Consider the following 72,089-nt stretch of genomic DNA (forward strand, 5'->3'; position numbering starts at 1 on the left):
TAGTAAATGTGAGGTAAAGTGTGTTGCCAATGTAACCGGTTAGAACTCAAAGTTGCGATGAGGTCTTAAAATGTATGGAAAGGGTCTTAAAAAAGGTCTTAAAAGGTATTAAATTTGACTTCAGGATTCCTGCATATACCCTGGGAGACAGAGGGTCAGGTACTCCCCAGAAGGAATTCAGCTCCAGTATTTGGATGCCAGACCAATAGATTGAACCACTTTTTTTCTGCCCCATGGGCAGTTTGTCTTTGGTGAGTCTACTGACCCCAGAAAATGTGCTTCAACAGTCGCAAGGACAGGCAAAGTCTTCAATAACAATACAGTTGCAATTCTGAGCAAGGTAGTGTCCTGAGTGAGGGTAAGACAGAGCATAACATTGACAGAAGTATTACTGCAGCATTTTTATTGTCACGAACATTGTACTGCATGGTTGGAGTTGATATTAAAGCATGCTCGCTGAACCCTTAAAATATATAAAACGTGTAATCCATCACTACCTGGGGCTGGCTAGATGGGTTTCGTAGCAGCAGAAGGTGATGTTTTACCGGCTTTGGTGTGTCTGATTAGTCAGTTAAAAGCAAACCCTAGAAAAGCAGCAAGCTGAAATAAAACTGTTCATCCAGGCAAAGCAGGGAGCTTATTGAAGCGGACATTTTAATCAGCTACCTGATGGCTGAGGCTGAGATGGTGTCGCCTCGGTTTGGTCTGTCAAGCTGGGTTGTGGGTGATGATATCTGCTCCTGGGGGCCGGTAGAGGAGGGGCAGGAGAAGCTTTGAGACGGAAAGGTGGTGACAGGGAGGGTCGGCCGCTGGTGCCTGAAACAGCTGGCTTTGCATTCTGCATGAAGGGGAGGAATCAACAGCGAATCAAATCACTGTCATTCTCCGTGATCAAAAGGACTACAGAGTTTCTCTCCACGGATTCAAGAAACGCAAGAGACTGGCTCTCAGTGTCTTCACAGTGTGGCTCTGTTTCTGTAGGAAAAAACTCAGTTGGCGTGTTCGTGCGACCTGCTGCAAAGTAATATTACCCCCTTATGTTTCTTTGGATCTGCTTCACTTGAGTTTCAAAGTTATTACTGTTTACTGCTAATGTGCAGTCATATCAATCCGCAGAAAGAAGTCCAGACAATTTAACGTTAGCGGAGGCCAAAACAAATTCATTAGTTTTTCTCCATCAGAAAACACCATGGGATATTTTGGAATAAAACTTTTTATATAAGTGAAGAGCAGGAAACTTTGGATTCACAGAAGAACAAGAAAACAGCAGAAGAGAAGGAAAGAGGTTCAAATATAAACACTGGGAACAGCAGAAGGATACAGACAGATAGTAAACACTAACGGGAACAGCAGCAGAAGACAGACAGGAACACGGTATGGGCTCTGGCAGTGTAAAGACTACTTAATGGAAAAGAGAATGTGAACAGACTGACAGTTACAGGAAACCTTGATCGGTGCTGCCATCTTTTTAAGTTACGTTGCTTTCGCTGCAGTTCAAATTGTTGCTTTTTTGTAAAGGAGTACTTTCCTTAGCTGAAGCAATACAAATATTCTGAATATGTTTTGTCAAATGTATTAGTAATAAGCAGGTTAACCGTTACTTATATTTTTATAAAATTAACATATTTGATATCTTTTGTTAGGTTATTTGCCTTATGCACTGCACCTCTTTGCACTGTGCCCTTCTCCTTTGCTTTATAAATGACCATGCTGTTGACACAGCCTCGCAGTGCGATTTCATGAGTGAGATCCATTTCACTGAACAAGTGTGTCAAACCTCTCGCTAACTCTCCTACCAACTAATCACCGGGGAGTTAATGGTGTGGGTGGGTGTCATCTCTCCATCTGTGTCCCACTTGTAACAGTACCACGCATATCGCTAGCCATCTGCCAATTTTTACTGCACACCAGTATTGTTGTTAGATTTGTCATGCTGCTTGCAAAGAAGCTGGTTACTCCTCAACAACAAGTACATATTAGCAAGTATCGTACACATGTTGTTGACAGTTACCACCTCAAATGGGTGACATGAAGAAAACCATATATCACAAGTATATTTTACCAAATACCTCGTTATAGATTATTGCGACGATAATGAAGAATTGACAGTTGGTTTTTACACAATGAGAATGTTTTAATAATTATTAGTAATGTGGATATAATGACTAAGTAGGTGAAGGCAAGGAATAGAACTACTGGTACAGTATGGGAAATGACGTAACTTTATTGTAATGCCGACCGAATTTCAACTCGATCTAATCTCTTATCACAATATCAATGTTAAGACAATATATTGTCGCCTTAACCCAATGCATACGCAAAATTCTTTATAACAAATTTGAGGATTTTGTGAAAACTTTAAATTAGTTGACAAACAGCAGGAGATGCATTAAACTAATTTCACCTTGATTTCACTTGATTAACTTTCATGTCATCATGTAGGCATGAGTTTTGAAGTGACATCTTATTATCATGTAGTCCTTTTGGGTTTAGAATTATATTCGTTGTTGAATTTTTCCCATTCTGTTTTTTCACAGACCTGAATCATAGAGAGAGATGACCCTAGTTTTGTCGATGAATCCTTTCCTGGACCCAGAGGGAGACCCTCCGCCCTCCACTTTCCCACCCATATGGGAATCAAAGCGCTGCACTAAAACCTGCCTGTCGGACCCAGCCCCCCCCTGCAGCTCTGAAGAGCCATCTGCACAAGGTAACAAAGATCACTCACAATAAATTCAGTAGTTAATTTAAGTAGAACATAATCAGAAGCTGATCCACAAATAACCAAGGATTTGGTACCACATCCTATAGTCCTGGAAATATGCCTACCTGTAAGCTAGCGTCACATGCGCTCCCTCAACTAAAAGCGATAGGATACTTCCACCAGATTTTGGAATATTGCCGAAAATAACATCTTCAGCAAACACATGTTTATGATACTTACACATTTTGGTCAGCTGGATAATCTCTACATATTAACACATCTTTTAAGCTTCAATGCCAGATGTCAAAAGTTAACGTTAGGCTATAAACGAACTACATCACAATCACATGACTTCACGTTACCACTGTCATCTCATTTAGTCAACGTTGTTTTTATGACATATAGAAGCTTCAGCTATTGACTAGTGGGGTATTCAGCATGTGTTAACAGCAGATCTTATTTTAGTCATAAAACCCAAAACATGTTTAAAAAAACTGTTGACTTTTAGACGAAGTAAGCGTGAGTGCTAAAATATTAAATCCAGTTTTAAGACTTATTCCTGCACGACCCTTTTAACAATATACATCTAAACCATCCACATGTGTCTGTCAAGGCCATGCTGTAAAGCTATCATTATGGAACCTCTGAGTTGAGGTAGGTAGCACTACTACATAGTAGGGCTGCACGATATATCGTGTCGTGACGATAATCGCGATATTCACATCGCAGGACGTGCGATTTTCTTTTCTTTTTTTTTTAGGACTTGCGATATTAAGTAGGCAAATTAACTAAAACACGTGATGTTACAATTATTTTGCTGCTTGCTACAAAAGGACAACTTGCGCGGCTCTCATGTCAGGGGTGCTTGAGTGAGTGACATGCAGGCTCTGCATGCACAGCAAACCACCAATCACAATCAAATCTCCAAAGCAAACGGACCCGGTGATTAAAGGTAAAAACACTGAATAAATTAGTTTCATGTGTTTCTCCAGGGCAGTTCGGCGCTGCTATCCGAGCTAGCTCAGCTTGTTGCTCTGATAACTTAAGATCCAGACGTCCGTGACTAAAATCCTTCATCCGGTTAAATATAGAAAAAAAATACCAATTGTATAGCATTACAGTTCAAGAAAGGATGGTTTGCGGGGGGAAAAACGGTCTTTTCTTCAATTCCTGTATTTTTTCATATCGCAATATATATCGCAGGGTGGGGGGAATCGCAACGCCCTACTACATATAGTAGTGCAGCACATGCACCTGAGCAATTAACTAAATAACATATTAGATGTCATTTAAGGATTAATTTAGGTACACTGCTATTTGAATAGTCATTTCAGAATCAACTGAGTTACCAAAGAAAGCTGTTCTTCTAGAAAAGCTGGCTGTCCTTAGGCTTCTATTGGTTCTAATGTTCAACTCAAGCTTAACCAGGGTGACTGTTAACAAAACATTTTCTCTATTCAAAGGCTAGTGTGTTGCCTAGTATTATATTTATGTTGTTTTTACACCACTTTTGTTAACAACTCTTAAATGTACGTTGTGTCTGCAGCCCCCCCCTGCAGACGAGCTCCTGATCATGTCGCAGTATCAAGGATTGCGTACTTCAAGAGGAAGTTTGTGGATGATGAGGATGAGCCGCCCTTCAGCTTCAGGACTTACTGCCAGACTGTACGTTTTGACAAACACATTCTTACTACACTCAGTACACAGTGTATCCCAACTGACCTCATTACAATGCCATACTCTTAAATAACTCCAGTATCATTTTCTACTGTGAATTTAGCTTACAAAACATTTCAAAGCTGCAACCAAACTGCTTACTATTATACCGTATCATTTGTCATCATTCATTTTGACTGTCACTGTGTCAGAAATTATATTCATCCAACATGTCCTATATGATGTAATGTGATTACAAAGTGTCCTCTATAGTCATCCTAACATAAATAACAGACACTTAGGAGTCATCAAAATTCTGTTTTGCATGACTTACATATTTGTTTCAGTTATGGGAATGTATAAGGGCACCATACATTGTATAAATCTGCATGAAAGTAATACATGTTGGTGTTTTTCAAACAACAATCATGCATGCAAGCATACAACACTGCTACCATCAGATGGGTTATAAGGGTAGTGCCCATTGGTGGAAGAAGTACTCAGAACCTTTACTTAAGTAGAAATCAAGTAAAAGCCCTAATTGAAACTGTGACTTCAGTCGAAGTAACAGTATTACGAGCAAAATGTACTTCATGTATTAAAAGGTATAGATATCATACTGTTTTTATAAAGGACAAATGCATGTTGGATCATTTAAATGTTGCAGCTTATCAATATGGGAAAACATTTACTATGTCAAATACTTAGTATATTAGCAATACAAGTCAGGCAAAATATTACTTAAGTACTGTAGTTGAGTAAATTTACTTTTTGCACTGGTAGTGCTACATTGGTTGAGTTAGGTTAACGATAGACAAAAAAGGGATTCATTAGCCTGCATCTCACTTTTTTGAGTTAGTTTGCATTAACATTATTTCTGCCAGAAAAAAATATAAAACCCCTTCACTCTGTCTCTCAAGTCATTTATATTTGGTGTCTGGGTTTCTATCAACTGACAAGGCTACATATATCTAACGTGTCCTCAGGTTGCTCCGGTGCTGGAGGAGCGCACCCACGTGCTGCGCCTCTCCCTGGAGAAGATGCGCTTCATCGACGACCCCGAGGCCTTCCTCCGGCGCTCCGTACTCGTGAACAACCTCCTCCGGCGCCTGCGGACCGAGATCCTCCTCCAGAGCGCCGACTGGTGCTTCCCCCCAAACACCGCCTTCACCCCCGGCCCCCCGGCCCCCAGCGCTAACCCCTCCCACCAGGCCCTCCACGGAGCAGTGCCCACCCGCATCTGCTTAGCACCCCAAGCCGGACCTCCTTTCCGTAAGCGCTTCCGGGTGGTCCGTGCGGGGCAGGGGGATCTACGCCCCGACTCCGCCCAGACGTGCTGCTGCATCTACGCAGCGGCGGCGGCTGCAGGACACTACCTCCACCTGCCTTTCTCCATGTACGACGCAGCACTCTCCACCTGCCCGTCTGCACCGCACTCCTCTTTCTTTCAGCTAGCTGGCCATAGTAAGTTAGGGCTGACGGTGGCAATAGAAGAGCATGACGATGAAGATGAAGAGGAGGAGGAGGAAGAAGAGGAAAATGAAGATGAAGAAGAGGGGGAGGAAGAAGAAGATGATAGAAGAGAGGCAGGGACTTCCCTGGATGTTGTTAAGGACAAGTCAAGCCAGAAAAGCAGGACTAAGACCTTGCTGGGTCACGCACATATAAGGACAGAGGAAGACCGCTGCATGACAGATAGGGAGGAAGAGGAGGAGGAAGAGCAGGAGAAAGAGGAGGAGGAAGAGGAGGAAGGGCAGGTTGTTCTTCAAAAAGTCAGCCTGTGGCACCGCAGGGCTCATAGACACTGATCTTGCTTTCTGAGAATGTAAATGTAACGATGACGACAGCTGTCCTCAGATGAAGATACTTTCTCCTCAGACGATGGAGGTGTGAGCTACCTACTATAGTAATGCCAAGTCAGCTTTATTTGGATGCGCTAATACAGTGGTGCATGTTTTTGGAGGCCGACCCGGAAGTTAGCATCACAGGGGCTCCCTCAACAAATATCAAATGTGATTTTTCCATTGGATTTTGGAATATTGCAGAAAATAAACTCTCTGGCAAACACATGTTTATGATACTTAACAGTTTTCATTCAGAATGATAATCTCCACATATTAACATATATTTTTCTTCACGTGAATTTGACGGCAACATTTTTTAAGTTGAACTCACTTCAATCGCGTCTATCTGAGTCTTTACATTGATTTGAACGGACGCGATGCGATCCAAAAATCATATCGCGTCCGGTGTGAATGCACCGTTAGACATTCACCAGTGGGATATTAACTGACGTATTCTATGTTGTAAAACAAAACATGGAAATCTCTTCAGCTTGTGTTAACCACAGACCTTATTTTGGAAATATAACAAAAAATACGTTGAAAAACGACTTCAAGACGAGGGAGCTTAGGTGTGCTAAAAGGCTAACTCATTTCCAGAGCTTAGGACTCATTCCTGCACTACTCTATAAACTTCAGGATTGCGCACATCAACTTTATTATTTTGCTTGTGTTAAGATCACATAAAAAAAAACTACATAGGAAGATCTTGGCCACTATTGGCACTGGAATACTTTTGAGAGATAGATAGATAAATAGGCTAAGGTCCCATAGAGTGGGATCTTCAATCCTAAAAGTAAAGTGAAGGGTCTCCAAGGCCATTTTACAGCCCCACAGCACAAAACTAAAGGTCTTAGTAGGGTTTATATTGGTGCACCGGTCTTGTTTCAGGACCCTAAACAAGCCTACAAAAGGTGTTGTGGATTTGGGAGTGTGTGCTTCTGTGCGTGTATGTGCGTGAGTCAGCAAGATATTATGTAGCATTTTAAAACTTGATTGAAGCAGTTGTTTTAATTAAACATGGGTATATTTTAAAGCTGTCTCAGGCAATGGCGCGCGACTGTGCTGCAGTGGCGGCATCATGTGTTTTTCTTCAGATTACTTTAAGAGACAACAATCATAAACATTTAAAATGTTAAATCTCAAGTTCAAGTGCCTTAGTGTTTTTATAGATTCTTGTATATTGTGTGTTAATGTAATTCTTCTTGTTGCTAAGTATCTTGCATTCCAAGTGACTGCGTTTGACTGAAACAGGACATAGGCATGTAGTTAAATGCAGGGATTCTGTGTCTATGAAAGCTCAAACTGAATTTCAACACTCAAAATGCATGTTTTCTAGCATTACGTGTCTTGACAATGCACAAACTTGAAAGCAACTTTCAAGTGAAGTTGCTAAAGTCTTGTTCAAAACCTCCTTTACTTAGATTCAATCAGGAGAGGCTTGTTATGGTTGGGTCACTCTGTCCATTGATGAAGTTTCACCAATAGTCTGCAGCATTATGGATTATAACCAATAAGGTTCATCACGGAAATACATGTATAGCAAACACAACAGGACAAGTCAGATTCACTCAGTTCTATTTGAAGTTAAAGGAATAGTTTGTCATTTTAGGAGATATACTTGCAATTAAAACCTTTTTGCCGTAACAGTACCGGCACTTCTAAAGCTGACTAAATGACATGTTATATCCCAATGGTTTTACGAGGGGAGCCTTACTCTGGCTAGATTTGTAAAACTGTGCATAGATTCACGACCAAAGTTTTTGGTACACACAAAAACAGAAATATGCATACGCAGATTTATAAAGGTTCATGATATTGCTCATGACATTGTTTTAGGTCCCTGTGCTTAAGCATAGTTTTCAATCGGAAACACGGACGTTTCTGCACCCGACCAGGAAATAGTCAAACAACATGTGTCATTGTTATACTTTGGCAGCTGTATGGATTTAACTATTTTAATACAAATATTAAAATAGGTAAATTAAAGAGCTTTAGAAGTGCTTGGAGGCTGTTTCTACCATGGATGTACTAAGAGGTTTGGATAAAGTGTTGGAGGCGGGGCCCTGTTCATTCCTTTGAAAATTGCTCAGTGGGGCATGAAGCCAACATGGCTTGACTCTTGTGTTATACCTGGATCATTCCAGGATCTGGTCCCATAGAGCATGTGTTTACCTTGAGCCCCGCCTCCAATCCGCTGCGTCACAGCCCAGACTCAGCTCTTCCAAATATTTGGAGAAGCAAATCATTCTAGATTGGCTTTAGTGCATTTTACAACTTTTATGTCCCAATCATTTAACAAAGGGCTATTGAAATGTTCTCTTAATGGGAATTTTATTTAGCAAAAAATACACAGACGCATCTTTCCCAATGTAATTCAAGAGAAAAAAGTATTCTTGGGCTCAATGACATCACGGACTGACACATAAGTTGTAGTACCACCATTTGGCCACTAGGACAATCTACTTAAACGCTTGGCGCAGTTTCAGGGGTCTTGGTTTCTACCTGCTTCAGTCTTTGTGCTAAGGTAAGCTAACTGGTTGCTACTTCGTATTTACATTCATGACAGTGATGTCAATCTTACTCTCAATAAGAAATATTTTTTCTAGTGTTGCAGGCAATAGAATTTAGTAAACATGCATCTCAACATACAGAGCTAAATATCACGTCCTTATCAAAATCTGACAGGCTTAACATTTGTTATTAGGCTAAAATAAACCATTCAAGGACAGACACAATAACAAGCTCTAATCTACATACATGAGCCTTTCATGACGGCATGATCAGTGGTTTCTTGTTTGTTGGTGTGTTTCGTTTGGCGCCTCTGAAGCTTAGGTTCCTCAAACTGGTGACAAACCAAAGCAGTTTAAAACGTAAAGAATACATCAGTCAGGAGTGTTTTTATTTTTTGTGACGCACCATAAGGTCAAAGAATTGGATGCTCTTTGTGCTTGGTGGAATTATTCCCGCCTTGCCACTTGTCATATAGTTTTTTTCAGATGTATAACAGTTTGCATCCCTACGATGGCCTCCCGGTGAAACATCAACAACTAGACAAGTTGAGTACCAGCCTATTTTGTTTCTCTAAAACCTAAATAATAAAACCCTGTGATTATCAGTGGTATTTTTTAAAGTTGAATCATTTTTGACAAAGCAGTATTTGTTTCTGGGACGAAAACATTTAACTGCATTGTCTGTTATCAAAATAAAAAAAGAGCTATTCTGCTCTGACAATTTATGTGATGTTCTGTGACCAGTGTAAAGATGAGTAAAAGAAATGTTAAGAAAAAAACTTGCTTCCTCCTTTATTCCTTAACATTGTAGTTCACAGTACAATAACATACAGTGTGTGTATATGTACATGTATACACTATTGCAGACCTCTAAGAGTGTGTGTGTATTTATCACTGTTTGGGGATGCCATTATGTTTACACATTTGTGTTGTGGGGACCTCTGAGGGTGTGTTGGTATTTATCCTTATTTGGGGACACCATTTTGTTAACACAGTAACGTAAAGGGGACCTCTGAGGTTACTGCACACGCCAAAATGTCTTTCAGTTGTCAATTTGCTGCTCAATTCTTGTAAATTGTTTTGACATTACGCTCAGAGCATGCCACCCCCACACTCTTTCTTACACTCCCTAATATCTATATAGGGATGCATGCTCAACAAAAAGTCATTGAATTTTTCTGAATATTGTAGAAAATAAGATCTGTGGCAAACTGCCTAATTTAGTCACTTGTTTGCAGCCACCATTTTTAACCTGTTCCAACCTGAGCCTGTTTTTCAGGTCTCAGGCTCGAAAATGACATTCCCAAAACAAATGACCATATCTTCCCTTATAAAAGGGTTAAATTAATAATCTTTGTTCTCAAAGTAATGATAAACCTGTGAGTTGGATGTAGAAAAGTCAGAATCAATATAGATGTTTTTTATTTTAAAGAAAATTCAGATTGAACATAGTAAAAAACTGTAAATTATAATGTCCGTCCAAAAATTCTTTTTTACTTACAGTATAGTGAAAACTACCCTTGGATACGATTCGATAACGATACGATAATACTTTATTGGTCAGATCATGTCTGAAATTTGACTTGCGTTACAGCAGCTCCATATCCAACATCAACAGACAAATATCCAGACACAATACATGAAACACAAACAACAAACATTTAACATAACAGCACAATCAGTGAGAAAAAACATGCTCAAAGAGTCTTCAGCTGATGGGTTAGTAGACTAAAAGCTTTAGTAATCCAAAGTACAACATATAATAAGTACCCTGTATCAAGATTGATGCAAAACAAGTGACATTTGACCTTTTTAGACAGATTTAGCACAAAAAAAACACTTCTGGGGTCAATTGGGTGGATATCTCTGGCCCCCCTTGGTCGATTTTGACGAATGAAATCTCTTTATAACCGCTAGAGCCAATGGAATCGAGGGGAAGTCCTACACACACCAACACATGAACAAATAAGGAGTGAGAGTGACGCGTGGCCAAAACCGGATGCTGCATACACTCTGTTGGCTACCATTAGCAGCTAACTTTTTTGCTCCGATTTTTACATAAAAATTGAATTATGGATTATAAATTATTTTTTCAAAGCCACAGATACATTATTAACCATTGCCATTGAACACTTCTTTTGATCAGATTGACAGCTACGGTGAGAAGATCTCCCCTAAAAGCTCCGTAAAGCTGTTGTGATGTCTGTGTTTGCTTCCCCTGTCGCGAGTTCGGATCGCTCAGTGATGATACTATACCTATATAATCTGTGGAATCTCAGCTTTAATCGGATACATTGTATGTGCAATTTTGATAAGTAATAAGGGTATCTTTATTTTGAGTTCTGTGCTAAAGTGCGTTAGCATTTTTTCATCTTTGATTTCAGGTTTCTCACTCATTGTAGCATATAACTCACTCTTCTACCTTGGGATTAGCCAGGTACAGTTTACCCTAGCCACACGGAGACGAAAACAAACCGAATTCCATATAAAAAAAGTCTTCCGTCCACACGCAATCGGCATCAGAAACGTGTCCGTCCACACGAGACCGCTCGACCGCTGGAGATGCTGTAGTACATATGCCGGGCCTGTAAGTGGCGCTGTACTTCCGCCACAAAATACACCAAAAGCAGCGAGGAAGACTTCCCGAGCATGCATGGTTGCCATGGTTGCCCTTCTGTTTATTCTCCGCATGGATTTAGCAACAGAGGTGGGGAGAGGCAGGGCTTTGGCTTTTTCTCTTTTTCTCCCTCCCGAGGCAAGCGTGTGCTCCTGCTGTATATCTCTCAGGTAGTCCACCAGCAGATGAAAAACACCCACCTCTCCACCTCTTCCAAGGGACGAGGGGACCGTGCGGCAGAGTTTCCGTTATAAAAATGTTTCGCCGGTCAACATGTCCTTTAAAGTTTAAAAGTTCCGGACAAAATTATAAAAGTGCCGGTCAAAGGTTTTCTTTGTTATTTATTGAGCTTTAAAACAAATGAATAACGACTCTATATAATAAAATAAGAATAATATACGGAGTCTCTCTTTTCCTCCCCCTCTCCAGACAGCCCGTCAGTATTTTCGTTATCAGGAAATGATCGTATAGGGCGTAGACACAGAGCCGTTTGGCCCCCCAGAGTGTTGCGTCCGCAGATCTACCCACCTTGGGACCCGTTATCGTTTCTGCGTTTCCCTGTCGGCCTCGTGTGGCCGAACCGTCTATAATATTATAGAGAACTGTAGCGGATACGACCTGTATTGTCTCTGTGTGGCTGCAGCATAAAAAAGCACTTCTCACTCATGTCATAATGACTGTTAAAGAGACTCTGAACTTGCATCCAGTGGAATCAGTGAGCTTTGAGTTAAATGCGGCTCCAAAATGGTGGAATGAGCTCCCCATTGAAATCAGGACAGCAGAAAGCTTACCCATCTTCCGGCGCAGACTGAAAACTCATCTCTTTAGACTCCACTTCGAGCGATAGAATTACTAACAAATAACTTATATACTAATAAAGGACTGCCTTATCTAAAGCCAGTTGAGTAGCACTTGAAATGTTTTGGCTCTATGAAACCTGATGTACTTATATGATTCTGTTTTCTTCAAGTTTGTATCTTGTTGGTCGAACGCACTTAGTGTAAGTCGCTTTGGATAAAAGCGTCAGCTAAATGCAATGTCATGTAATGTAATGTAAATGCTCCTTTGATCCAGTAAGTCTTCTCCATGCGCATCATAATTACTGGATTATTTTTAATACTGTGCAGCTTTTGTATGACATTGGTCCAGATTGCTTGAAAGCAGCTAAACTATTGTTGTGAAACCTTTGAAGTGTGTGTGTGTGTGTGTGTGTGTGTGTGTGTGTGTGTGTGTGTGTGTGTGTGTGCGCGCGTGTGCGCGTGCGCGCGTGTGTTGGCAGAGTGCAACAGTGTGAAGTGGGGGTGGTTAAATCATCTGAACATCTTGACAGCTCTGTTGCGAGGTGAGAATGGAAGATCATCATTTCATTACACTTCTGCCACAGGGTGTGTATCCTGCCGCTCAGCCCTCACCACACACACACACACACACACTCACACACACACACACACACACACACACACACACACACACACACACACACACACACACACACACACACACACCTTTCCCTGCTCCTACTTCACATTCCTCACCCTCACTGTCTCTCGTGTCACTGCACTCTATTACCGGACTGACAGCTTTTAAATGCAAATACTACAAACGACATTGTAATTTTCCTTCAGTCAACTTAGATGTTTATAATACAATATTGAGATGCAAATTCAAAGGGATTCATTTACCACATTTCCTTTGTGTTTTGAGCTTCTTGCAGCATTTTATTTTATTTGCAGCGCTTTTAGTAAACGTTGCACATGTTTCGTCAACTTGGTGGAGATGTTTCTTTATATGCATGTGTTTTTATATTTGCATGGTTTTTTCAAGTGCAGCACGTTTCTTCTAATGTAGGTGTGTTGGTTGGTTGTAGCGCGTTTTGCACCTGGCGGACACAGTAGCCTACTAACCTCCCTGTCAGATGAAATGAAGATGTTTGTTGATTCATATTCCAATATGATAATAATTTCAGTTAGAACTTGATGTTGTAATTACATTACATTTAGCCAACATTCAAATTGAAAATGTTGACTATTAATCAAATACTTTTAGCTATTTGAACCTTTTAACAGCTAATTTCTTTGAATTTTAACGTTTTCTTCTTTATAGTTTGCTATAAAGCTGCAATAATTAGTTGACACATTTTTTGTCAAAAAACATATTAATGTATGTGTGTTTGTGTCTGTTTGAATACTCTGCATACACAATACAATGGTCTCTCTCTTTCCTTCACCCCTTCCTCCCTCCTCGCCTGAGGCAAAGAGAATTAAGGGACTTGCCAAATAACACATTCACACACAGACAAACAGTCACACACACGGACAAACACACACACATTGGCTGGCAAGGAGAGGGTAACTGTCATTTGTCAACAAGGAACTTTGGCAGCTCCCCGTTGCCATGGGAACTGTCTGTTGCAGAGGACTGGTTTTGCATCACAAGGTCCTGGAATTGGCTCCAAAGCCTCGGAGGTCCCTCCCCTCCTCTATCCGTCTCACCTCCGTCTCTCACAGCTCTAAACAAATAGTCAGGATTCTTTTCTCTTTCTTCTCCCTGTTCTGCCTTCTTCACCTCACACACAGAATTCCTGTTTGATTTCCACCGCAGGTATTCACATTAAGAAAGGTTTGTATCTGCTCTTTTATTTACAACAAATATAAGATAGATAGATGGATAGATTGATACATAGATGGATTGATACATATAGATAGATGGATAAATTATATATATATATATATATATATATATATAATAGATGGATGGATGGATGGATAGATGGATAGGTAGATAGATAGCAAGTTTGGATGTTAGGTTGGTAAGAGAAGTTAGGTAAGAAACCATTCACACAACGGGGACGATTAAATAACAACATAAAGGAAGCAAGGTAGGCAGATACTGTAAGTATTGCATAGCTAAGTAGATAGGAAGGTAAGTAGGTATGAAGTTAGGAAGGTTGATAATGTAGGTAGGTATAGGTCATGCATGGGTATAGGTGAGTAGCTAGGTAGGAACACAAGTAGATATGAAGTTCGGTCGGTATATAGGTACTGTAGGGACGTAGGTAGGTAAATAAGGAAGGTAGGTAGGTAGACTTGACATCTTCGACTGCCTTGCTTTTCTTGAGATACGCCAAGCAATACCACGTCTTCGACTACATTACGGACACATGAATACTATGCACACTGTTTATATGTGCAGAGAGAGCTGTCATTTACCCTTAAATAGTAGAAATGATAATGTTTGCCAAATATATGATGTACCTCATAAATCATGCCATGTTGCTTTACAGTTCAAATGCTGCAGTATTACTTGGTGTCGTATCTGAACCACATTTTGTAGTTTTTGCCAACCCACAGAAGCATTTTCATGGAAAGATGTTTTCTTTACTTACCTTCAGTTTATGGTATGTAAAGATACTGCAGATCTTTAGTTAAACACCATGCGGCTGCAATCATTAAGTCTTGGGAAAAGTTCAGATTAAATATAAGATATTATCCAAGAGGACTTGAAACATACACAGCTGTATCAAACAAGGACTACACCCATGATTTACCCTCTGCATGTGTTTACAGACTGTTATGCCTGAATTTTCTTCCATGTCACAGTCGATCCCCATAGGATCAATTTGATTCAGCTTACATAACAACTCTGGCTGTTTTGTTGATGTTTCTGGGTCTCTCCCTCCAGCATCATGCATCTGTGTTCTCAGTGCAGAAAGAAGCTGTTGGTATTTGATAAACACTTGCTATGTGGAGAATGTCCTCAATCCTTGACTGTAAAGCCCCTCTCCCCAACACTGAATCAGTAAAAAAATTGGACTTAAATTGTGACATGAGATGAAAAGGATTGAATTGGTAATAACAGTTGAATTTAAAGATGTGTGTTGTAGCTAAATGTGTTTTAAGAAATACATTTTCTGGTATTTCATCTTTAATGACTAATGACTGACTAACTGAAATGGTGTTATTGCTACAGGTCTCAAGATGATAACCTTTTAACAATAGCTCAAAAATATTATGTACAATGTAAAAGAGTAGTTACATGAACTAAAATAATTACCACCCAACTTGGCAACTCCTTAGCTTTATTAAGCATTTTAGCACATTTCAGCTTATTGTTTTGGTTTTACTGCTCTTACCCAGCTAGCGGGGAACGTTCTCACAACTTTAACTAACGTTACCTATTGGTTCTAATAAGGTTTTAAACGTTTTAATCTGATGTTCAAAGAACCTTTTTAGGATGTTTATTTTTTCAAATGATGTTCCTATAAGGTTTAAGGTTAACTAAGACATAACGTTTTAACTGCAACATTCAGAGAATGTTTTCAGGATGTTATTGAGGCCTGAGATGACAAAAAGTGTTTTATAAAACATTCCTTTAATGTGATATGTTAACAAAGGTGGAACGTTTTGCCTGCAACATTCTAAGGATGTGTTTTGGACGTTATTGGGTAACAAATTAAAGATGTTCTTTATAAAACGTTCCCTCAATGTTACATGATAACAAATGAAGAACATTTTCAAAGCAACATTCTGAAAATGTTTTCAGGATGTTATTGAGGCCTGAGATGACAGAAAGGGTTTTTATAAAATGTTCCTTTAATGTTACATGATAACAAATGAAGAACATTCTCCAAGCAACATTCTGAAAATGTTTTCATGATGTTATTGAGGCCTGAGATGACAGAAAGTTTTTTTTGTAAAACGTTCCTTTAATGTGATATGTTAACAAAGGTGGAACGTTTTGCCTGCAACATTCTAAGGATGTGTTTTGGACGTTGTTGAGTAACACATTACAGATGTTCTTTATAAAACGTTCCCTCAATGTTACATGATGACAAATGAATAATATTCTCCAAGCAACATTCTGAAAATGTTTTCAGGATGTTATTGAGGCCTGAGATGACAGAAAGGGTTTTATAAAACGTTCCTTTAATGTGATATGTTAACAAAGGAGGAACGTTTTGCCTGCAACATTCTAAGGATGTGTTTTGGACATTGTTGGGCAACACATTAAAGATGTTCTTTATAAAACGTTCCCTCAATGTTACATGATAACAAATGAAGAACATTCTCCAAGAAACATTCTGAAAATGTTTTCAGGATGTTATTCTTTTTTTTTATAAAACGTTCCTGTTATGGCAAATGTTAACACGGTCATGGTCAAATTCATATGTATTTCTAGAGCGCTTTAAAAAAAAGACTTGTTGCATTTGTTTGAAAATGATGTTTTAAAAAAAATCTGATGTCACCATATTTTCCTTTTGAAAAAAACAAACATGCACGTAATTCATGATAAGCTGTAAGCAAATATTGCATGTTTGTGGTGGCATGTGTGAGTTCCCAGCTAGAAATGTTTGTTACCATTCGTTGTTCTAGGAATGTTTTCAGCGGGATGTTTTATTTTGGTTCCCAGAATATTCTTATGAAAGGTAGGATAACGTTCTTTAAAAACATTCTTGAAATGTTTGGTGATAACCTTCTTAAGATGTTTTTGATAACATTGTTTGAACATTATGCCCTACTGTGTTCTTAAAACGTTTTCAGCATGACATTTTAGTTTGGTTCCCAGAATGTTCTTCTGAAAGGTAGGATAACGTTCTTTAAAAACATTCTGGAAATGTTTGGTGATAACCTTCTTAAGATGTTTTTGATAGCCTTCTTAAGATGTTTTTGATAACATTATTAGAACATTATGCCCTACTGTTCTTAAAACGTTGTCAGCGGGACGTTTTATTTTGGTTCCCAGAATGTTCTTCTGAAAGGTAGGATAACGTTCTCTAAAAACATTCTTAACATTTTTGGTGATAACTTTCTTAAGACGTATGAGCGCATTGAGACAATGAATAGGACGTATACAAATGAATTGATGCATGCCAATATTCACTCACATGCACTTATAATCACACTAAGGTGTGTAGGCCCACAGTATTCATAATATCATATGTGTAAAATATCCGAAAATAATCACGCTTTTTTCTGACAATAAAGGTTGTGTCTCGTATGTAGGTTCTAACTGTTAGATAAACTATCTGGCCGTGTGTGGTTTGTGAGGGCTGCGTATGTCAGTGACCGCTGTCTATGCATATTGGATAAAAATCGTTATTGCACCCTTTAGATTTGAGACCGACAGACATATAGAAGAACGGACTGACTGTCACTGCTCGTCCCTGAAACCCTGTTAGTGTTTGTATGTGTTTGTTTCTACTGTGTGTCTCTCTCTCTGCCTGCTGGTCTGCTCGACACGGCTGGGAGCAATCTCCAATCAACCACACCTGCAACCTGCTCATCCGCCACACTATGAAAGCCTGCAGCCTGCACTCATTCCCTGCCGGATTGTTGCCGTGAACGGTTTGTTGCGTGCCGCTCTAGCTTTTTACCAGCATATTCTTTGACAACTTTGCCTGCTTTTGCCTCACAGTCATTTTTATGTCTCTCCCAGGAGGAATCCAATGCCTTCCACACTCCCAAGAACAGCCAGGCCTCTCCACCCTGGAACAACTGTTTCCCACTGCCGCCATAACCAACCTTCACTCCCAGCTCCCCTTTTCTAATAAACAAATGTTACTTTCACCAGCTGATTCCGATTCATCGTTTTACATGTGTTAATAGTCAAATTCCAATAGTTAAGTAAACTATCAAAATCATCCTAATAACCACAGTGGTCAGTCAATTTACCCAGGAATTTTGAGTTGAACAATTACAGGAATATTATGAATCTGTGTATCTACCGTCCAATTGTTTTTATTTATTAAACACGTAAACGGAAGTACGTCTGAGAGGCCTTTTTGCTTTTTACCTTACTAAATGGTCAAATGGTCATTGGAGCGAGGGGCGGGGCAAAACTCGCGAAAGTGATTTCAAAACAAAAGCACTCGTTAGCTAAAATCACACTTTGAATCACTACAGTATCCTGCTGAAGGACCGGTGATTATTATAAACAGGGGGAATTTAGCGATCACAACGAAAACGGCCGGCCAAGACACATATTGAGCCCAGAAAATGAATGTTATTAAGGGCTGTAAATATAATAAGCCTCTGTCTAAAATGGACAACATTGTAGGAGATTTAAACTATACAGCAGTTCTGCACTGCGGTCACTCAGCCGTCTCTCGAGTTTGTTTTTTCAAATCAGCTGCTCTTCATTATTCCTGCTATATTTGAAGAGTGTGTAGTGCCGGTAAGAAGGAGTCGGAGGCGGAGTATTTAAAAGGGATTTCCACTCTTTATTTTCCATCAAGCAATAGTAGTATCAGACATGTACTCAGTGAGGAGAGTCAAGTTAGAGTGCTTTGCTAGCTCTAGCTTGGCAACCTATATCTCCGGTGTTACGCTAAACCAGGTCCGTGTAGGAACTGTGACCCAAAAGTGAATTATGGTTAACTAGAGTCACCACACAAGCCCCCCCATAATTCACAGATAAACAAAGTCCGTGCGGCGGGGAGGAACAACACGCCGACCCCCTCTACTCCTGAGTATGGGGGCAGGCAAAACAACCTCTGAACGTGCGGTTCCCGGCAGAGTGGGAACCGGGACCACAGGACTCAAACCTGTAGCGGGAATCGAAGACGGGGGGCGACCCCGTCGTGGTGGACGGGCCAACACCACCGGATGCTCCAAGTCCAAATGAGCAGCCTTAACCCGGTCCACCGAGACGGTCTCCGCCCTGCCACCCATGTCGACCACCAGGTGCTTGTCCCCCTGCTCCAAAACCCGGAAAGGCCCATCGTAAGGGGGCTGTAGGGGGCCCCTGTGTGCGTCGTGGCGGATGAAAACGTGCCCAGCTGAGCATAGCTCTGCTGACACCTGAGACCCCGGCGCGCCGTGCTGAGAAGTCGGAACCGGAACGAAAGCCTCCGCCGCATCTTGCAGGAAAACCCGTTGAGCCGTAGGAGACCAAGGAACTGATGCCTTGGGTAGGAATTCCCCTGAGACTCTCGGGGGTTGACCGTAAACCATCTCCGCCGTGGAGCACTGCAGATCCTCCTTAGGCGCGGTCCTCAGGCCCAACATCACCCAGGGCAGCTTGTCGACCCAGTTACCGTCCGTAAGGCCGGCCTTGAGCGCCGCCTTCATGGAGCGATGGAAGCGCTCGCAGAGGCCGTTAACCTCGGGGTGGTAAGCGGTGCAGTTTGACCCCCAAACTGTCTGCAACAGAGCCCCAGAGCCCTGAAGTGAACTGTGAGCCCCTGTCCGAGGAAATGTCTGACGGGGTGCCAAAACGACTCACCCATGTCGCGATAAAAGCCCTAGCCACGTCAGCGGCTGAAGTCGACACAAGAGGAACCGCCTCCGGCCAACGGGTCGTCCTATCCACCATGGTGAGGAGGTAGGAAAAACCCTGAGAGGAGGGCAACGGACCTACCAGGTCGATGTTAAAATGATCAAACCTCCTCTCTGGCACTAGGAACCGCTCCAAAAGGGCCTTCGTGTTGCGGTGCACCTTAGCGCGTTGACAAGCCACACACCCCCCAGCCCAAGCTCTTACATCCTTTTTCAGCCCACGCCAGACAAACTTCGCGGCCACCAAGCGCACAGAAGGTTTAACGCCAGGATGAGACAAGCCGTGCACTGCCTCGAAAGCAGGACGCCTCCAGTTGGCGTGGACGACCGGTCGTGACAGGCCCGTAGAGACGTCGCACAGAAGGGTGATGCCCGCGTCGCCGAACACCACGTCCTCCAGGCGCAGCCCAGCGCTCTCTGTCTTCAGACTCTGGACGCCGGAGTCGGTGACCTGGTCCGCCGCCATACGAGCATAATCCAGGCCCAGCTGGACGGCTCCGATGACGACCCTGGAGAGGCAATCGGCAACCAAGTTCGACTTGACAGCCACGTGTTTAATGTCTGTGGTAAACTCCGAAAGGTAGGAGAGATGCCGCTGCTGACGTGCCGACCAAGGCTCCTCCACCTTTGACATGGCGAAGGTGAGCGGTTTGTGGTCTACAAACGCTGTGAACTCACGGCCTTCCAACAGAAAACGGAAGTGCCGCACAGCCAAATAAAGACCCAGGAGCTCCCAGTCAAAAGCGCTGTACTTGCGTTCCCTCGGCGTCAGCTGCCTGCTGAAAAAGGCGAGCGGTTGCCAAGCTCCGTCCAGCCACTGTTCGTGCACCGCGCCGGCTGCGTAGTCCGAACCATCCGTAGTGATGGAGATGGGAGCCGTGGATGAAGGGTGTGCCAGCAAAGCCGCTTGAGCCAGCGCGGTCTTAACTTCAGTGAAAGCGACTTCCGCCTCTGATGTCCAGTCGATCGCCTGAACGGGGGTCTTGCCTTTCAGAGCCTCATACAATGGCCGCATGATGTGGGCGGCCCGGGGGATGAAACGGTGGTAGAAAGTCACCATCCCCAGGAACTCACGCAGTGACCGGGCTGTAAGCGGGCGAGGAAAAGCCGCAACAGCCTCCACCTTCGCCAGCAGGGGTGTTGCACCGTCCTTGGTGACGTGGCGCCCGAAGAAGTTAATGTCCGACACCCCGAACTGGCACTTTGCAGGGTTGATGATCAATCCATGTTCGCCGAGCCGCGTGAACAGGGCCCGGAGGTGAGACAGGTGCTCCTCCACTGAAACGCTGGCGACGAGGATGTCGTCCAGGTACACGAACACGAACGGCAGGTCCCGCAGCACCGAATCCATCAGGCGCTGGAACGTCTGGGCGGCATTCTTGAGCCCAAAAGGCATCCGCAGGAACTCAAAGAGTCCAAAAGGCGTTATTACTGCCGTTTTGGAAATGTCCAGGGGGTGCATGGGCACTTGGTGGTATCCACGCACCAGGTCCACCTTGGAGAAAACCTTCATGCCGGCCAGATGCGCTGAAAAGTCCTGTATGTGCAGCACCGGGTAGCGGTCAGGTGTAGTGGCATCGTTGAGTCTGCGGTAATCCCCGCACGGGCGGAAACCGCCGTTCGGCTTGGGCACGACGTGCAGAGGAGAGGCCCAAGGGCTCTTGGAGCGGCGGACGATGCCCAGGCGTTCCATGGTTGCGAATTCCGCCCTCGCTACGGTTAACTTAGAAGGGTTCAACCATCGGGCCCTGGCGTAGACTGGAGGCCCCTCAATGGTGACGTGGTGCTCCACGCCATGTTTGGTGGTGAGCGCGGAGAAAGTGGGCAGCGACAGATCAGGAAACTCGGCCAAAAGTCTGAGAAAAATGTCCTCCCCCGACAGCGAGCTCGACAGCCCGCCGTACGCTGCTCTGCCGAGTGTGCACACGAGAGAAGAAAACGTTAAGACATCCACTAAACATTTATTTTTAATGTCCACCAACAGCCCATGAGCACACAAAGAGTCCGCCCCAAGAAGAGGAAAATAAATGTCCGCTGTTACAAACTCCCAGCTGAAACGCTGTCCACCGATGCACAAACACATAAGCCGTAATCCGTACGTGCGAATGGGCCCGCCGTTAGCCGTAGTTAGCCTCGACTGATGTCTTCTCTCGACGCGGGAACCACACTCCGCTGCGCACCCGTGTCGCACAGAAACAGGCTCCCTGAAACACTGTCTTTGACGAAAAGGAGCCTGCTCGTGCCGCCGACGCTCAGAGCCACTACTGAGCGTCGGCACCTCCGTTTCCCGGAGGCTTGTAGCTGCATGGAGCGATGCACCTCTTTGCCATCGTCCCGAAACGTGCATGGTAGAAGCACTCACCGGTATCCCCTCGCCGACTCGGCGTCGCTGTGTCCGGCCTCCGCCATGTTTTCTTGCCGCTGTGCGCCACAGCCAACGCCTCCGCACCAGACTGTCGTGTAGCCAGGAAGAAACGGTCCGCTTCTCCGGCCAGCGCGCGGGGCTCCGTGATGGATGTGTTGGCCACTGCTGTCTGGACCCGGGAAGGTAAGTGTTGAAGAAACATCTCCATCCATCCATCCATCTTCTCCCGCTTATCCGTGGTCGGGTCGCGGAGGTAGCAGTTCCAGCAGAGAGCCCCAAACTTTCTTTTCCCTGGCCACATCAACCAGCTCTGACTGGGGGATCCCAAGGCGCTCCCAGGCCAGAGAAGAGATATAATCCCTCCATCTGGTTCTAGGTCTACCCCTTGGTCTCTTCCCAGCTGGACGTGCCTGGTGGCATCCTAACTAGGTGCCCGAACCACCTCAACTGGCTCCTTTCGACGCGAAGGAGGAGCGGTTCAACTCCGAGTCCCTCCCGGATGACCGAACTTCTCACCTTATCCCTAAGGGAGACACCAGCCACCCTGCGGAGAAAACCCATCTCGGCCGCTTGTACCCGCGATCTCGTTCTTTCGGTCATGACCCATCCTTCATGACCATAGGTGAGGGTAGGAACGAAAATGGCCCGGTAGACAGAGAGCTTTGCCTTCTGGCTCAGCTCCCTTTTCGTCACAACGGTGCGGTAAAGAGACTGCAGTACCGCTCCCGCTGCTCCGATTCTCCGACCCATCTCACGCTCCATTGTTCCCTCACTCGAGAACAAGACCCCGAGATACTTGAACTCCTTCACTTGGGGTAAGGACTCATTCCCTACTTGGAGTGGACAGTCCATCGGTTTCCTGCTGAGAACCATGGCCTCAGATTTGGAGGTGCTGATCCTCATCCCAGCCGCTTCACACTCGGTTGCGAACCGATCCAGTGAGTGCTGAAGGTCGCAGACCGATGAAGCCATCAGAACCACATCATCTGCAAAAAGCAGTGGTGCAATCCTTAGTCCACCGAACTGCAGACCCCCTCCCCCACGACTACGCCTCGAAATCCGATCCATGTATATTACAAACAGGATTGGTGACAAAGCGCAGCCCTGGCGGAGGCCAACCCTCACCTGAAATGGGTCCGACTTACTGCCGAGGACCCGGACACAGCTCTCGCTTTGGGAGTACAGAGATTGGATGGCCCTGAGTAGAGACCCCCTCACCCCATACTCCCGCAGCACCTCCCACAGTGACTCCCTGGGAACCCGGTCATACGCCTTCTCCAAGTCTACAAAACACATGTAGACTGGATAAGCATACTCCCAGGCCCCCTCCAGGATCCTTGCGAGAGTAAAAAGCTGATCCGTCGTTCCACGACCGGGACGGAATCCGCATTGTTCCTCCTCAATCTGAGGTTCGACAATCGGCCTGACCCTCCTTTCGAGTACCTTAGAGTAAACTTTCCCGGGGAGGCTGAGTAGTGTGATGCCTCGGTAATTGGCACACACCCTCTGATCCCCCTTTTTGAAAAGGGGAACCACCACTCCGGTCTGCCACTCCTTCGGTACTGTTTCCGACTTCCACGCAACGTTGATGAGACGTGTCAACCATGACAGTCCCTCAACACCCAGAGCCTTCAGCATTTCTGGGCGGATCTCATCCACCCCCGGGGCTTTGCCACTGTGAAGTTGTTTGACGACCTCAGTGACCTCCCCCCGGGAGATTGGTGTCGATCCCCCTTCATACTCCAGCTCTGCCTCTAACATAGAGGGCGGAGTTGTCGGGTTCAGGAGTTCCTCAAAGTGCTCCTTCCAACGCCCTAACACTCCATCAGTTGAGGTCAACAACGTCCCATCCTTACTGTACACAGCTTGGATGGTTCCCTGGTTCCCCCTCCTGAGGTGTCGGACAGTTTTCCAGAACAACTTTGGTGCCGCCCGAAAGTCTTTTTCCATGTCTTCTCCGAACTTCTCCCACACCCGCTGCTTTGCCTCGGCCACGGCTGAGGCTGCTGCCCTTCGGGCCTGTCGGTACCTTGCAACTGCCTCGGGAGTCCCCCGAGATAACAAATCCCTGAAGGCCTCCTTCTTCAGTCGGACGGCTTCCCTGACCACCGGTGTCCACCAGGAGGTTCGAGGGTTACCGCCCCTTGAGGCACCTAGGACCTTGAGACCACAGCTCCCCGCCGCGGCTTCGGCAATAGAGGCTTTGAACACCGACCACTCTGGTTCAATGTCCCCAACCTCCACAGGAATGCCCGAAAAGCTCCGCCGGAGGTGTGAGTTGAAGGCCTCCTGAACTTGGGCCTCCTCCAGACGTTCCCAGTTCACCCGAACTACACGTTTGGGCTTACCAGGTCTATCCAGAGGCTTCCCCCGCCACTCGACCCAACTCACCACCAGATGGTGATCAGTTGACAACTCCGCCCCTCTCTTTACCCGAGTGTCCAAAACATACGGCCTCAGGTCCGATGATACGATAACCAAATCGATCATGGACCTTCTGCCTAGGGTGCTCTGGTACCACGTACACTTATGAGCATCCTTATGTTCGAACATGGTGTTTGTTATGGCCAATCCATGACTAGCACAGAAGTCCAGTAACAAACCACCACTCCGGTTCAGATCAGGGGGGCCGTTCCTTCCAATCACTCCCCTCCAAGTGTCTCCATCATTGCCCACATGTGCGTTGAAGTCTCCCAGCAAGATTAAAGAGTCCCCTTCAGGAGCCCCATACAGGACTCTTTCCAGGGTCTCCAAGAAGGCCGTATACTCTGAACTGCTGTTGGGTGCATAAGCACACACAACAGTCAGAGTTTTCCCCCCCATAACCCGCAGGCGTAGGGAGGCAACCCTCTCGTCCACTGGGGTAGACTCCAACAACGAAGCACCCAACCGGGGACTTGTGAGTATCCCCACACCCGCCCGGCGCCTCACACCTTGAGCAACTCCGGAGAAGAATAGAGTCCAACCCCTATCCAGAAGTAAGGTTCCAGAGCCGACGCTGTGCGTAGAGGTGAGCCCAACCAGATCCAACTGGTAACGCTCCACCTCCCGCACAAGCTCCGACTCCTTCCCCCCCAGAGAGGTGACGTTCCACGTCCCCAAAGCCAGCTTCTGTCGCCCGGGTCTGGTCCGTCGAGACCCTCTGCCTTCACTGCCACCCTTCTGGCAGCGCACCCGACCCCATCGCTGTTTCCCGTAGGTGGTGGGCCCGCGGGACGGAGAAGCGGAGGTGTTGCCCACGTCGCCTTTTCGGGCTGTGCCCGGCCGGGCTCCGTGGCAAGCCCGGCCACCAGACGCTCGCCGACGAGTCCTCCTTCTGGGCCTGGCTCCAGAAGGGGACCCCGGGCTTCCTCCGGGCCGGGTATCCTCACTTCGTGTGTCGTCTTTCATGAGGTCTTTTGAACAAGAAGAAGAAACATCTCCATGAACCAAATCTGGGTATCTTCCCCTCCTAGCAGGCTTAGCATCTTCTCCATTAACTGAGATGGCTTGCCATCCCCGAGGCCCTGAATGTCCATAATTTGGCGGGCTCTTTCTCTCATCGATAAGCCAAATGTCTTCAGGAGAAGAGCCTTGATAGCCTCGTATTTACTGAGGCGTGGGGGTGCTGCGATGAAACCCACTAAGCTGGCTGAAGTAGAAACCCCCAGCGAAGCCACCACAAGGTAATATCTCAGATCTTCGTCGTGGAGATGCTTGCAAGCGAAGTGAGCCTCCACGTGTGCAAACCATGCCTCCACGGCATGCTCCCAAAACTCCGGCAGCTTAACGAAAACATCTCGTTCAGCCATGTTCAATTTTTTTTCGGAAACCATCTCAAAAAACTCAGGGTCACCAGTGTAGTGCCGGTAAGAAGGAGTCGGAGGCGGAGTATTTAAAAGGGATTTACACTCTTTATTTGCAATCAAGCAATAGTAGTATCAGACATGTACTCAGTGAGGAGAGTCAAGTTAGAGTGCGTTGCTAGCTCTAGCTTGGCAACCTATATCTCCGGTGTTACGCTAAACCAGGTCCGTGTAGGAACTGCGACCCAAAAGTGAATTATGGTTAACTAGAGTCACCACAAGTGATACAAATATTTGCTACCACAAGTTCTTAAGGAAACTGACATTGTTGGACTCGGTTCTAGTTTGACTTCTACCAGAAATAAAATGAAGAACTTTTACTGTGTACTTTGTGAGTAATCCTCTGTCAAAGTCCCCTCCATAGTTTGTCATGTTTTTCTGCTATATTTGATGAATGATACAAATATAATTTCACCATTAGTTCTTAATGAAATTGATACTGTTTGACTTTGTATTAGCCTACTACTTACAATACTTTGAAGTACTTTTAATATGTATTTATTGAGAAATACTCTGTCAAAGTCCCCTGCTGAGAAAAAAATCAAGCCACTTCTGCTAAGTTTGATGAGGGAATTCTTTTTTGTTGCCATTAGTTCTTCGTGAGATTGATCCTTTGGACTCGGTACTACTGAAACTACCCCCACAAGTACTACAGTATGAAGTACTTAATGTGTACTTTTCCAGTAATCCTTTGTCCCCTCCTGAGAACAAGAATCCCAGCTAGAAATATTTGGTTCTAAAAACATTATGAGAATGTTACAGTCATTGTTCTAGGAAGGTTTTCAGCGGGAAGTTTTTGTTTGGTCCCCAGAACGTTCTTCTGAAAGGTAGGATAACGTTCTCTAAAAACATTCTTAAAATGTTTGGTGATAACATTGTTAGAACATTATGCCCTCCTATTCTTAAAACGTTTTCAGCGGGAAGTTTTTGTTTGGTTCCCAGAATGTTCTTCAGAAAGGTAGGATAACGCTCTCTAAAAACTTTCTTAAAATGTTTGGAGATAACCTTCTTAAAATGTTTTTGAAAACATTGTTAGAACATTATGCCCTACTGTTCTTAAAACATTTTCAGCTGCAAGTTAGATTTTTTATGTTGCCAGAATGTTATTATTTTAGAGAAGGATAACATGGTTTATGTTAAAGAAATATAAGATATATATGGCAACCAGTTACTAAAATATGTTTACATTATTTGAACATAAAGACATAATATTCCTGTAATTGTTCAACTAAAAATTCCTGGGTAAGTGGACTGACCACTGTGGTCATTAGGATGATTATGATAGTTTACTTAACTATTGGAATTTGACTATTAACACATGTAAAAGGATGAATCGGAATCAGCTGGCGAAAGTAACATTTGTTTATTAGAAAAGGGGAGCTGGGAGTGGAGGTTGGTTATGGCGGTAGTGGGAAACAGTTGTTCCAGGGTGGGTAGAGAGGCCTGGCTGGTCTCGGGAGTGTGGAAGGCCTTGGATTCCTCCTGGGAGAGACACACAAATCAGTGTGAGGCAAAAGCAGGCAAAGTTGTCAAAGAATATGCTGGTAAAAAGCTAGAGCGGCACGCAACAAACCGTTCACGGCAACAATCCGGCAGGGAATGAGTGCAGGCTGCAGGCTTTCATAGTGTGGCTGACGAGCAGGTTGCAGGTGTGGTTGATTGGAGATTGCTCCCAGCCGTGTAGAGCATACCAGCAGGCAGAGAGAGAGACACACAGTAGAAAGAAAGACATACAAACACTAACAGGGGTTTCAGGGACGGGCAGTGATAGTCGGTCCGTTCTTCTATATGTCTGTCTTTGGTTTTCTAAGTGTTATTCGATCCATATGACAATAGAGATATGTATAAACAACAAAAACACTTGGGGTATAATGTTCGAACAATGTTATCACCAAACATTTTAAGAATGTTTTTAGAGAACGTTATCCTACCTTTCAGAAGTACATTCTATGAACCAAAATAAAACTTCTCGATGAAACCATTCCTAGAACAATGAATGGTAACATTCTCAGAATGTTTTTAGAAACAACAATGTCTAGCTGGGAACTCAGACATGCCTACGCAAACATGCAATATCATGAATTACGTGCTTGTTTTTTTCTAAAAAGGAAAATGTGGTGACATCAGATTTCTTTTAAACATCCTTTTCAAACAAATGCAAAAACTTTGTTTTTTAAAGCGCACTACAAATAAATCTGACGTTGACCATGACCCTGTTAATATTTCGCATCACAGGAACATTTTATAAAAAAATAATAACCTCCTAAAAACATTATCCAAATGTTGCTTCCAAAATGTTCTTCTTTGGTTATCATGTAACATTGAGGGAATGTTCTATAAAAAAAGACCTTTAATGTGTTACCCCAACAACGTCCAAAACACATCCTTAGAATGTTGGAGGCAAAACATTCCATCTTTGTTGACTTATCACATTAAAGGAACATTTTATAAAACACTTTCTGTCATCTCAGGCCTCAATAACATCCTGAAAACATTTTCAGAATGTTGCTTGGAGAATGTTCTTTATGTGTTATCATGTAATATTGAGGGAACGTTTTATATAGAACATCTTTAATGTGTTACCCAACGTCCAAAACACGTCCTTAGAATGTTGCAGGCAAAACGTTCCACCTTTGTTAAAATATCACATGAAAGGCCTCAATAACATCCTCAAAACATCCTCTGAATGTTGCAGTTAAAACGTTATGTCTTAATTAACCTTAAACCTTATAGGAACATTATTTGAACAAATAAACATCCTAAAAAGGTTCTTTGAACATCAGATTAAAACGTTTCTTTAAAACCTTGTTAGAACCAATAGCTAACGTTAGCCAAAGTTGTGAGAACTTTCCACGCCAGCTGGGATGTATTTATTATAAACGTTAGTCCTTAACATCTATCACTGTGTATATCACCATTCAAAATTTTAAAAGTTGAACAAACCCCACACAGCTCTGTGAAATGTTGACTTTATTTAATAATTTCAGTAAAAACTAACGTTCATATTTCTCTTTTTGATTATAATACTGATGAACCTTCAAAACAAAACACTTTGGCAACTTACCACATACGTTTTAAAATGCTTAATAAGCACCGTAAGTTACATGATATAATTTCTCCGTCATAATCGGTTGTTATCGTGAACGGCCGACTGTTGTGTGATGGCAGCATTTTCTCCTCTCCTTTCGGTAAGGGAGGTTCAGTGGTTCCTAAGCTAAAGGAGGTTATAAAGGAAGTTTGAAACCTCCTTTCCTATCATGTAGAGAATTTGAACGGCACTTATTATTAAGATGTATGCGCTCATACATCTTAAGAAAGTTATCACCAAAAATGGTAAGAATGTTTTTAGAGAACGTTATCCTAACTTTCAGAAGAACGTTCTGAGAACCAAATTAAAACGTCCCGCTGAAAACGTTTTAAGAAGGGTAGGGCATAATGTTCTAATAATGTTATCAAAAACATCTTAAGAAGGTTATCACCAAACATTTCCAGAATGTTTTTAAAGAACGTTATCCTACCTTTCAGAAGAACATTCTAGGAACCAAACTAAAACTTCCCGCTGAAAACGTTTTAAGAATAGTAGGGCATAATGTTCTAACAATGTTATCAACTACATCTTAAGAAGGTTATCAAAAACATCTTAAGAAGGCCATCAAAAACATTTCAAGAAGGTTATTACCAAGCATTTCAAGAATGTTTTTAAAGAACGTTATCCTACCTTTCAGAAGAACATTCTGGGAACCAAAATAAAACGTCCCGCTGAAAACGTTTTAAGAACAGTAGGGCATAATGTTCTAATAATGTTATCAAAAACATATTAAGAAGGTTATCACCAAACATCTTAAGAATGTTTTTAAAGAACGTTATCCTACCTTTCAGAAGAACATTCTAGGAACCAAACTAAAACTTCCCGCTGAAAACGTTTTAAGAATAGTAGGGCATAATGTTCTAACAATGTTATCAACCACATCTTAAGAAGGTTATCAAAAACATCTTAAGAAGGCCATCAAAAACATTTCAAGAAGGTTATTACCAAGCATTTCAAGAATGTTTTTAAAGAACGTTATCCTACCTTTCAGAAGAACATTCTGGGAACCAAAATAAAACGCCCCGCTGAAAACGTTTTAAGAACTGTAGGGCACAATGTTCTAATAATGTTATCAAAAACATCTTAAGAAGGTTATCAAAAACATCTTAAGAAGGTTATCACCAAACATTTCAAGAATGTTTTTAAATAATGTTATCCTACCTTTCAGAAGAAAATTCTGGGAACCAAAATAAAACGTCCCGCTGAAAACATTCCTCGAACAACGAATGGTAACAAATTTCTAGCTGGGAACTCACACATGCCACCGCAAACATGCAATATCTGCTTACAGCTTATCATGAATTACGTGCTTGTTTGTTTTTTTCAAAAGGAAAATATGGTGACATCAGATTTTTTTCAAAACATCCTTTTCAAACAAATGCAACAAGTTTGTTTTTTAAAGTGCTCTAGAAATAAATCTGACGTTGACAATGAACGTGTTAATATTTGCCATAACAGCAACGTTTTATAAAAAAAGAATAACATCCTGAAAACATTTTCAGAATGTTTCTTGCAGAATGTTTTTCAATTGTTATCATGTAACATTGAGGGAACGTTTTATAAAGAACATCTTTAATGTGTTACCCAACAACGCTCAAAACACATCCTTAGAATGTTGCAGGCAAAACGTTCCACCTTTGTTAACATATCACATTAAAGGAACATTTTATAAAACCCTTTCTGTCATCTCAGGCCTTAATAACATCCTGAAAACATTTTCAGAATGTTGCTTTGAAAATGTTCTTCATTTTTTATCATGTAACATTGAGGGAACGTTTTATAAAGAACATCTTTAATGTGTTACCCAACAACGTCCAAAACACGTCCTTAGAATGTTGCAGGCAAAACGTTCCACCTTTGTTAACGTATCACATTAAAGGAACATTTTATAAAACACTTTCTGTCACCTCAGTCCTCAATAACATCCTGAAAACTTTTTCAGAATGTTTCTTGGAGAATGTTCTTCATTTGTTACCATGTAACAATGAGGGAACGTTTTATAAAGAACATCTTTAATGTGATACCCAACAACGTCCAAAACACATCCTCGGAATGTTGCAGGCAAAACGTTCCACCTTTGTTAACATATAACATTAAAGGAACATTTTATAAAACACTTTCTGTCATCTCAGGCCTCAATAACATCCTAAAAACATTTTCAGAATGTTGCTTTGAAAATGTTCTTCATTTGTTATCATGTAACATTGAGGGAACGTTTTATAAAGAAAATGTTTAATGTGTTACCCAACAACGTCCAAAACAGATCCTTAGAATGTTGCAGGCAAAACGTTCCACCTTTGTTAACATATCACATTAAAGGAACGTTTTATAAAAACACTTTCTGTCATCTCAGGCCTTAATAACATCCTCAAAACATCCTCTGAATGTTGCAGTTAAAACGTTATGTCTTAGTTAACCTTAAACCTTATAGGAACATTATTTGAACAAATAAACATCCTAAAAAGGTTCTTTGAACATCAGATTTAAACGTTTCTTTAAAATCTTGTTAGAACCAATAAGTAACGTTAGCCAAAGTTGTGAGAACGTTCCCCGCTAGCTGGGATGCATGTTTTTCTGCTATTTTGAATAAGCGTTAAAAAATCTTTCTTGATGAGACTGATATTGTTGGACAGAGTATTTTAAGAGGATGGTAGACTGCACACTGACACACTCTGTCACTCTTGTTGGCCTCTTATGATGCTGCTGTCTTTTAATATATGATTATTTCTCAGCTGCTAGTTCGTCACAGATTCTTCATTCTCATCAGCCTCATCCTTCAATCAGTCCCAGTCAACGCCTCCAGCACACTTCCAGTGTCTGACTCCATATGATATTGTCCTGATGCTGTAAGGGTGATGCCCCATGATCACACAATGACCCCTCTAAAGTCTGAGGGCCAAGGACCTCATATTATGTCTGTCATTAATGTTACATCACCCATTATAACAATTTGCTTTCCTTTTTCTCTTCTCTTAACTGAATAGTCCTGTCTTTAAGTATAATACAATGTAAAGTCCTTTTCCTGCACCATTTGAAGGCTTCAAAACAGGCATTTTTACTGTATGCGTTTGGAGAAATGACACAATCAATGGCCCAGAATTGTACTTTATAAACTATGAATCTTGTGGTGCTTGAAGAAATTCTCACTGGCTAAGCCGGGCAGGTTATATATGCCTTTTTTGGAGCCCTTTTTTGCAATATTTATTAAAATGTCACTAGTTATTTAAACAAACCACTATCTGAGGATAATACAAGCAACCAACGCCCTTTATCTAGAGAGCCATTGAAGTCCATCAATAATGTATCCTTCCACACATCTTTTCAACTGCTGTAAGTTAGGGCACTATCTGTGCAGAACACTTAAAATATTCTTCATTTGCAGTATTTTTTTTTTTAAATGTTCAGAAAGACTGCATCAATTATATGCTAATATATATATATATATAATATCAATATTTGTATTAACTAACCAAAGTCAATTTAAATAGCGAGCAAAAATAGGTTAATTGCCATGCATGTTGTGTTTGATATAGTTTACGTTCAGTTTCAACTATTTTAGGCAGAAAAACGTATATTGACCAAACATTTTTTAATAATTTACTATAATTTAGAACTTATTTTCATCTTATTTTTAAATTTGAAATGTTTGCCCACAACATTATTAATGTATACATTTTTATGAATTTTTTTAAATTATGAATCCATTTATTGTATTGTATTTCCTTGAGACTGGGAAGATATCCAGCATGTAGTTCAACATGCAAATGTTCTAATGCAAGTAAGTATAACATGGAAAAGGAAATAAAATACGTTTCATAGGAGGATGTGGATTTATTTTCTCTCACCTTGTAATTACACAATCAAACAATCTATAATTTAGCTCTGGCTTTCACTCACAAAAAAACATTTAGTTGAATTGGACACATTTTTCGAAGCTCTGACATGCAATGACTGGGAGTGATGGAAGAATCTGCGAGGAATGAACTAGGAGCAGAGAAATAATATATTAAAAGACAGCAGCATCATAAGAGGCCAACAAGAGTGACAAGAGTGTGTCAGTGTGCAGTCTACCATCCTCTTAAAATACTCTGTCCAACAATATCAGTCTCATGAAGAAAGGTTTTTTAACGCTTATTCAAAATAGCAGAAAAACATGCATTCTTGTTTTCAGGAGGGGACATTGACAGAGGAGTACTGGAAAAGTAGTAAGTACTTCATAGTACTTGTGGGGGTAGTTTCACTTGTACCGATTCCAACAGAATCGATCTCACGAAGAACTAATGGCAACAAAAAAGAATTCCCTCATCCAACTTAGCAGAAGTGACTTGATTTTGTTCTCAGCAGGGGACTTTGAGAGAGGATTTCTCAAAAAATACACAGTAAAAGTACTTCAATGTGTTGTAAGTAGTAGGCTAACTAATACAAAGTCAAACAGTATCAATTTCATTAAGAACTAATGGTAAAATTATATTTTTATCATTCATCAAATATAGCAGAAAAACATGCATTATGTACTAAGGAGGGAACTTTGACAGAGGATTACTCACAAAGTACACAGCAAAAGTACTTCATTTTATTTCTGGTAGAAGTCAAACTAGAACCGAGTCCAACAGTGTCAGTTTTCTTAAGAACTTGTGGTAAAACATATTTGTATCACTTGTCAAATATAGCAGGAATGAAGAGCAGCTGATTTGAAAAAACAAACTCGAGAGGCGGCTCAGTGACCGCAGTGCAGAACCGCTGTATATTTTAAATCTCCTAACAATGTTGTCCATTTTAGACAGAGGCTTATTATATTTACAGCCCTTAATAACATCCATTTTCTGGGCTCAATATGTGTCTTAGCCGTTTTCGTTGTGATCGCTAAATTCCCCTTGTTTATAATAATCACTGTTCCTTCAGCAGGATACTGTAGTAATTCAAAGTGTGATTTTAGCAAGTGCTTTTGTTTTGAAATCACTTCCGTGAGTTTCGCCCCGCCCCTTGCTCCAAGGACCATTTGACCATTTTGTAAGGTAAAAAACAAAAAGCAAAAAGGCCTCTCAGACGCTCTTCCGTTTACGTGTTTAATAAAGAAAAACCATTGGACGGTAGATATAAGGATTATTATGTCTTTATGTTCTAATAATGTAAACATTTTAGTAAATTGTTACTACAGAACATTTGCAATGTTTTAAACAAATTATGTTATCCTTCTCTAAAATAATAGCATTCTGGCAACATAAAAAGATCTAACTTGCAGCTGAAAACATTTTAAGAATAGTAGGACATAATGTTCTAACAATGTTATCAAAAACATTTTAAGAGTGTTTTTAGAGAACGTTATACCTTTAAGAACATTCTGGGAACCAAAATAAAAGCTTCTGCTGAAAACGTTTTGAGAATAGTAGGGCATAATGTTCTATCAATGTTATCAACATCTCTGTAAAGTATGTGTATTTCACTCTGTCCTAAACGGCTCGTTGGAGCTCTTGCACCCCCTCCCTGTGAGCCCAGTGTGCTCCGATTGGTCAGCTCGGCCACTCTGTGCTGATTAGTCAACCAAAGAGAGGCTCCGCCCATGTCTAACAGTGCTTTTTTCGGCTCGCTCTGAGCGGAAACATCAGGCGTCGGCACAGCCGTATATTTTATATGCCAACTAACCGAACTGTACCTACAACTGTTGTTATAGAAGAGTAAGTTATTTTTACCTGTAATAAACTACTACTGTTTGTTGAAAAATCAAATCATGGTTTGCTATATATGAATGATATGTTATAGGAGCAAATGATTCAGGGAAGAAAGGCTACTAAGTATTTCCATTAGTGATGGCGAGATGAAGCCTTATGAAGCTTTGAAGCTTTCCAGCTAGTTGCACAAGATGGCGTCTATCAACTTCCGGCAGCTGGGTGTGAGCCTGAGTACTTCCGGTCTTCGGTGTGGAGTTGTTTGGGGAGTTAGCGATATACATACGATAGATAGAGAGAGAGATAGATAGATAGATAAATAGATAGAGAGAGAGAGAGAAAGAGAGAGAGAGAGAGAGAGAGATAGATAGATAGATAGATAGATAGATAGATAGCAAGATACATAGCATACAGTTAGCATGCAGATAGCGATAGATAGCATAGATCAGGGGTCTCAGACTCAATTTACCTGGGGGCCGCTGGACGTAGAGTCTGGGCAAGTCTGGGCCGCTTCAAATATTCCGCAAAACATTTATTAAAAAATACAACATTAACAGTTATTCAACATCTTCTTAACATGAACTGTTCTTCACAACATAACTATGTACAGTTGCTCTTTCTTACCTACTATTTGCTGGTAGAGACCTGGCAGCGCTTCCTCTCACACAGCTGAGCCACATTTGGTTTGAGGGAGGAAGCAGTTGAAACCCTCAGTATGTCTTGAAGATGTGCATCAGTAAGTCTGGACCTGTACTTTGACTTATTGAAGTTCATGGTGGAGAAGAGCTGTTCACACATGTGCTCCCAAAAAGGCACATGGTCCGCTTGAACATCCTGGAAATCTCAGGGAAGGAGGGGGGCAATTCTCTCATGAACTGTCCAAGCTTGTCTGCTTTCCCATTCACTTCCTTGAACTTGGCTTTGAGCTCAGAATTGCACTGCAGGTCGATGAGCTCCATTTGAAGCACACCAGGGGCATTTTCCACATCAAAGGAGAAGGGGTCTGCAAACATTTGGAAAGTGGCTCTGTGTGTCTTGAAGTCTGCAAACCGCTGATCGAATTCCTCCTGTAGCTTCACAATGGCATCAATATACTTCTCACCACTGAATGCTGTGCAGAGGTTTTTCTGAGGGAGCTGGGCTTTCCATAACATCAGTTTTGTAGAGAATGCTCTGACATTGTCATATGCTGCACTAACAAGCTGGCCCTGGCCCTGCAACTTCTTATTCAGAGCATTCAGCTCCTGCGTGATGTCAACAAGAAAAGCTAAGTCCATGAGCCATTTGGGATCACTCAGCTCGGGAACAGCCATCCCACCTTTCTCCAGCATGAATACTTTCAGTTCTGTTCTCAACTCAAAAAACCTCTTCAGGACGTTTCCCCTGCTGAGCCAACGTACCTCTGTGAAGTAGAGCACATCCTCATATTCTGACTCAATTTCCTCCAAAAAAGCACGGAACTGGCAGTGCTTTAAGCCCCTGGATCTGATATGGTTGATGCATTTCACAACGACAGACATCACATTGTCAAACTTCAAGCATTTGCTGCAAAGGGCCTGCTGATGGATAATGCAGTGCAGAGCAATAGCCTCCTCCACACCCTCCTCCTCCAGTTTTCTTTGAACAAGTGCCACCAGCCCGTTTTTTCTCCCTGTCATTGATGGCGCTCCGTCCGTCGTAATTCCAACAAACCTCTTCCATGGCAGACCGATATCCGCAATGGCATCACACAGTTGCTGAAATATCTCCTGAGCGGTGGTCTAGCCATGCATTGGTTTCACTGTAAGCAACTCCTCTGTCACTTCAAAATTGTCATCAACACCACAGACATACATTGCGAGCTGAGCGGTGTCAGTGATGTCTTTGCTCTCATCAAGAGCCACAGAGTATGCACGGAAAAGTTTGGCTTTGTCGCACAGCTGTTCATATATGTCACTTGATAAATCAGAAATGCGCTCTGCGACTGTGTTAGCTGACAGGCTGATGTTGTTGAACTGACCCTTCTTTTCCGGACAGACTATACTTGCAGCCTGCAACATGCATTTTTTTACAAACTCGCCTTCCGTAAACGGCTTTCCCGCTCTAGCAATCATCTCACTCACCACATAGCTAGCTTCGACTGCTAAATCAGCCTCATTGCTTCCTTTCTTGAAGAGATTTTGTTGCTTCCATAGATTTTTTTTTAGCTCTGTGACTTTTTTCTCTCTCTCATCTCCCAGGTATTTTGCATACTCTGCATGTTTAGTTGAGTAGTGACGTTTGACGTTATACTCCTTGTATACAGCGATTTTCTTTGTGCATATAAGGCACGTTGCGTTTCCCTGTACTCAACAAAAAAATATTCAGTCTCCCACTTCTCCTGAAATGTTCTGTGGTCATCATCGATTTTTCTTTTCCCTGAAAGTTTTGATGAACACATGGCGATATATTTTGCTTCCACTCTGTGTCACTTTTGGATCACGTCTGGATTGATTCCGCTGCGCGTATTTGATTGACGTGTGGCGGAGTTCCCTCGGAGGGGGGAGGGGCGAGGGAACTCCGCGCAGCAGTTCCCTGCCAGCAGCAGCAGCAGCAGTGGGAAAAATAAAATTGAAATATAAAGCGCAAACGTAAACGCGCGGGCCAGATTAACACTTTTACATGATATCAACAAAGGGGCCATGAGAAACTGTCTCGCGGGCCACATCTGGCCCGCGGGCCTGGAGTCTGAGACACCTGGCATAGATGATGAGCGGTAAAGAAAAGCGATTGGTCTTCCAGCGGGTAAGAAAGTCGGCACTACATTGCTGTGTGCCCCTTTGTACAAATAAGTCCCGTTATAATCGGGAGATAAGTTTCCATTAATTTCCTATTGATGCTGAGGTAAAGGCTCATGGGCTGATCAAGGTCCGTAGGGACAATTTCAGCCCCACAACAAATACCCGTGTGTGTAGTAGGCATTTTCGACCAGGAGACTTATTGGTCACAACTGGAGGACTGAACAGAGTAAAGAAAGGAGCTACACCTGTTCTCTTTGCTTGGAATAACTACGAGCTACCTACACCAAGACGTAATGTTTGGGAGCGTCGGCCGAGGGCAGAGAGTCCCACCCCGGACTTGACAGCTGAGTACTGTGGTGTTATTGTATATATGTGTGTGTGTTAGCCAATAGGAGTGAAGCCTTACGGGCACGGTTCAGTGACGTCATAGGGAGACGACATGTTAGGGTAACGGAGCATGTGAGCTAGGGGTGTTCTAGCATGTGAGCTACCAATAAAGAGACACGTAATTGTGACAGTTGAACTGATATGTATTATTTAACAACACGACAAGTACGAGGTGGAAACACTTGCGCCGCCGGATCATGACTACTCTGTAAATCCAGCGACGGCAGTGATGGCAAATCAGGTGGCCGACGAGAACGAAGCCTTGAAAATCCAGGTTAGGGAGCTCCAACACCAGCTGGAAGTGTTACAACTGAGATCTCGTTTTGGGATACAACGCCTGGCAGGGTCGGACGAGGACATTCGTTTCTACACCAGGTTTGTTTATAAGGTTTGTTTATAAGGCTATCAGGATGTTGTTATGGCCACTAGTTTGATAAACACTTTTCATTTGGGGAAGCTAATTTAAGAAACAAAACTATGTCTAACATGAACAATATTACATTCTTAGATTTGCCACATACAAGCATTTCCTCGCCTTTTGGAAATTGGTGGAGCCTGCAGCCAACACCAAGATGGTGCGGATCACCAACGCCAAGGCATCCTCTGCCAGCAGCTCGGATTCCTCTCAATCATCAACAACGGTAAGCAGCATACAAGTATGGATGTATATTAATAATTATGCACGCTGCGCACTATACCACCGTTTAACAAGTGCATCACATCACTCACAAGACACACACACACACCCACCCACCCACCCACCCACCCACACACACACACACACACACACACACACACACACACACACACACACACACACACACACACACACACACACACACACACACAGAACAACAAACCCCAGGAAAATGTGTACAACTGTACCCGGTCTCCCCTATAACAGTATCTACAGTATGCCTAACACTTATTTGTTTTCACAGAAACTTCCACCCATAGATGAGCTGCTGCTGTTCCTCATGCACCTGTCAGTGGGCCTACATCTGAGGGATCTCGCAGAACGGTTTGGCATTCACCGCACCACAGTCAGCTGAATTATTTCCACCTGGACACACTTCCTCTACCAACTGCTTGGAAGCAAACGTCTGTGGACCCCACGCGATGTTGTCAAAGCTCACCTTCCACCAGAGTTTTCAGCTTTCCATGACACACAACTGGTGCTTGACTGCACTGAAGTATTCTGCCAGACTCCATCATCTCTCCTGCTGCAGAGTGAGGTGTTTTCTACATACAAGTCGCATGCTACATTCAAGGCCATGATCGGCATGGCACCACATGGTGCCATTACATTTGTGTCTGGCCTGTATGCAGGATCTATGAGTGACCGGGAGATCTTCAAGCTGTCTGGAATCGTGAGCCTGCTCACACTAGACATGGCGATAATGGTCGACAAAGGGTTCCTTGTAGACAATCTGGTTGAGTGTAAAGTGTACCGACCTGCCTTTCTGCACAAAAAAACCCAAATGAGCAGGGAGGATGTCAGGCAGACTCAATCCATTGCACGTCTGAGGGTCCATGTGGAGAGGTGCATCAGAAGAGTCAAAGAGAACAAACTATTTGACAAAGCCATACCACTGTCTGTGTGTGGAAGCATTGAGGAGCTCTTCAATGTGGCTTGCTTCCTGGTCAACTACCTGAACGGACCGCTGGTAAAAGCATGGGCAAGCCTGGGCAGCAATTAGTGATGGGAATTATGGCTCTTTGAAGGGAAAATAAGCGAAATAATCACCAGGATAATGATTGACTGTATTGCCAGACCTAATGTCAATAATCTTCTTTGTAAACATGACAAAAGGTGGCGCCATATCCATGTCAGTGAATGTACTACTTTGAATTTACCCTCTGTATGTGTTAAGTAAATAAAGTTGTCTTGCCTTGAATGAAATTCACACAACTCTTTATATTAGATACTGTGTTTTTAAGTGGCGATGGAGATTATTTGTTGACCCTGCTTTAAAGGATAGTTTGCCTTTACAAATGGTGCGCTTTATCACTGCCTGGGTTTTGGTTGAAGTGCATCCAAATGCTGCTGCGTTTGGCATATTTTCCATTTTCAAAAGAATCGGCTAATGAATATAACTAATATATATATATTATATATAACTAATGAATTATAACCTCAAAAAAAATGCACACAAAAATAACATAGGACAATACATAATATAATAAATCCACAATATGATAACATATGATGTAATGTGGTACACTAATGTTTCATTTCATTTCAAACCTTTATTTATTCAGATTGGTCCCTTGATCATAGATCTCTTTTACAAGGGAGACATGCAACAATTTAAGTTCCACATGAAACATAAAACAACATAAAAACAAACAATAGAGGATATCATACAACATACTTACATACTTATCAACATTTACAAATACCCATAGTTTCAGAAAGCATTTCACTTAGACGTGCTTTAAAAACATTCAGAGAAATAAAATTGCTCAATTTCAATTTTAGCTGTAGACTGTTCCAATCTATGCTATCTATCAGTAACTATATCTCTATCTGTATGCTATGTATCTTGCTATCTCTCTCTCTCTCTCTCTATCTATATATCTATTTATCTATCTCTTTATCTATCGTATTTATATCACTAACTCCCCAAACAACTCCACACCGAAGACCGGAAGTACTCAGGCTCACACCCAGCCGCCGGAAGTTGATAGACGCCATCTTGTGCAACTAGCCTATTGGTTCGCAAAAGGGTTCATCTCATTAGGCTTCATCATGGGCTTCATTTGAACACAAACCCCCTGTTGGTCAAAGTGTGTAAAACAGGCATATTGGAAATCTCAACAGTGTGCTCTATCTCATACCGAGTTCCCAATGATTAAAGCCTTAGAATAACTCTAAACAACGAACATTAAATCATATGTCCATGTTAACAATATTGTTTTTATTCCAGTTGAATGATTGTGATTGAAAAGCCTAAGGAGGCTGGTAAACATTGCAAAGAGGGATTTGTCTTCCTTAATAATATTAATACACTTAACCATGTTGTAGCCTGAGAAAGGCTAAACCATATCAAAGAATACATTTATTAACTACATTATTTAATTTAGCTGTTGGTTTCATAAAGAACAACAAAAAAAGTATTGTTCAGTCGTTGAACCGGGGACCCTGCGATCGTGAGTCAACTGCTTTCCAGCTGAGCCACAGCACACACGCTGAATCTCACTGAAAACACTGCACTATATTTATTCCTGTATTTATTCATTTATTAATTCATGTTTTTATTCCTACATTTATTTATGCTTGTATCTATTTATACTTATGACATGTTCCGACCTCCATACTGTATAAGTGAGGGTCTGAGCTCTCTTAATTCCATCGTGTCACCGGGCCCGGGTACAGGAGGGTTAATATGGTTCTTATTATACATCAATGGCCCATGGGTATTATGCATGGTATTATGAGCGTTGTGGTTCAACCGGGTTCAACGGTTCAACCGATCTGAATCGCTTCCTGAAGTATTCACGTGGTATCGACAGGCAGCGAGGCTTCGTTTGTCATCGATGACGTCACTTGCCCAAAAAGATACAAGCCTCGATACATGCTTCACAAAAAGCTTCGGGGATTACTCAACACACGCTCCGAAGCCTCGGCGCTATACGTAATATCAACAATTTCCATCAAACTTTATTTTTAGAAATGTACAAAATGAACATGTATAAATATACATACACTGTATATCATCCATTCCTCCCCTTATAGGCGTTTTCGGCATCTTGCCTATCGCAGCTTTGCAAGCTGCTGCCGGGGCTTTTTAGGACGAGGCATCAGAGTGGTCATCCGTGTGTGTGTGTTGTCCGCCAGATACGCCAGGAGTTTCCTGATTTGGCAGGACGAAATCTAATGCAAATCACAAAATATTAGAGAAACTTAGTTGTTTTAGATTCATTAGTAGTAGTTGTGGTAGGAGTGTGTATCTATCTAATCTATCTATCTATCTAATCAACACAGTTAGCTTGCCAGCTAATATTCTAACCTACGTTTGCTAGTTACTCAGTGTAATATGCCAACCTACTATGAACAACAGCTAGTCTAGGCTAGCAAGAACATGTTTACAATTGCAATCTTATACGGGTAGTCTGCTACGTTCGGTCATTCATTGTAGCTGGCATGAAAACAATGTTTTCCCTAGCATGTCTGGCTCTAGGTAGCCTTCTTGTTTAGCTATGTAGCATACACGCTATGAACGGTAGCTCACACGCCAGGAACGCCAACTATAATGTACTGACCGTACGGTAAATCACCCGGAGTATACTGTCTATGAGTATGTTGTGTGTGAATGCAGACATTCTCCTACTATGAGATACATGTAAGGCATCTGCTGACATTGGAGTTGATATATGGAAACGCTAGCAACTTAGTTAGCCCTGTTGGCACTGTGTCAATGGCTTGGCAGCCAGAAAAACGTTTACCCATTTACACAGTCGTAGTAGATATACTTTGTTTGTTTTAAACATCATAAGTACACAAACAACAATGAATACTTACAGGTTGTGTACAGGGGCGCCGTAAGGGGGTGAAAGGTTAGGACGATTCTAAGGGCCCGTGACTGACAGGGGCCCCAAACATTTTTAGAACATTAAGAACAATTTTTTAAGTAACCTTTCATCAATCATCAACAATTAACATTAATATAAAGTTAAATTGATAATGTAATCACTACGCTTATGATTCATTTCACTTTTTTTCTGCCAAAAGTTAATTATCCAAAGCCTCTGTACACCCCTCTCTATTTACATGTAATGGTTTGGTCCTGCCTCCAAATGCTGTGAGGCACCGCTCTTTCTGGCAAAGAGTGAGAGCATGTGAGGAGCAGGGATGTTAGTACTTACGTGTGTGCCATGTCTCAACCACTCACAAAGTCAGGCTTTCAAGAAAGAAAAGAAAGGAGAGAAAGACAAGAGAGTGGGGCTAAAGGGCGACAGTATGTCACCCAGTTTTTCAAAAGAAAAGGTGGGTGGTCCATGGTGGAAATTAGTCTGTTAGCTAAGCTTAGTCCATTGTAAATAATAATTGTAATGTTTTGCTGACATTAAGTACTGATAATATCTTCACAGAAAATGAAGAGGTTTTTCATTTCACTCCTCTTTTAGCTGACATTTAATAAATGCAGGTACATTTTTAGCAGCTATTCATACTAAATCAGTTGTCCCTCCCCCTGGTGCCAGGACCAACAGATCCATATTCAGGCTCCGCAGCGCTGTCCCCCCATAATGCTTTGCAGTCTTGCCATGAAAGCCAGTTGGCTAGAAGGCTGGACTTCAAGGACTTGATCAGTGACTTAGCCTGTAAGAAGGCTAGGCGCTAGACTCTTGGTGAGTAAGACTGAGCCAGGGCTCGCAATAACTGTTGAAGGGCAAGGCTATGGTAGCGATATTGGATCACACAAGATGCATCATGAGAAAAAGACTGAGAACAGGTAAAAGGCTCTAATTTAGCACCACCATCAGGCCTTTTCACTTCCATTTCCGTTTTGTTGTCCGTTTACATTTTAATACCCGCTTATTTTGTAGTTGGTATGTATTTTATTTAATAAAAAAATCTGCTGCTTATGTTATTTTTTTTGTTATAGCATTTTATAAATGATAATATTGGTGTTAATGTTCACTTTATTTTTATTGAAGAGGTCATGTATATTTAATTATATTTATTTAGATTTATGAATGTTCCATTCAGAAATGTCATTAAAAAGGCATGTACACCATAAAAGATGACTATTGAGATCTATTGTCAGGAATGTTAGTCTTATATCAAATAGTGAATTCTACTGTAGAATGTTGCACGTCTGCCCAGTGTTATATGTTCACAGCTGGGTGTCAGTAAGTATTGTGCGGTTAGTATTGGACTACAAGATAGAGGCAAGCCTGTACAGGTAGAGTTATTTAAAGCATAAATGAGTAGGTTGGGTTCTGGAGGTGTGGTTACAGCAATTGTGCTTGGTTGGCGTGGCCTGGGTCTGGTGGTGGGGCCCAATGTGATATATTTTCATGGGGCCCAAAATCCCTGGCGGCGCCCCTGGTTGTGTACCCGAATCTCCCGCTGGTCCAAACAAAGTAGGAACAGCATCGTCCTTCAGTGCCCTACGCTCTACATATCCGGTATGAATCGCTCCGTGAAATGCCCTGCACACAGTAAAATACCGGCTCGAACATCTGAAGGAACAGTGTTAAAAAGGAATGTCAACCACTGACTGGATACAGTTTTGAACTGAACCTGAGATTCCAACAGTATATATGCTAGGCTGGCAGAGGGTGCGGCCATACCTCTGGGCGTGGCTACTGGGTGCTTCTATCACGGTCACTACCATGGTCACTACCATAGATATATATAAACACTAGATGACTCACCCGCGCTGCTGGCCAATGGAGACCGACTTTGCCACATGGCCGCCATCTTGCTACAGGCAGTGCTCTCATTCATAACATTATGGTTTACCATAGATTGCTCAATTTTCAACCAATTTTCAAACGGTTTGGTTTTTTATAAACATCAAAGATGTAGTTATGATACTGAATACTTATAATCATGGACTTTCTTATGAAAATAACATTAAGCTGATAAAGCAATAGCTATACACACACACAAGGTATTTATATTAAATATTTGCCGGTGTATATATTTCCATTTATTTTATTATATTGTTAATATTTAAAATAAATTATAAAATTAAAATATATTTATATTTTATATATAAAAATCGGTCTCATGTTAGCACTCACTCTGTAAGCCAAGAGTTGTTAATTTAGCAATGCCTTAGCTTGAAGAACAGGGACACAACTAATGGCATATGGTGCTATATTATTTAGATATTCACACCTTTATCAGAAGAACGAAGCCAACATAAAATTATCTCACAGACAGTAGGTCCTGGCCAGTTCTCTCTCATTTATCACAATTATTTTGACATGAGATCTTCATATCATCCTAGTTTTGTATTTAGTTTCTAGATTTGTAAACAAATCCAGAACCTTTGAAATACGTTACCACTTCACAGCACGGTGCGCTGAGTTCTTGTAGTCTGTTACGTTCCTTATTGGGCTAGGGGAGCCACAGGGGAAATAACACGACCAGAGTGGTATTGGTAATAATTATAAGTGGTTTTATTACACCAAGAGAGAACTTCAAAAGGAAGTTTATAAAAACAACAAAACCCTCCCGTTACACGGGGTACAAATGGTGACTCAAGAAAGCTGCACACACACAGCTGTAGCTGGTCTACAGGTGCTAATCACCTGGGTCTAAGCTAATATGGTTTGCACAGATAACAGCTGGTCAACAGGTACTAATCACCTGGGTCTAAGCTAATGCGTTTTAAACAGATCACAACAGCTGGTCAACAGGTGCTACTCACCTGGGTCTAAGCTAATACACCACAACGTTACACAATAGGAAGGTACAACACTCTACTTGCACTCGGCTAAGTATCTGCGGATTACAGGGGGAGCTAACAGTATAACACACACAATAAGTATCGCGATGCTAGAGGCGTCTGTCTCCCAACACAGAGCCTCCCGAATGATCTCCGTTCCCAGCCTTTGTACTCCTCCCCCCGGGGAATGTGCCGGAAAGGGCGGGGATTGGATGACGTCTCATCCAATCACCTCTTCGGATGCAGCGAGGGCGGGACGTCGGCAGCTGTAACATAGTCGAAAAAAGCCCAAGAATAATATAAACTGTACCCTGTGTCCTTTTGTGTCCTTCTGTTGTCCATTTACTGTTGTTTGTCTTGTTTTACCCCGGCTGACATCTCACTAAATCCACTGTTTTAATTGTTCCCTATATCGCCCCTATGCCCTGTAAGGTGTCCTTGGGTGTTATGAAAGTGTTTGCACATGTTGTTCAAGTGTATAAGTGACATAGAGCAAGTGAGATAGCCAGTGGTTCTCAAACTTTTTACACAGAGTACCACCTCAAATTATATTGGGCTCTCCTAGTAACACCATCATAGACCTTCCTGGGTACAACCGAGATAAAGGATTTAATATGACAAGCCCAGTGGCGGGCCGTGCATTTCACACCTAGGCCTTCAGTGATGTCCTACACAGTCCTACCTGAATTATTCCACCTCTTAATACCATCATTATGACGCCATGGCTCTAGAAACTATACATTTAGACAGAAACGTAGTATAACCGGGCGTTGCATCACCTTAACATAGTCAAGTACAACAGAGTTATATTAATATTTCCGAAGCATTTACAATTAAGAGTGTTAAACTACCAGCTCTAAGATCGCTTGGATACTGTCAAAACTTAAAAATAAAAGGGGCTTTTAAGGCATTAGTCTACAAAGTTTTATTAAGTCCACCAAAAGTATGTGAGCTTTAACAAGTTTGTTCACTAAACAGCGCATTGTCGCACCCAAAGCAGTTTCATTTAAGAAACGTGACGATAAAGACACAAACTATTCACTGAAAATAAAATAAAACAAACAAATAATTTGCATTTGTTCATGAGGATATATTTGCGACAGTGGTGAAAGTGTATTCCTAGCCCTGAATGTCCACTTTGATAAAGGTTAAACCAAAACAATTCAACAAGTCTCCTTGAGTACTTTTACTGCACAGCTGAGCCAGTGCGCCACACACATCTCTATATCTCTTGCAGAAGCATCAAACATTTATTTTTTATATATTTGTCATTTTAATTACATATATATTAATTTGTTAATATTGATTTAATATTAACGACATAAAATGACAAAAATATATATAAAAAAAAAAAAAATGCTTTGTACTCACCAAAACAACTGATTATTTGAACACAAAATCCATCCTCCTTTCTTTCCTCAAGAAGACTTCAATGACTCTGTTGTACAGTCTATCTGTGCATTTCAGTTCCACCAATAAGTCATTTTCTATAGACATGAAGGCTAATGATGAAAGCCGAGTCTGTCCAGTAGAATTTCTGGCATAAGTTTTAATTCGCTTTAAGGCCGAGAATGACCGCTCGACAGAAGCAGTGGACACAGGGATAGTCACTGCCACACATGCCAATGTGTAAAGCTGCCCCATGCTCTCACTCAGATTTTTTTGCTTAAGGAAATCAAGGAGATCAGTGGGACTTTTCCCTTCAAAATCAGTCATGGCATACATTACAGTCAGTTCTGTTTTTAGCCGGGACAGATCGAACAGTGTTCCGTGACTTTGTGTTAATTTGGCTAAGGCTGTTTGAGGGAATTTTTTCCGGTAGGTCTGAAAGGGCTGGGGGTCCAGGAGGGAGAGAAACATTCATTTTTCGTGGTCTTGAAACCTACTCCGTATCTGGCAAAGAATGTTGACCAGAATATTGCTGTGGAGTTGTTGGTAGTATGCGCGAAGGTCTCCTTGTGCTGTACGTGGGCCTCTGCGTGCGCTCGGACCACTTGAGATGCGCGCTGTGTCCTCGTAGATCTGACGAAACTGGCACCTCTCTCGCTCAATTGTGTCACAAAACTCGTTCACCCTTGTCAGACAGAATTCATTTTGAAATGCTCCCGATTTCTGAGGTCTAAAGGTTGGCAAGTATGGTCCTCACCCTCCTGAAATCAATGACCATCTCTCTGGTCTTGGCCAAATTCAGAATACTCACAACATTAGGCAGAGGTTCATCCTGAGACAAGTCCATTGGCAGGTCATCTTCCGCTCTTCTAGAAGTGGTTGTTCTTCTTGTTGCTTCCGGCTAAAATAAACATAATTAAAGACATTTTGAGTGTTTAAAATGTGCTGTAATACACAACACATTATTTATTCCTAAACTTGCAGAAAGAAAAACTAAAGTGTGACATTTAATCACATATTTATATATCAATCTTATACACCTTGAATTCTTGTTGGCCAATGATACACATACCCTTTGAAGATGAGCTGGGAAATTGAATACTGTTGGCACAACACCATCTTTAAGCCGGACAGTCTGCCCCGTCCTGTCAAAGTCCTCACTCCTGAAGTGCTCACTGCAGAGCAGTGTCCTGCCAGAGGAAACAAAACCGTCTCTTCTTAGGGCAACTGCACTGCCTCCTCCTCTCTCCGGTTTTGGGAAACCTTAAAAACATGAGAAAGGTAGCCAGATATATAAATTATTGTCAACATTGTCCTCGCTTCTTTCCTTTAACATTAAGGGTAAGGACAAAAATACACACCAAAATTATCCTATTTGTGGGGTAATTGTATGTATGTATACTTTAAGAATAAGACAACCACACTAACAGTTATAAAAAAGGTGTCCAAAAGAAACATTAAATAATTGTGTAAAGAAATGGTAGCAACATATTCTAAAGAGGCTGGGTCAACATCAATCTTGCAATACTATTATCTCACATAGCCCCACTGATCCTGTGTAGCAGGACTTGTAATGCACATACATCCACTAAGTAATTAACGATTATCCTAATTATAGTCATAATATTGTCATATCTTACAGGTGAAAGGTGATTCCACGGGTTCTTGCTGTTTCCAGACTACGGTGATTAGAGCATCCGTAGGCTGCACAAAAGTCAGGCATAGCCAGGTACTTCTGTTAACACAAAGCCAGCAATTTCCTGTATCATAGGCCCTAGCCACACGAGGACGCATACGGCTAAACGCATAGGATTAACTCAAACGCAATCACAAAAAAGCTTCCGTCCACACGCAATGTTCACCGGATAGTGTCTGTCCACACGAGACAGCTCCGTTTAGCTTCAACCGCTGGAGAAGCTGCAGTACATATGCAGGAGCCTGTACGTGGCGCAATATAACTTCCTCCACAAAAGCAGCGAAGAAGCATGGTTGTCATGGTTGCTCTTCTGTTTATTCGCCGTGGTGGGGGCCGAGGGAACCGGGCAGAGTTTTTCGCCAGTCAACATGTATTAAAGTTTCAATCTTCCGGACAAAATTATAAAAGTGCCAGTCAAAGGTCTTCTTTGCTATTTATTGAGCTTTAAAACAAATGAATAACGACTCTATATAATAATAAAATACATGGAGCCTCTCTTTTTCCTCCCTCTCTTCGGACAGCGTCAGTGTCTGTCTCATGCAGCAGCTGATCCAGTGATGTGTGACCCGACAGTCAACATAAACATATTTATAACTAGTTTAGGTAGTTTGAGAGGTAATTAAAATAGCTAAGGGTGATGATCTGACTTGAAGTGTGTTTTTTGCTCCATTCGCCGCTGCATCACAGCAGGAGGAGCTGCAGGTGAGCTCTCCGTCCTGTCAGATTAGACTTCACTCGCGTTTATGTCCATATCGAGAGAAAGATAAATAATCTGAATTCAGTATGCAGTTTACTTTGACGCGGGGGTGAGCAGCAGAGGTGGGGAGAGGCGGGGCTATTGCGTCATCATTATCAGAAAATGATTGTATATAGGGCGTACACACGGAGCCGTTGGACCCCCCAGAGCGTTGCGTATGCCGTTCTATCCACCTTGGGACCCGTTATCGTTACCGCAGTTGTTTACTGTCATATTCGGTCGTCCTCGTGTGGCCAAACGGTCTATATGACACTAAACAGTAACGCAAACGACTGTTTTCGTCCTCGTGTGGCCGGGGCCATAATGTATCTAAAATGTAAGATGTTTTTAACAAGCCAAACCACTTGGAAGAAATCATGTGTAACTTAAGTTATGTTGAAAAGAAAGAGCAGTTATGCCTCTCCCACTGGTGTAAAGTTGCTGGGTCAACTTTGTAAATACTAGGTCTCACTCACACCCTCTTGTTATTAGCCAGCTAATAAATACAACCACGACACATAAACAAAGAAAAGCTGCAATTTCAACATGTCCAAGCATCCTGTATCATAGCCATGCTAATAATGTTTATAATAAACCAAACCGTTTGTAAATCAGTCAAGATTTCAGCGAGTTAAGAGTATTTTTGTGCAGATCACTCACCTTACAACAGCTACCATAGCGCGTACCAGAGTAGCTGTTGACTGTAGCAAGATGGTGGCCGGTGAGCTACGCTGGAAAATCTCCCATGAGCCATCTAGTGTTTATATCTATGGTCACTACCCGGGTCCTTTCTCATTTCTCTAGCCTCATCTCAATATCCCTTCCTCGACTCCTCCGTGTGCATTTCAGCGATTGGGACGTCCTTCAAAATGGCGTGTCTTGATCGATTTCCGGGTCAAGTCCCGGAGGAGGGGAAGAGAGGAGTCGAGGAGGGGTATTGGGATCAGGCTTCTAACTCCCCTCCTCGACTCCCCTCCTCGACTCCTATCCCTGAGACTTAGTCCCGCCCACAGGAGATGCGAGCGGAGGAGCCGAGGAGGGGAACGGAGGAGAGAGGAAGGGGAAGCAGCAGGCGGTTAGAGAAATGAGAACTCCTCTCCTCTGAGCGGTCATTTTAAAGAGACGTCCATTAATGATGACAGGAGGCACAGCAGCACTCTGTCTGATGGACAGATGTGTTCATCACGACTTATATATTTACTTTTAATTAATTCACAGTGTCGTATAATGAGACAATAACAGGCTACAGATGCGGGGACACACACACACACACACACACACACACACACACACACACACACACACACACACACACACACACACACACACACACACATATATATATATGTATATATTTATATAAATATATACAATTTCAGAATCAAAAAGAGCACTCATAATAACGTAACACTATCAGAGACTGGATATATCGCAACCCCCCCCCCCCCCCCCCCCTCTCTGGTCGCTACAATGAGGAAAATAAATTACGGGCCAACATTTTTACAAGTATTAAAAGTAAGCAGAGGACACCAAACCAACTGAGACCTGTCTGTCCGCTGCATCTATGCACACACTGTACTACACACACCTACACCACACACGCACCTACAGCTCCTAAAACAGGCTACAGCTAGGCGTGCACCGAATGGGAAATTCTTGGCCGAAACCGATACCGAATATAGGAAACAGTTGGCCGAAAACCGAATGCCGAAAGGCCGAAAATGATTAATAGAAATATATATATATATAATGTATACATTTTTTACCAATGTTGTTCAGCTACCTGATTATGGAAAAAGACATGATTATGGCAAAACTTAACTTAAATAATAATCACTATTATGGGTCCATAAAACATTTATTGAGCACTTTTGAATGCATACAGTACATTAATTCCAAGTCAAGTGCATTTTCTTTTCTCTGTAGGATAACTACAACAAAGTGCATTCAGAACAAAGCCAATGTGCTTTAAAACTGCATAAACATCTAGGCTAGTAGGCCTACAACAAAATAGTGTAAATAAAAACTGTGACAGCCAGGCCTTCAACAACAAAAGATGCACCTATAAGTTTGGTAACCTAACGTGTTGTTGTGATGACGTAATCAAAACGCGGCGACAAGCACGGCGCGCGACCATGCTCGCGGCCATACTTGCCAACCTTTAGACCTCAGAAATCGGGAGCATTTCAAAATGCAAAATTGGGGGGGGGGGGGTTGCTAGTGGATCGCCGGAGCTGTTAGATTAACATTAACATGCTTATTGTAGTTGTAAGTGCAATGCCTTGTGGCCTGTAGCACCGTCCTTGATGGAGCATACAGTATGTGTGGGCTGGACCTGTATTTTACAGGAAAGGAGTGAGCAGAGAGTAGAGTAGTTATCGATTCTTGTTCTGTTTTCTGTGAATATCTGCCTCACCCTCTCAGACTTTGAGTTGCGCGCGCTACTAAAGAGACGTGTTACCATGGAAACCAAACAATGGTGTAGCTGTATTAAAGTCAGAGTGGAAACAGTCTTGTGTAAATCTGATTTTGTCAGAAATCGGGAGAAATGCGGGAGAAATATGACCCCGGGAGGAAACCGGGAGAGGGCAATGAAATCGGGAGTCTCCCGCGGAAATCGGGAGGGTTGACAAGTATGCTCGTAGCTGGCTCACAGCCAACATGTCTGCCGCTTGGCCGAAAGCCGAAAGGGCCTTTTTAACCATTTTCGGCCGATAATTTTCGGTGGCCGAATATTCGGTGCATCCCTAGCTACAGCCGTTGTGTATTTTATTATATGAAGCACTAAATGGTTTTAGAAAAATATTGACTCTTTGTTTGTAGATATCTACTAAACTAAAGCAAATAAAGAGAGTGGGCCTGTTATACTGAGTGATATATATTATACACACTTCTCTGCTTTCTGCACGGACCTCACAGCTGTTCTCACTGTAAACATCGCCTCGCGATGAAAGCAGTTAATAAAATAATATCCAGGGGATGCATGCAGAGCTGTCATAGGCTGAGATAAGTCCGGCCGTGCGTCACAACTCTTTGAAACATCTCTGTTCCCGGAAATGCATCCACGAAGGAGCCGTGGAGGACCGTGGAGGACCCATCAGTGTATCCTCGGTTATAGCTCCTCCAGAGAGCCTCCTCGACTCTCGGTCCTCGAAGTGCATTTAGAGAAATTAGATGTCCTTCAAAATGGCGCGCTGAAGTTCATTTCCGGGTCACTACCGGAGGACCGAGGCGTCGAGGAGTCGAGGAGGGGGATTTGATGAAATGAGAAAGGGCCCCGATCTGCAGCTCTGCCCGATCTGCAGTGCGCATCTGCGAGATGGTCCGCCATATTGGAGAACTCCGGACGGCAACCCAAGAAGGACACTTGACACAGTAGCCTCATCCCAATACCCCTCCTCGACTCCTCTCCTCCCCTCCTCCGGGACTTGACCCGGAAATCGATAAAGACACGCCATTTTGAAGGACGTCCCAATAGCTGAAATGTACACGGAGGAGTCGAAATGGGGTGAGGGAGGAGGGGTGCGGGAGGAGACGAAAGGGAGGATACACGCGAGCAGACTACGCGGAAGTGTTTTCACTACTCGCGTATAAAAGCCCCGCCCCCACCTTCACAGCTGGTCGATTTCAACAGAGGAAAACCGACAACTGGAAGATGAGTGGAAAAGCGTCACATAAATGTATAAGTGCTCACAGCTCCGTGGGAATTATTATGTGCAATTCATTTCTAAAAGGCTTTCACATTACTATAATTATAGTTTTATTTAAATGTAGGCTACATTTTACACCAAAACGGAACACAAAAGCAGGACCAAATTGACATTGAATTCCTTGACTAACAAGAGAAATATTCATTCATTTAAATAAATATTTAACCAGAAATGGGCCGGTTCTAAAGGGTTATTCAGTTAAGCCCGATGAGAGGGGATACAGCTGTGCGCATGTCATCATTAACAGACGTTGTTTAAGAGTGACGTTTGAGTGAACGAGGACATCCCAATTAATACCTGAGGACTCCTCTGTCCTCGCGTCACCTCCTCGTGTCTCTTGCTCGCATCTTACGGAGGCGGAGCTAACGTGCAAGGAAGGGAAGCGAGTGAGGGAAAGGAGGAGTCGAGGAGGGGTATTGGGATGAGGCTAGTGGCTTTTGGCAAAGCTGAAAAATAAAACGAGAGAGAGATGAGTTATTGTTATTACAACGTGACTTCACTATTATTTAACAACTCTTTTTATTGGGTTCTTTTATTTGGGTTTAAGTACATTGTCAGAATAAGTGAGGAATGGATTTAACTTCTGTTAGACAGCCATATGCCATACATTTTTGCATACATTCACAGTAAATATTTATTCAGTATGCTAGCTGTCTAACCGAAGTTAAATTTGTTTCTCACTTATTCTGACAATGTACTTAACCCCAAATAAAAGAACCCAATACAAAGAGTTGTTAAATAATAGTGAAGTCATGTTGTAATAACAATAACTCATCTCTCTCTCGTTTTATTTTTCAGCTTTGCCAAAAACCACTGTGTCAAGCGTCCTTCTTGGGTTGCCGTCCGGAGTTCTCCAATATGGCGGACCATCTTGCACATGCGCACTGCAGATCGGGCAGAGCTGCAGATCGGGTAGTGACAGCTTCTACGACACAGCACCCAGGAAGTAAACAATGGACAATGACGTTTCACCAATGAGGCGTTTTGGGGAGGTATTTTCTGTTTTAGAGTTTTACTCGCTAAAGAGTGTACTTTGAGGGTCTTGACTCTGCAGACCGTTTACATGCATAAAAACCTTCATAACACACAAGGGGACGGGTAATAACCGGAAAAGCATGACATGTGTCCTTTGAATGTTTTTAGAAAACGTTATCCTACCTTTCAGAAGAACATTCTGGGAACCAAACAAAAACTTCCCGCTGAAAACGTTTTAAGAATAGGAGGGCATAATGTTCTAATAATGTTATCACCAAACATTTTAAGAATGTTTTAGAGAACGTTATCCTACCTTTGAGAAGAACGTTCTGGGAACCAAAAGAAAGCTTCCCGCTGAAAACATTCCTAGAACAATGAATGTAACATTCTCAGAATGTTTTTAGAACAAAACATTTCTAGCTGGGTAGCCCCATTTTACACCTGGATCAGCAGTGTTTAACTTATCGCTCTGTTGAAACTAAACAGGGAAAGAAAGAGACTAAATGGTAAATAAAATGTACTAATGAACATTCAAATATTTTTTTCACAAATTGGTGGAGGCCAAAACAGAGCTCATAGTTACGTGCTGCATTATTAAATGCTAAACTGCTTTGTGTATGCTGGTAGTGTAAAAAGGAAAATATCTTTTAACAGATTAGCCGTTGAGTAATATTCAGCAGTATTTATTTCAACTACAATTTCATTTGCTCACTTATCTCTAGTATGATTTTATCTCCCAAAACAACTGTTTCTAGAATGATTGTGTCATGTGAACGTGTATTTGTCACAAACAAAATACAATTGTCATTTAACCTTATTCCTCAAGGTCGCAGCTAATAAATATAACGTTGATTAAACTTTAACAAAGGTTCATTAGCAGCCTTTGTGCTGCGATGATTATAATTTAAATAAACAGAGATACCAACTAAAGATGACATTAAGTACCTTTTTCTCTCCACAGTGTTTAATCGCTGTTAAAAGCAACTTGGGTCATGCTGGTGTGACATTGCAGCAAGCTTTTAAGAGTAGCCAATATAAAGGGGAGGAAGGAAAAGTGAAATGCCAAACCCTGTCTGAAGATTAATATCTTTGGCACCAATTCACAAGTTTCCTGTCTAGGCCCTGAATCACTCTCCTTGTTGCAACATGTAGTGGTAATGTGCCCTGATGGACCTGAAAGAAAGAATGAGGTTAAATGTTGGAGGAGGGAAGATAACAGCCTGAAAGCATCCACAACATGTCTTCCTGTAACCTTGTTCTATATTTGTCCTACCGCATCCCTGTTTTACCTCCACAGCAACTGTAAATCCCCTGGGATCAGCTCATAAGCAAAACATACCTCCACCCATAGTGTCCTATTATATCCTGCTCTGCACCACAATCACTGACTGTAAAACAGATAGGGAATGAGGAAGAGAGCAAAAGGGGAAAAACTGTTTATAGACCTTGCAACCCTTGATGTGATGATGCTAGCTTTGATCTCGCCCTTTCCCTGCCTTACGAATCGTTTTCTCTCATCACTTCTGACTTTCAAATGTCAACTCTTTTCCATGCTGGGTGCATTTATCATACGAGGCAAGCCAGGCCATCTGTGTCTGATTAACGCCACTCTCCCGCTCTCTCTGCTTATTGTCTCCAACCCAAAGCACAGTTTGACTCGAATTGCAGCGATTGTGAAGCGCAAATGGGTGGTGCAACCATGCTGAAAGATGATGCAGACAGAAATTATTCTGACATGCAACAGTAACTAGATCATAGACATCATTTGACTTACAGTCAACTGGTCAAATCACTACCAAACATGTCTTTACCCCTTTAAACAATGAGATTATTATCTGAGATATTGTGACAGTAGTATACAGTGAGTTTGAACAATATAAATCATAGAGATCTTTTGGAATTATGCATCAGCTTTCTATTAGATAGGAAGATGGATAACGCCTTAATGTCTATACTCTGAAAAAGTACAAAAAAGCTAGCAGCATGTTAGCTGGAATTAGCATAACAAATTGGTAAATGGACAAAATAGCTAGGTATCTCTATCTAAGGATAAAAGTGACCTGCCTACGAGCCATTTGGAAGCTCTCTACCTGTCTTGTTTGTTCAATTTGAACTGAAACTAAAGTGTGGATACTACAAATGGCTAATTCCCTGACCAAGTTTTCTATCCATCTTTGAAAAAAAATGTTGGGCAAGAAAGTAAAACTTGTTCCCAAAAATATCTGAGTTTTCCTTTAAAGCTTAATATGTTTTGGTAAAAACTAATTATTTGTATGCAAAGGAGAGTGTTATTTTATCAAAGCACCTAAACTTTTCTACACAGTTAGTATGTTTACAGGTGGTCTTAGGAATCAAAACATCCAGGGACATAAGGCTGGAACGAACCCTGATTTTGTGTTTTTTGTCAAAATTGTACTTTATTGCATGCTTGTTTACTACTGTATGGGGCTTCAATTCTACTCCCCCTTCTATCAGTGAAACAATTGCTGTGTCTCAATTCAGTCTCTCGGCTGCTGTGCCCTTTCAGAAAGTGGAAATCTCTCCGCTGTTAGCTAGCTAGCTAGCTACGATGGTTCACAAAAACAAATTATACTGACTGCTCAATTAACCATACTGTATAAAATGTATGGTTGTTACTTTTCGATACCAGTATATTGGTACGTTATATAAATAGCTAAAATAAAACACATAACTTTTATTTGTAAAGTGTTCACCGGAGCTAGCTTAATGGCGGCTACTGTTATGTACTGTAGCCAAAATGGAGATCTTTGAGTGCAAGAGGTGTCCAGTGTACCACACCTCAAAGATCACACTCAACTTTTTACCATTATACTGTAAGTGCACAATCTGAGAACTCGTAGTGAAATTTGCCATACTTTGCACCCTGACGCAATAATGCGCTCAAAACAAATGTAAGTACAGAAGTATGGGATTTAAGGACAGCAATTGTGTGACCCAGAGAAATACCCTGAATTTAGGAGAAGTAGGATAAGATCCAACACATCTTGAACCTGTATTGCAACTTTATTTACAGCTGAAAGAATCCTTTCAGATGCAATTAAAAACATTTCACACACGATTCATCCAAGCCACCATACAGATAAGTGCAAATAAAGCCTCAGTCAGATCTCTCTCTCTGCCAGCATTCATCATATTATAAAACAATGAGTCAGATGGCCCTGTGAGTCATTTTTACTGCTGCTCTTAGCCTCAAATAACCTAGAACTGGCATGCAAGCTAAATTCTTATTAGCTGGCTTCTTTGTCTTCAGTGATTTGCAGTTTTAAAAATGATGGTTCCCAGCGTAACCCAGTGTGTGGTGTAACTGATTACAGTCCAGACGAACAAGGAGCTCTTGAATCCGGATAGGTCAAAAGTGCATCTTTTAATCATATATGATAATATAACAGGGAATCTGGGGGAAATATATATATATATTATATGGTCGTTAAACATGTTTTGTCCGTTCTTTGGAAACCACCTGGGCCAAGTGACACGGTTTTGCTCATCACCATATAGTTAACGGTTCGCAAAGTAGGAACTGGAGCTGTGCCTTTTACACACAGCCTTTGCTGTGTTTATCTTCATTAGAACAGCTAAAGAGCAACTGCGGGCTGCTTCGTTTTAACCACACACACACACACACACATCGAACTGCCCTATTATTCCCCCTATTACTCGTTTTATGAAGGAGATGTCCGGTCCACAAGGCGCATGACGTGTGTGTTTGTGCTCTGCTCAGTTCCGCACTTTGTGTGTGTCCGACACCGGCATCTGTTTTCAAATGACCATGAATAGTAATTTACACACATCTGTATACAGTATGTGTGTGTTCCCAAATGAAATACATGTGTTTAATCTTAATCCCGATGTAGTGCTCAGTGCTGTCGGAGTTCACCGGAACACTGCGGCCAACTCAGCCGTCTCTCACGTTTGCTTTGTCAAAACGGCAGCTCTTCATTTTTTATTGCACGATTAACCGCGCCTTTACGATAATCGGCCGAGAAGCGGCACTGACGCTAGTACAAGAGTAAAATAATGCATGTTCTTGTGCTATATTTGCGATAAAAATATGTTTTACCATAATTTCTTAATAAAACTGACACTGTTGGACTCAGTACTAGTTTTACTGCTACCAACAATAAAATGAAGTACTTTTACTGTGTACTTTTTCAGTTATTCTCTGTCAAACTCCCCTCCTGAGAACTAATTCAAGCCACTTCTGCTATATTTGATGAGGGATAAAATGATTTTTAGCCATACGTTTTTAATACAATTGTTACTGACGGACTTACTTGTTAGACTACTACCACAAATACAATGAAATACTTTTACTGTGTACTTTTTGAGTAATATGCTACTCTGTCAAACTCCCCTCCTTGTAATGTGTCCATGTTGTACATGAAAGACTCAACTTGCTGGACGTTAACAGGATTTATTCACCAGGGCTGGCTCACACACGTTATACATGCTTACTGTGCACTTCATCACTGCTAGTGTATCTATATGCTGTGTAGACAGCAGGGGGCGCAGTTATACTGAGAGCACAATACATTCACATGAATATCACATTGCCCTTTTCTTTTTAATAGCTTTAAACATTTGGCTGTTATACTGCATTTAACACAACAGTTATCTGGAACTAGTGCAACTCTGCTGTAACAGTATCTTTAAGACTTTTGCATTCACATGTTAGCTTTGAACACATCCTCCACACCAAATTATGCATGCTGAAAATGCATTAAAACTGTTTCCTACATAAATCTTATTTGTCTAAATCAGGACTCAACAGTCTCTTGAAGTTAACAACAGTCGTAAATATACAAATGTTTATATACCCAGAGTATCATTCACATGTTTAGCAGTCCATACACTATGTATAATCCTGTAAATAGGCAGGAGGACGCCTATCGTGTCTCGTGGGATATCTGGGTGTTGTTGTGACAGTAGAGTCATCACTGACTGGATCTGGTGGGATGTCAATTAGCTCTCCAGCGATCTTCTTGAAGAATGAACTGTTCCTGACTATGTGATGTCCATCTCTTGCCGCTGTAACCATTGAGCCTTTGACTTTAATCACAGTGTAGGGTTTAGTGTTGTATGGTGTGGTGAGTTTGTTATGCTTGGGCTGGCGATGAAGCACAATGTCACCTGAAGTGAAAGTGTGAGGTGTAGCATGACGATGAGTGTCTGCATGAGATTTCATCTTGGCTTTAGCTTTCTTGTCCTTAGCTCTCACTTCTGAGTCTGAGCTCTTGTTGGCAGTGTGAGTGAATGAAGGGATCTTTGTGTACACTTTGCGTTGGAATAACAGTTCAGCAGGTGAGCTCTCTGTTGTGCTGTGAGGTGTAGATCTGTACTCACTTAGAAATATGTTCAAATGTTGTTTCCAATGAATTCCCTGTGTTTCTACCACACGTACTGCTTTGCCCAGTGTGCGCATTAATCTTTCAGCTGTAGCGTTAGCCTGAGGCCAGAGCAGTGTGATCCGGCGATAATGAAATCCTAAGTAGTCTGCAAACTGAGAGAATTGGCTGCTGTTGAATGGGGGGCCATTATCAGTTTTTACCACTCTGGGGATTCCAAACATAGAGAAAACTTTGTCCATGACTGGAATGATTGTGTTAGCTGAAGTCGATCTAACACTCTCAACAACTGGTTAGCGTGTATAATCATCTATCATGACTAACAGGTACTCTCCTGTTGGTAGTGGTCCATAAAAGTCTGCGCTGATGCTGTGCCAGGGTGCTTCTGGTAGACTTGACATTTTTAATGGCTCAGTATGTACAGCTGGGGTATTTGCCTGACATGCAAGACAGCTGCGTACTGATGCTTCTCCTCTCTGATCAATATCTGGAAACCACACCTTTGTTCTGAGTAGTGCTTTGGTTTTAGCGATGCCCTGATGTCCTTCATGAGCTAGCTGTAGGACTCTATCTTGTAGGGCTGTGGGAATCACTATTGTAGTGCCCCGTAGTACTATGTCTGATGCATGTGACGTTGTCAGCTCGCTGCTTACTCCTCTAAACTGTTTTAATATGGCAGCGTGTTGTGATTCATCAGTCTTATGCCATGTGTTGTGAGTTACATGAGAGATTACCTCTTGAAGGATCAGGTCTTTAAGTGTCTCTGCTTTAATCTCTATGAGTGCCATAGCTTTGGGTGTTGCATGAGTTGCAATGAAGCTTACATACTCTTCTGCGACTTTTGCTGCTTGTGTGCTGTCACTTGTCTTTGACGGTAGAGGGTGTCGAGACATGTAGCCAGCTGGATTGTCAGCTCCCTTTCTGTATTCCACCTTGAAGTCATATGGTTGAAGCCTGAGTCCCCATCTTTCAATCCTCACAGGTGGTTTTGACATGGGATTGTTCCATATGATTTCCATTGCTTTATGATCTGTTACTAGTTTGAAAGGATGACCATATATGTACAGGTGGAAATGTTCACAGCTCCACACAATAGCCAGTGCTTCTTTTTCAGTCTGGGAGTATCTCCTCTCAACATCACTTAGAGACCTACTTGCATATGCTATTATGTGCTTCACCTCTTTTTCATCATGCTGGCAGAGGATAGCACCCAGTCCCACAGGGCTAGCATCCACTATAAGTTCTTTCTGTCTGCCAGGTACTACAAGTATGACATGACTGTGTCGCTGGTAAGACTGTCTTTCAGTGTCTTTAGAGCAGCTTGCTGTTCTGGGCCCCATACCCAGGGTGTGTCTTTTCTGGTGAGCTTTCGTAGCGGCTCGGAAATGGATGAGAAATCTTTGATGAACCTGGAGCAATAATTGGCCATGCCCAGCAGACTTCTGACCTCACTCTGATTTTCAGGATCTGTGGCATGATGGACTGCCACAACCTTTTTGGGATCAGCTGAAACACCTTGCGCTGAGAAGATGAAGCCGAACAACTCAAGCCTGGATTTGTAGAATTCACATTTATCACGATTAAGTGTGAGACCACTGTCTTTCAGTCTCTGCAACAGGGCTCTGAGGTTGTTGTCATGCTCAGCCTGAGTGGGACCATGAACAATGATGTCATCGTTGAGATTCTTCACACCTTTCAGACTGTGCAGTGTTTGGCATATGGCATTTTGGAACACCTCAGCAGCAGGATATGCCAAAACTCCTAGTCCAAGGTGAGTGGAAAATGTTGTGATGTATCTGCTGTCTGGATGAAGCTCTAGCTGGTGATATCCGGCTCTCAGGTCAAGTTTAGAGAACACAGTTGCTCCGTTTAACTCATGTATCCCGTCATCCATTGTGGGGGTGATGTGTCTTTCCCTCTCTATGGCTGTGTTAGCCTCAACACAAATTCTTACTTTGTCAGGGTCTTTAGGCTTGGGTGGTGCAACAATAGGTGATACCCATGGAGTCGGTCCAGTCACCTCTTCGATGATGTCCTCTGCTTCTCGCTTGCTCATCCTCAACCTTCTGGCGGATGTGGAATGGTACTCGTCGATGTGGTTGACCTGTAGGTTTGATGTCAGGATTTATATGAAGCTTTACCTGAACGTCTTTCAGTTGGCCTATTCCCTTAAACAGCTCGGGATTGCTTTCCACCAGCTCATCTGCGACTGTGAGATGCTGTGGTCTGGATGACACAGCGGTGACAATTTTAATCAGTCCCAGTGTTTTGGATGTCTGGTAGCTTAGAATATTAAATCCATCTCCTTTAATCACAAAGAATGTGCACATTGTGTTTTTCTGTCCCTTTTCCACATTGCACCTGAATGATCCACGAACAGGCAATGGGACGTTGGAGCGGAATGGATACATCTTTGTTGTTGTGGGGCTGAGTTGTGGAAGAGGCATCAAGTCTCTGAAGCTTGATTCACTAACACAGTTTGCTGTAGCTCCTGAATCGATTAAAACAAGCATGCTATTTTTCGTTTAGCTTGATATGAGTTTGTGGCAGCTCTGAAACATTATCAGCTTCAACTGTAAAAACATAAGCATCGTCACTGCTGGATGAGTTATGCTCTGTTTTCTCATTTGGTGCAACCCCTCTTATATGATGAATCTTCTTAGCATGTGTGTTAGCTCTGCTTTGTGCCTGTCTTGTGTCACTGTCTTTAGATCTTGAGCGACATTGTTTTGCAAAATGATTTAGTTAACCATAGGCTCTACATTGTTTGCTTTTAGCAGGGCATTCACAATCATGGGGATATTTACCTCCACAGTTTCTGCAGCGGTTGCTGGAAAAGCGTTTCTCCGACCATTTACTGCTGCTTGGATGCTTGGATGCTTGGATGCTTCTCTGCGGTCTTTTGATCCAGCCTGTTGACTGTAGCTGTTGTGCCCTTTTCTATGCCACTTGCTTGAAGTTCAGACAGCTCCATTGTTCTCCCATGGTCTAAAAGTGCATCTAGGCTTAAATCTGATTCTCTCAGTGCCTTTCTGAGCAGTCTGGATGATGCACAGCTTTGTATGATTTGCGTTTTAATCTCTGCATCCATGCTGGTAAACTCACAGTTTTTAGCTAACATCCTCAACCTTGTGTGATAATTGTCCAATATTTCACCTGAATCTTGCTTAGCTTTTCTTAAGATGTACACTTGATATTGGACGTTTTTCTTGGGTGAGAAGTATGTAGATAGCTTCTGCTTAGCGTCAGCATATTTGTCATCTTCTCCTGCTAGTGTGTCGTAGATATCATGCACATGTTCTCCCGCTAAGTGCAGCATTGATGCCTTTAGCCTAGCATCGCCATTTATGGTCATAGCAATGGTGTAGTTTTCAAACCTTTGCATCCATTTCATCCAGCGAGGTCCGACAGAGCCAAGGTCCGTTTCTGTGTGAAATGGTGGGAGAGAAGCGGTATTCATGGCCATTGCTGCTGCGATGCGCCGACTGCCACGTTTTCGTTTTTAGCTTAGCGTAGTTAGCCTCACTCTCCACTTGTCCATCTTTGTTCCTTTTCTTTTCCGGAAAACTCAGCAAAGTCTGTGTTTATCCTTCGTGTGTCCTTTCGCTTACTCCTCGTCGCCAATGTAATGTTTCCATGTTGTACATGAAAGGTTAACTTGCACTTGCACAACGTTAACAGGGTTTATTCACCAGTGCTGGCTCACACACGTTATACATGCTTACTGTGCACTTCATCACTGCTAGTGTCTCTATATGCTGTGTAGACAGCAGGGGGCGCAGTTATACTGAGAGCACAATACATTCACATGAATATCACACTCCTGAGTATAATCATTAATGTATTCTGCTATATTTGTTGAGGGATAAAATGATTTGTTGCCAAAAGTTCTACATGAAATTGATACTGTTGGACTCAGTACTACTTCGATTACTACCACAAGTACAATCAAGTATTTTTACTCTGTACTTTTTGAGTAATACTCGGTTAAGCTCCTGTCCTGAATGGCTGTCATCTTCCCTTTACAAGCTTCAAAAATGTATTTATCGTATGATTTTGGAAATAAAAGTTTCATATTCTGAAAGCCAAGACTTTGTTCATTTAAAATCAAAGAAAACACCCGAACCCTGAAAAACAATTTTTGAACGCAAATCCACGTTTATTTTGAAATAAGCCGTTGTGACTTCCAACTGATTTCGATAGAGCGGGTCACATATTGTCTTCGGACATGCATATATTATTTATAATATTAAATGTAAGCATTGAATTAATGTGCACGAGAGCAGCATTTTTAAATGTGTGAGCGTTAATATATATGTATATGAGAGTGAAAATGTATGAATGTAAAAGGAGAATGTATGTGTGTGAAAGGACCAGTATGAATTATGTCCTGTACGGGGCCCCTCATAGTCGTCCGTTCCGGTACTGTGGTCAACTCAGCGGACTCTCGCGTTTGCTTGGTCAAATCAGCAGCTCTTCACTTTTGAGTGCGCGATTACTTTACGGTAATCACCGAGAAGCAGCACTGACGCTAGTACAAGAGTAAAATAATGCATGTTTTTTCTGCTTTATTTGCGATACAAATAATTTGTACCATAAGTTCTTAATAATACTGACACTGTTTGACTCAGTCCTAAGTCCCCTCCTAAGAACAAAATCATGCCATGCTATATTTGATGAGGGATAAAACGATTTTTAGCCATCATTTCTCAATAAAATTGGTACTGTTGGACTCAGTAGGACTACTTGTTAGACTACTACCAAAAATACAATGAGGTACTTTTACTATGTACTTTTTGAGTAATACCCTGTCAAACTCCCATCCTGAGTACAGTAATTAATGTATTGTCCTCTATGAACTATGAATTATTGTAAAAGGAGAATGTATGTGTGTGAGAGGACCAGTATGAATTACGGCCTGTACGGCCCCTCATATGTTATAATGAAGGTAAACACAGTGAAGGCACATCTGCACTTCCTACTTGGTGAACCGGTAACTTTCTTGTGCGCAAGAGATATATCGTGATGAGCAAAACCGTGCCACTTGGCCCAGGTGGTTTCCACAGAACGGACAAAACATGTTTAACGACCACACACTCGTACCGTGCATAGGTACCGTCGGTTTATCCGCCAAAACAAACGTACATTTGGTTCAATCCCTTGCACGTCACTTCTGGTATGATGGACATTCCCTTTCCGGTTTGATTCTTTAGTTTGTTAAAGTGTATCGGCAAATGTTAAAGTGTTTCTGGAAATGTTAAAGTGTTTCGAGACTTGTACATTTGTCTCAGTGTTTCGCTAATTTAATTTTGTTTTATAAAATGTACATTTGTCTCTAGTTTTGTAAAAGTGTTTCACATCTTGTTAATTTATTTTTGTTAATGTTAAATTGTTTTTTCTTTGGTAAAAGTGTTTTGCTGATGTAATTTTGTTTGATCAAATGTAAATTTGTCTCAAGCTTTGTTAAAGTGTTTAACACTTTGTAATTGTCGTTTGCACTTCTCAGCCACCGTAAGAACAGCTCTAAGGTGACTTTCAAGTGGTTTTAGGAAATGCATTATAACAAACTGCTATAGGCTACAGCATATAAGGCAGCTTTGTTGACAACAGCCTCTGCACATTCAATACACATTTTGGCTTGGTTTAATCCAAACAAAGTTCCTGGCCTTTCACAGAGCACAAATCATGCTTTTAATTTCATTAAAAGGAAAACTTCTCATCTTGGCGAGGAGAGTCGAAGAGAATAACTTCTAATAGTCCAAACAAAAACAATTTATGACAAAATAAGGCCAAGGTCTAACCACAAGCCTTAATTTATGTAAGATGGTAGTTAAAACAAATCAAAAATCCCACTACAGAACTCTCCTCTGGTCGGATAACTACATATACAGTCCTGAGTTATATAGATGAAGACATTTGTCTGTTCAGGTTATGTGAGAGAATATGACATGTAACAGATTCTTACAATAGAGGATTAGGGCCACACATGTGAAATGTTTTTGGAATTCTGAGAAAAAAATAACTATCTTTTTTTCTCAGAGATCTCAAAATAATTGTCACATGAGGCCCTAATCCTCTGCCATAGATTCTAAATGACACCGAAAGCAAATTACAATACACTTTACTGAAAAATAAATAAAGGTTAATACAAAAATAATGATGTGGGAATGGTTTCTAGGCCATTAAGAAAGGCCAGAGGAAGTCTGTGTGTTTGGGATAAAAATGTCAGCAAGTCTACAGTCAGTCAGTAAATCTGAACGCCTTTTTACTGACGATTCATTGGTGTTTTCTACTCAGATGAACACCCTTTGTTAATGCGCATGTAACTCTGTCTCAAAACACCAGCCTTCAAAAAGAAATAAAATAGCTCCTAATAATATCCTCCCACCCCCACAGTCTGTTTTAATACTGTAAACATAACCAGCTTTATCTCAGAGCCTCTTATAATGGATAGACTCATTTGCTTTTTTACATCATCATTTGACTGGCTGTTTTTTCACAAAAGATTATTAAAATAAACTACTGTCTTAATATGCAGGTACAGTTGAGATGCCCTAATTTCAGCTTGCTCACTTCATCTACACCGCAGAAGAAGTCTATTAAGCGAAAATAAAGAATATTATCCAACTTCATATTCTAGTAAAGGGATAAACAAATATTAGTGTTGTGTTTCTTGCAGAGTTTAGATTTGTTTAGGGGTGTTTAGACACCTCTCCATAAAATGCATGTGTTTTTGCATTTAGCCTATGTATTGCGGGCCTAATGTGTATAAGTCCTGTTTGCATGTGTGTATTTTTGTTGTATGTAATTATGTTTTGTCTCCTTCCATGTTTCTTATTTTCTTCTTATTATTATTTTGTTCTTCTTCTTCATTTTTCTTCTTCTTCATTCATAGTCCCCAGACAATTTTTCTTACCCATTTTGGCCACCCTTTGACCTTATAGTGCCTGTTTCGGTAACCAACCATGCTATTTGAAAGAATTATCAGAACTTTTTTTTATTTAACATTCATGGTCTGCAGGTGATGAATCATACTATTTTGGTGACTCCGAATGTGTTTTCACTGCAGCATCAGGAATCCAACATTTCCACAAATTAAATAAAATAAATGATAATTCACGTTGTATGTTGGACAGTGGGGTGGGATTTAGTTAAATAGATAGATAGATTAAACAAGACATTTCAAGAGAAGAAACTTTTATGTTCAGAATTCAAATCAGATCACTAATTATTGATTTAATGTGGGTCAGCCTCTGGTTAGCATGGTTAATAGTCGTGGTTCTCTTGCAGGTGTTGTGTTGTTGATCTCCAGTCGGTTGGCTAGCTAGCAACCATGCTAAATACAAGCCAGTTTTGTTAGCTTTCGTTACTTGCGGCAGGCTATCACGAGGAGCACTCAGTAGGCCTACGGCAGTATTGAATTCAGTGGCTCTTTAAAGACGCGATTCAGATGTGATGGTTAAGTAAACTCCAAAGAGTAGAAAAACATTAAAAATGTGTTTAAAATTGGGTGGGGTTAGAATTGCAAAAACGGTCAAATATCACATATCATAGTGTTAGAGCTGTCTGAATTATTTGGAGTATTCACCTTGTCTACTCAAACAGTCACCATTCAGTTGCTCCATTTTGATGTAGGCTATATAAAAGATACAAAGAAATGTAGAAGTTAAAGTTAAATGCAAATTAAAGATGAGATAAAATAGAATAAAAATGGTGATATAAACACAATGAGTTACTTTTTACTTCATGGCAAATTCACCACTTGACTCACTCTATTATGTTTAATGGCTGTGAGTGTAAACTTCCCATAAATCCTTCCTTAACGTGTAAAACCTGTGGAAACGTTTCCCCCCTGCAGGAGAGACCTGCCAGGAGGAAAAACTTCTTCGCTAAGCTAATGGCGGCTAATATGTTCGGTGTGATGATGTTTAGTACTGTTATGCAATGTTGTCCATACGTGTGTGTGTGTGTGTGTGTGTGTGTGTGTGTGTGTGTGTGTGTGTGAGGGTGGGTGGGTGGGTTTTTCTCTACTGTATGCTACTGTATGCCTTAAAAGAGCTCACATGTGGCAGCAGTTAGGAGAGAGTGAGTGTATTTTTCCTGGTGTGGAGAAATGGATACAACCCCCCCCTCTCTTTGGGCCAACATTTCCCTGCTCTCTTTGGGACCCACAAAGCCTCTGAACAATAGGCGCAGTGTACTCGGACGGGCCACGGAGAGAGTTTCCCCATGTGTGTCTCCTCAGTGTGCAGAAGAGTTACACCCTCCATGTGTGTATTTGTGTGAGAATGACATCTATACGTTCATTTCTTCATGTTAGGTTGTTTGTTTGCTAGTGTGTGCCATTTCTCAGAGAACTGAAGACACATTCTGTGGGTTTAAGGGCGGTGCAGAGGAAGCAGAGGGGCGTTCAGGTGCTACGACAAGGTGGCTGTTATTTCTGTACAACCTGTGAAAGGAAGCTAGAAGGCTTCTGCGAGGAAAACCCAGCAGAGGGTATGAATGGGAAGTCAGGGCAGAGGGAGAATTAGACCTCACACGCCAATAATCTTTAGCGCAGTGCTTCTCAAAGTGTGGTCCGCGGACCACTGGTGGTCCGTGAGTGCCCCCTACTGGTCCGTGAGTATATTGGTAAAATTTCACATTTGAAATAAATAAATAAATAAAAGTTTTCCACACTCTCGCGGGAATATCTCCACAATGGAGCGAGCTCAAGTTTCACTTTCGATTGCATGATATAGCCCAGATAAACACCTTCATCACACATGTTGCCACTTTGCCCGTTTGTATCATTTTCAGGTAATTTGAAAAAACAATGTGTTAGGTGGTCCGCGAGTGATTTTTTATTGGTTAAGTGGTCCTTGCTATGAAAAAGTTTGAGAAACACTGCTTTAGAGGCTAAGTGGAGAAAACTAAAAACGGCTTACAGTCTTAACTGTTATAACTCCATTACTTAAGCGCAGCCCCAGTGACAAACCTCTGGATTATATACAGTCACTGAAGGTTGGGTTTAAGTGTGTGTGTGTGTGTGTGTGTGTGTGTGTGTGTGTGTGTGTGTGTGTGTGTGTGTGTGTGTGTGTGTGTGTGTGTGTGTGTGTGTGTGTGTGTGTGTGTGTGTGTCTGTGTGTGTGTGTGTGTGTGTGTGTGTGTGTGTGTGTGTGTGTGTGTGTGTGTGCAAATATGTTTTTTCCATGAACAGTAAGGCCACAACACAGTCCATTCAGCTATATCTGCAGATGTAGCTACAAGCTATAGTAGGGAAGTTTGGTCAGGCTCACACACACGCACACACACTATACAAACACACACAAATCTGGATCAAAGGAGGGATGAAGGATGACATATTTGTTTTGCTAACTTTTGCTCCACGACTGGTGAATGTGTCTGAATGAGAGTACTAAACATCATCAGACCGAACATATTAGCCGCCATTAGCTTAGCGGTGGTGATGCCATTTGAACGTGATCTAGTTTATTAGCTAATGTTATCACTTTACTTCTGGAAATTGTATTTAAGCTTCAGAAATAACAAAGTGGTGTTAATAGATTAGCGTGCTGAACAAGTGTTGTAAACATGTATTTGCCACGGAGCTTATTTTCTGCAATATTGCCAAATCCAATAGTAAAATCCCATTGCTTTTTGTCGATGGAGCCCTTACAGTGCTTACTTCAAGGTCAGCTTACAAAATAAGGTCTTCCCTGCACCACTTTGTTGATTCCCATATGTTTTCATCTGCATGTGTGTGAGCTTAAGAAACTGAGAGGAACTTTTTCACTTATTTGTTTTTGGACCTCAAATAAGTGTTCCTTCACTCGCGCAGTAGGACGATGTTGTCTGTTTCTTGATTCTCATACCGGCCCCTCACACCCACACACACAGCGTTCACGTGGGAAAGAATGGGCAGTCTGGATTAGGCTATTCCCCTGCGTAACACTAGAGCAGGCATCCTATATCTCCACCCTTCTCCGTCCAAACAGCGCCTTGGCACAGTGGAGGGCTGGAAAACACCCGAGCTGCTGTTCAGTTTTCGCTGTGACCCTTTCTTTTATTATAATGACTCAATAAATGCTTACAGACCCTCAACTTGGCCCAAGAAGGGATTCAGGAACAGTTGTGTTTCAAAAACACAATATGTACACACTGCAGTGAATGCATTCAGACTTAAGGGATGCTAAGTCTGTCAGCTCTTTTATGTCACTCGTTTTACGTCATGTTTATTTTAAGTCTTTTTTTATTTTTCATCTGATCATTCAGTTTCTATTTACTGTGTTTCTATGTTTAGATGCTACTGTTTTATTAACTTTCTCTCTGTGTATTTTTATGTGAAAGCACTATATAAATAAAGTTAATTTTTATTATTAATTATTTATAATGAGGTGGATACAAACAAGTATTCTTCCACTGTGTCCACTTTTCTCATCAGAAGTCAAACAGCTGGGAAACAGACAGCAAAGACTCCTTAGTCCTGCTGTTCTGCACGCACGCACGCACGCACGCACGCACGCACGCACGCACGCACGCACGCACACACACACACACACACACACACACACACACACACACACACACACACACACACACACACACAGGGATGAAAAATGAGAGCCAGGCTTTTAGCACTAAGGAATCACATGACGAACACATAAAAACATCATTTCTCATGCGCCCTGGAAAGAAAACGATTAGTGATGTGGGAGGAGGAAGGAAAAAGAGAGGAGAGGTGGAGGGAGAGAGAAGGAGCAGTTCAGTGAGTTTATAGCAAGTCATTAAACTCAACAGTTTTTTTTGTTTCTCTATTGTTTCTGAGAGGCTAACAGATGCTATCACAGGCCCTCACACTTGCTGAAGCCCTTTACTGTACGTCCGCCCTGACCAAACCTTGAAACTCACAGGAAGAAAAGAAAAGTCATAAAGAAAGTCTTGATTTTCCTTGCACATCCCTTACCCAGTCTTCCTTTGCCTCTAACATCTGGGAAATCCTCATCTGGCAGCACAGAGAGAAGCGTATATAGATATTGGTTGACTTTTCGTTTCCCTCCCTTTCTCAGATGTTTTCTGTTACAGCACCTCTGGATTCCTGCTGCATCTTTTTCCACTTTCTCCTGTGTGTGTTCCGAGTCCTCCCCGCCTGCAACGTTTTTGTTGTATAGTGTGTCGTAAAAATATAAATAACGTAATAGTATAGTATGTCGAAAATACCATAAAAGACGTCATAATAAAGTATGTTGAAAATATCACAAAAAACATAATATATCCTTTGTCGAAAATATAGAAAATGTAATAGTATAGTATGACGGAAATATAAATAATATCATAGTATAATACGTCGAAAAAGAAGTTATAGCAGTGTGACGAAAATATTACAAACAACGTCATAATTTAGTTTTCCGAAAATATAAATAGCGTCATAGTAAGGCTATAGTATGGCGAAAATAAAAATAACTTCATAGTATGGTATGTCGAAAATATAGAAAACGTTATAGTATAGTAAGCCGGGCGCCGTTCACAATGGCAGCCCACTGCTCCTAACACTAGGATGGGTCAAATTCAGAGAAACCATTTTGTTACATAGTACCTGTACTGTGTAATGACAATAAAAGTGCAAAAAAAAATAGTATAGTATGTCGAACATATAAATAGCGTATAGTATGTCAAAAATAAAATTAACATTATGGTATCGAAAATATCACAAAAAACATCCTAATATAGTATGTCGAAAATAACATAAAAAGCATCATAGTATAGTATGTTGAAAATCTAAATAACGTCATAGTATAGAATGTTGAAAATATCATACAAAATGTAATAATATAGTTTGTCGAAAATATTACCAAAAAAGTATAAAATGTATAAAATATCATAGTATAGTGTGTCGAAAATATAAAAAACATCATAGTTAAGTATGTCGAAAATATAAAAAAACGTCATATATTACAAAAAATCGTCATGGAGCCAGGCCCAGAAGGAGGACTCGTCGGCGAGCTTCTGGTGGCCGGGCTTGCCACGGAGCCCGGCCGGGCACAGCCCGAAAAGGCAACGTGGGCAACACCTCCGCTTCTCCATCCCGCGGGCCAACCACCTACGGGAAACAGCGATGGGGTCGGGTGCACTGCCAGAACGGTGGCAGTGAAAGCAGAGGGTCTCGACGGACCAGACCTGGGCGGCAGAAGCTGGCTTTGGGGACGTGGCACGTCACCTTTCTGGGTGGGAAGGAGCCGGAGCTTGTGCGGGAGGTGGAGCGTTACCAGTTGGATCTGGTGGGGCTCACTTCTACGCACAACGTCGGCTCTATTACCTTACTTCTGGATAGGGGTTGGACTCTATTCTCCACCGGAGTTGCCGAAGGTGTGAGGTGCCGGATGGGTGTGGAGATACTTACAAGCCCCCGGTTGGAGTTTACCTCAGTGGACGAGAGGGTCGCCTCCCTACGCCTGCGGGTTATGCAGGGGAAAACTCTGAATGCTGTGTGTGCTTATGCACCAAACAGCAATTCAGAGTATTCGGCCTTCTTGGAGACCCTGAAAAGATTCCTGTATGGGGCTCCTGAAGGGGACTCCTTAGTCTTGCTGGGAGACTTCAACGCACATGTGGGCAATGATGGAGACACTTGGGGGGGCATGATTGGTAGGCCCCCCTGATCTGAACCAGAGTGGTGGTTTGTGAAGCATATTCCTTTGTTCCACGGTAAAATATTTCACAGGAAGCATTTGATTTATAAAAGATGACAAGAGCTTGTGTGGCATTCAAACCCGTTTATTGAATGGTTGACGTCAGTATGAGAAACACATATTAATCCTTCATGTCGGGGGGCTGGATCGGCACGCCAACCTATGGGTGAACAAAGTGTGATTAGCTATTCTAGCCATTTATAAGATCTTTAGACTAAGCAATATACATTTGTGTTATATATTTGTCATATCATCCCTGCAGTAGTTAACATCATAACACTCACCTCCACCTGTTCTCCGGTCCCAAGGTCCATCACCGTAAAGAGTCCCCGGGGAAACGGCGAACCCTGTTTTATCGTTCCGGGTGGGGTTATTGAGCAGGATGGAGGCAGGGGTGGTTTTATATCGTGTACAATGATGTTGTTT

The 72,089-nt window shown here is 41.9% G+C and overlaps 3 protein-coding genes across 6 annotated transcripts in view; 2 read left to right on the top strand and 1 right to left on the bottom strand.

Annotated features, from left to right (window-relative positions):
- The window catches only part of sertad4 (SERTA domain containing 4), a 55,295-nt gene extending 48,868 nt beyond the window's left edge, over positions 1 to 6,427 (top strand). Inside the window, exons 2-4 of the mRNA XM_079692979.1 lie at positions 2,538 to 2,710; positions 4,251 to 4,369; positions 5,347 to 6,427. Of these exons, the coding sequence (XP_079549105.1) occupies positions 2,557 to 2,710; positions 4,251 to 4,369; positions 5,347 to 6,168 (1,095 nt within the window). The 5' untranslated portion in view covers positions 2,538 to 2,556 and the 3' untranslated portion in view covers positions 6,169 to 6,427. The remainder of the gene's footprint in view (positions 1 to 2,537; positions 2,711 to 4,250; positions 4,370 to 5,346) is intronic.
- Positions 6,428 to 37,364: 30,937 nt separating this feature from the next.
- Positions 37,365 to 39,704, top strand: LOC307045985 (uncharacterized protein). Its single transcript, XM_079692073.1, has 3 exons — positions 37,365 to 38,092; positions 38,226 to 38,358; positions 38,659 to 39,704. The coding sequence occupies exons 1-3, from the start codon at positions 37,947 to 37,949 to the stop codon at positions 38,767 to 38,769; spliced, it is 390 nt and encodes a 129-aa protein (XP_079548199.1). The 5' UTR covers positions 37,365 to 37,946; the 3' UTR covers positions 38,770 to 39,704.
- Positions 39,705 to 39,953: 249 nt separating this feature from the next.
- Positions 39,954 to 49,947, bottom strand: LOC307013283 (THAP domain-containing protein 3-like). 4 transcript variants are annotated; one of them, XM_079640611.1, is made up of 5 exons: positions 49,605 to 49,947; positions 48,153 to 48,247; positions 47,585 to 47,775; positions 47,324 to 47,413; positions 39,954 to 41,594 (listed from the first exon to the last, which is right to left on the bottom strand). In XM_079640611.1, exons 1-5 carry the CDS (start codon positions 49,619 to 49,621, stop codon positions 41,475 to 41,477), a joined length of 513 nt encoding a protein of 170 aa, XP_079496737.1. In that variant the 5' UTR covers positions 49,622 to 49,947; the 3' UTR covers positions 39,954 to 41,474. The 4 variants fall into 4 exon arrangements, 2 of the variants coding, with proteins under 2 accessions (XP_079496737.1, XP_079496736.1); XR_013800921.1 differs by lacking the exon at positions 39,954 to 41,594 and adding an exon at positions 44,837 to 45,389 and having other exon boundaries at positions 48,153 to 48,216; positions 49,605 to 49,935; XM_079640610.1 differs by lacking the exon at positions 39,954 to 41,594 and adding an exon at positions 44,837 to 45,389 and having other exon boundaries at positions 49,605 to 49,932.
- Between the last annotated feature and the right edge of the window lie 22,142 nt (positions 49,948 to 72,089).

The sequence above is a fragment of the Notothenia rossii genome (assembly GCF_949606895.1).
Source record: "Notothenia rossii genome assembly, chromosome: 7".
In the NCBI taxonomy this organism is placed as follows: Eukaryota; Metazoa; Chordata; class Actinopteri; order Perciformes; family Nototheniidae; genus Notothenia; species Notothenia rossii.

What these genes read in the sequence shown, in the direction of transcription:
- LOC307045985 (XM_079692073.1), top strand. Translation starts at nt 37,947, where the DNA reads ATGGCAAATCAGGTGGCCGACGAGAACGAAGCCTTGAAAATCCAGGTT. An exon ending in GACATTCGTTTCTACACCAG is followed by an intron (nt 38,093 to 38,225) that starts GTTTGTTTATAA and finishes TTACATTCTTAG; the next exon opens with ATTTGCCACATACAAGCATT. An exon ending in CCTCTCAATCATCAACAACG is followed by an intron (nt 38,359 to 38,658) that starts GTAAGCAGCATA and finishes TTGTTTTCACAG; the next exon opens with AAACTTCCACCCATAGATGA.
- LOC307013283 (XM_079640610.1), bottom strand. An exon ending in TCCCAGCTCATCTTCAAAGG is followed by an intron (nt 47,414 to 47,584) that starts GTATGTGTATCA and finishes TGTTTATTTTAG; the next exon opens with CCGGAAGCAACAAGAAGAAC. An exon ending in ATGAACCTCTGCCTAATGTT is followed by an intron (nt 45,390 to 47,323) that starts GTGAGTATTCTG and finishes ACTATGTTACAG; the next exon opens with CTGCCGACGTCCCGCCCTCG.